This window comes from Bos indicus, chromosome 20, assembly GCF_029378745.1.
Source record: "Bos indicus isolate NIAB-ARS_2022 breed Sahiwal x Tharparkar chromosome 20, NIAB-ARS_B.indTharparkar_mat_pri_1.0, whole genome shotgun sequence".
Taxonomy (NCBI): Eukaryota; Metazoa; Chordata; class Mammalia; order Artiodactyla; family Bovidae; genus Bos; species Bos indicus.
This window is the reverse complement of record NC_091779.1, coordinates 11594993-11667081: the sequence shown is the minus strand read 5'-3', so window position 1 is coordinate 11667081 and position 72089 is coordinate 11594993. Positions and strand designations below refer to the sequence as shown.

General features: G+C 40.2%; 1 long non-coding RNA gene across 1 annotated transcript; it reads right to left on the bottom strand.

Annotated features, from left to right (window-relative positions):
- Positions 1–15896: 15896 nt before the first annotated feature.
- LOC109574645 (uncharacterized) lies at positions 15897–67500 on the bottom strand. The gene is made up of 2 exons (XR_002183121.2): positions 18808–67500; positions 15897–17467 (listed from the first exon to the last, which is right to left on the bottom strand). It is a non-coding gene; the product is annotated as an uncharacterized lncRNA (long non-coding RNA).
- Between the last annotated feature and the right edge of the window lie 4589 nt (positions 67501–72089).

The following is a 72089-nucleotide window of genomic DNA, read 5'->3' as shown; positions in this document are numbered from 1 at the left end:
ACTGTAAAGCCATGGGTTTTGAATTGTAGGGAAAGTTAGCCTGTGGTTTTCTTTGCCCATGGGAACAGAGAGAAGATTTTGCTAAATACTTTTTTCTTCTTCTTCTTTCTGCAATTATCATCACCATCTTCTCTTCTTGTTTGGAATTTGTCCAGATGCTTTTGGGACAATCTGAAGCTTAGAGTCAAGACTATCACGTTGACTTGGTTACCCCTAACTCTTTCCTTGATGCTCAGAATAGGGCTAGACTAATGGTTGTAATATGTGAACCGTGAACTTCCTCATGTTCAAGCTGGTTTTAGAAAAGGCAGAGGAACCAGAGATCAAATTGCCAACATCCGCTGGATCATAGAGAAAGCAAGAGAGTTCCAGAAAAACATCTATTTCTGCTTTATTGACTATGCCAAAGCCTTTGACTGTGTGGATCACAATAAACTGTGGAAAATTCTAAAAGAGATGGGAATACCAGACCACCTGATCTGCCTCTTGAGAAATTTGTATGCAGGTCAGGAAGCAACAGTTAGAACTGGACATGGAACAACAGACTGGTTCCAAATAGGAAAAGGAGTTCATCAAGGCTGTATATTGTCACCCTATTTATTTAAATTCTATGCAGAGTACATCATGAGAAACACTGGACTGGAAGAAACACAAGCTGGAATCAAGATTGCCGGGAGAAATATCAATAACCTCAGATATGCAGATGACACCACCATTATGGCAGAAAGTGAAGAGGAACTAAAAAGCCTCTTGATGAAAGTGAAAGTGGAGAGTGAAAAAGTTGGCTTAAAGCTCAACATTCAGAAAATGAAGATCATGGCATCCGGTCCCACCACTTCATGGGAAATAGATAGGGAAACAGTGGAAACAGTGTCAGACTTTATTTTTCTAGGCTCCAAAATCACTACAGATGGTGACTGCAGCCATGAAATTAAAAGACGCTTACTCCTTGGAAGGAAAGTTATGACCAACCTAGATAGCATATTCAAAAACAGAGACATTACTTTGCCAACAAAGGTTCGTCTAGTCAAGGCTATGGTTTTTCCAGTGGTCATGTATGGATGTGAGAGTTGGACTGTGAAGAAGGCTGAGCACCGAAGAATTGATGCTTTTGAATGTGGTGTTGGAGAAGACTCTTGAGAGTCCCTTGGACTGCAAGGAGATCCAACTAGTCCATTCTGAAGGAGATCAGCCCTGGGTGTTCTTGGGAAGGAATGATGCTAAAGCTGAAACTCCAGTACTTTGGCCACCTCATGTGAAGAGTTGACTCATTGGAAAAGACTCTGATGCTGGGAAGGATTGGGGGCAGGAGGAGAAGGGGATGACAGAGGATGAGATGGCTGGATGGCATCACTGACTCGATGGACGTGAGTCTCAGTGAACTCCGGGAGTTGGTGATGGACAGGGAGGCCTGGCGTGCTGCGATTTATGGGGTTGCAAAGAGTCAGACACGACTGAGCAACTGATCTGATCTGATCTAATGGTTGTAAAACATCATACTATGACTAGAGATCCCATGAGTTGTTTCTGCTTAGGGTATGGACATTTGTCTAACAGAAAATATGCCCTTTGAGAACAAACATCCTCTCAAGCAATAATAGCACATTAAGAACTAGGCTGATTTAATTCTATTAAAAATTAATAGAGTATCAGAAGGTGGTGCGGTAGTAAAGAACCTGCCTGCCAATGCCAGAGACTCAAGAGATGCGGGTTCAATCCCTGGGTCAGGAAGATCTTCTGGAGAAGGAAATGGCAATCCACTCCAGTATCTTGCCTGGGAAACCCCATGAACAGAGCAGCCTGGAGGGCTACAGTCCATGGGATCTCAAAGAGTCAGACACGCCTGAGCACACACACACACACACACAAATATACATGATTCATAGTTATTGTATTCAATACCAAGTATCAATCATCCATATATGTGAATACTTAAAAATATAAATAAAAATATTAAAGTATAGAGGTCTTCCTTTCAGGAAGGCCAAGAAAAGGAATTCTGTTCAATACATATATTAAAAAAAAAAAAAAAAAAGTGACAGTTGAGGCAAGCCCTAACAATCTTTTAAAGTCAATTATCAGTGTAAATGAGCTGGCCGGATTTACATAGACTTGGTGAGACTTCAGAGGCTCCCTGGCATCAAAGACCTCATCTAGATGAACTGCCTGGAGAAGAAGGAGAGAACAGACAGAGGAACTGGCTTGCAGACATTAACTCTCTCTGGGCTTATCCCTGACACTTGCAGAGAGTCATCTGGGTTAGGTTTAGAGGGTGACTCAGTAGAGAAGAAGGAGCAAGAGACTAGAAATAAGAGGTCCAGCCTCAATTTACTTGCAATCTGCAGGAGAGAGAAGGGAAACTGCTGTTTCTTCGCTGCTGCTTGTTCTGGTCTGTGTCTTTGTAGTATCATTTCTTTACTCAGAGTGGCGGTTGAGTTATCCTCAAGGATGCCTTTTAGTTCCCACGGGCTCCTTCCAGGCTCTAAACTTTAATAATTTCCCTTTATCCCTCACCTGCGGTAACAGCCACCCTTGCTGTTACCACTTGTACAGTGTGCCACTCTCCAGTTCTTGCCTCTTGGCTTGTCTGGCGCAGGGAGTTCTTGCTTTGCACAGTTACAATAGATATGAGTTTCAGTTACTGCAATAGAGTTAAATTATTCCAATTTCCCAACAACACAGTCAAATTTTAGTTGCTATATTAATAGCATATTAACTGAGAGCAATTGCATAACATACAGACTTTGTTGCCAGCTCTTTAGTCCACAAATCTTTATATAAATAACAGATGTGCACCATGATTGGTGACCAAGCACATTATTTCTTTCTAAATCTATTTGATTGGTCACTCTGCATCTGTTGTTCCCTTCCCACACACAAACAGCAAAGCATGCGGTTGCATTGTCTCCCAGACTCACAGTGATAGACCCACGTGGCATTTGATGAGAAAGAGAGAACTGGTCAATAAAGATGAAAATGCAGCAGCAAAAAGGAAAAGTGATAATATTAGAAGGGGAATTTAAATTGAACAGAATGGAGTTATAGGATAAACATCTGACCAAACACTGATATTTCTGTCCTTCAAGAGACTCTGGAAGTGTAGGCAGAAGACAAACTTACAGCATAAATGAGGAAAGTGGGTTTGGTTTGAAGGATGAAGGTGTCTGAGAGGAAAAGACACTGGCAAGACACTTCACATCAAAGAAACTCTAGGAGATATTTTATGACATCGAAAGCATGAGACGTAAAATGTTGAGAACTGACCCAAATGTAGAAATGAGAATAATAATTTGCTGATGCACAAATAAGATGCTTGATAAGCATGGTAAATTATAAGACTGGAAGAAGACAACCAAGCACTTGTTCAAATTCTTCTCTCTCTCTTTTTTTTTAGGAAAGTGATTAATTAGAAAGAGTAGTCCTTGCACAGTTGTGGGCTGATGGAGTAGTCTTTCTTGGCCATTGCCTCTGAGTCTAGATCTGAACTTCAAGTTATCATAGATCAAAAGGCTGGTGATCAAAAGTCCAGATGGAGGTGGACCTTGAAACCCATGAGGATGAATTGGAATCCACAAGGATAAACTGGAACCCATGTCTGTCTCTCACACCTCTAATTTCAACTTTGGCCATAGAGCTGTCCTCTCATGGCCCAGGACATGAAGAAGAGGATCTGGCAAGAGTTTGAACAGCAGTAGATCAGAGTGCTGCCCTACACCAATGAGATGAGCTAATCAATCTAAGATAGCATGCATGATCCACCACAGCCCATGAAGCCCTGTGCTAACCTTTAGTGCATGAAAAGTATGGCTGGTGCTTCACTTCTGCCTTCTGAATCTATCACAAAGTATTTCCTGTGGTATAGCTAACCCCGAATCATACAACGAAGGAATTTCTGGGAAACACTGTTCAGCTTAGCTAAGTGAACACAACCCAAAGCCACCACATGTGGCCTGTAAGACCTGGCATGAGCTGACCCCTGCCTACTTCTCCATCGTTGTCTGAGTGAACTTTCCCCCTTTTCTATTCTTTTTTGTCTCTTTTTGTTTTATTGAAGCATAGTTGATTTACAATGTTGCATTGATTTCTCCTATACAGCAAAGTGACTCAGTTACATATACATATTTTTTCATTTTCTTTTTCATCATTTATCATGTATTCCCTGTGCTATATAAATTACTCTTTTAAACATTTTATAAAGATATGAAACACTTTTAAAGCATTAGAAACATGGGAATTTAATTATAGGGTGCTTAGCCATGAAATTAAAAGACGCTTACTCCTTGGAAGGAAAGTTATGACCAACCTAGATAGCATATTCAAAAGCAGAGACATTAGTTTGCCAACAAAGGTTCGTCTAGTCAGGGCTATGGTTTTTCCTGTGGTCATGTATGGATGTGAGAGTTGGACTGTGAAGAAGGCTGAGCGCCGAAGAATTGATGCTTTTGAATTGTGGTGTTGGAGAAGACTTTTGAGAGTCCCTTGGACTGCAAGGAGATCCAACCAGTCCATTCTGAAGGAGATCAGCCCTGGCATTTCTTTGGAAGGAATGATGCTAAAGCTGAAACTCCAATCTTTGGCCACCTGATGCGAAGAGTTGACTCATTGGAAAAGACTCTGATGCTGGGAGGGATTGGGGGCAGGAGGTGAAGGGGATGACAGAGGATGAGATGGCTGGATGGCATCACTGACTCGATGGACGTGAGTCTGAGTGGACTCCGGGAGTTAGTGATGGACAGGGAGGCCTGGCGTGCTGTGATTCATGGGGTCGCAAAGAGTCAGACACGACTGAGTGACTGAGCTGAACTGAAACAATATCAGTTTCAGCATGTTTTTCCTTTCCTTATACATTTACATCAACAATAAGAGACATTAATGTTTTGACAATAATTTCTAAAGTTCATAGAACAATCATAGTTTTCCCATTGATTATTAAGATCAGTTTCTATAGCTGCAGCTTGCACAATAACTTTTACAGTCCCATGTTACCAGGAAAAACAAAGACTGCCTGTATATGGTTTAATTTTTAGAGTCAATTCTTTCTGTTTAACGTGCAGATTCTGTTCCCTGACTTGACCTGGATCGATACTCCAGCCTTTTTTTTTTTTTTTTTTTGTTAACTTTTATAGGAGTATAGTTGATTTCCAATGTTGTATTAGTTTGGGGTGTACAACAAAGTGAATCAGTTATGCATATACATATATCCACTCATTTTTAGACTCTTTTCCTATATAAGCCATTACAGAGTATTGAGGAGAGTTCCCTGTGCTGTACAGTAGGTTCTTATTAGTTATCTATTTTGTATATAGCAGTGTGTATATGTCAGTCCCAATCTGCCAGTTTATCCCTCCTCCTCCTTTCCCATCTAGTAACCATAAGTTTGTTTTCTACATTTGTGACTTTGTTTCGGAATTGTAAATAAGTTTATTTGTACCATTTTTTTCGATTCCACATATAAGCACCACCATATCTTTCTCTGTCGGGCTTACTTCACTCAGCAATGACAAACTCTAGGTTCGTCCATGTTGCTGCAAGCGGCATTATTTTGTTCTTTTTTTGGCTGATTGATATTCCATTGTATATATGTACCATATCTTCTTTACCCATTCCTGTTTTTATTTTACATTTAGGTTCGCTCCATGTTCTGGCTATTGTAAACAGTGCTCCAATGAACACTGGGATATATGTACATTTTTGAATTATGATTTTCTTCAGCTACATACCCAGGACTAGGAAGCTGGATTGTATGGTAGCTCTATTTTTCATTTTTTAAGGGACATTCATACTGTTCTCCATAGTGGCTGCATCAACTTACGTTCCCGCCAACGGTGTAGCAGGGTTTCTATTTCTCCAAACCCTCTCCAGTATTTGTTATTTGTAGACATTTTGATGATGGCCATTCTGACTGGTTTGAGGTGGTACCTCATTGTAGTTTTAATGTGCATTTCTCTAAGAATTAGTATCCCAGGTAGTACAGTGATAAAGAACCTACCTGCCAGTGCAGGAGACACAAGAGATGCAAGTTTGATCACTGGGTGCGGAAGATCCCCTGAAATAGGAAATGGCAACCCCCTCCAGTATTCTTGCTTGGAAAATTCCATGGACAGAGGAGACTTGCAGCTACAGTCCATGGGGTCTCAAAGAGTAAAACCTGGCTGAGCATGCACAAGAATTACTGCATACACACAGCTGTACAAGAATTAGTGATGCTGAATATCTTTTCATGTGCCTGTTGGCTATGTTTGTCTTATTTGGAGAAATGTCTGTATAGGTTTTCTTCCCATACTTTGATTGGGTGATATGCCAGTCTGTTGGAAATCCCCACCTCTTGTGACTTTTTTTGCCTTTCATTGCTATTTAGTAGGAGGGAGCAGTTAATGAAGAGCTGGGAGAATTGAGTTGGAATATAAGTTCCATTCATTTCCTAAATGTAAGTCACTTAACCTCTCCGAGTTCCTATTTCCTCACTTAAAAATGAAACTGATAACAAAATCAGCTACAGTAACAGTTGTCATGAGAACCCAGTGACGCACATGTGAAAAGTACATATAGTAGTAGGTTACTGGGGTAGGGTGGATAATGGCCCCCAAAGATGTCCACATCCTAATCCCCATAACCTGTGAATATTAACTTGGCAAAGTTAACGTCAAAGGGATTTTGCAGACAAGGTTAAGTTAAGGGTATTGTGATGGGAGAATTATCTTGGATTATCTGGATGAGTGCTAAACGCAATTACAAGTGTCTTTAGTGGGAGGCAAAGGGAGATTTGAGTACTGAAGAAGATGATGTGAAGGAAACCAACACTGGCGTGATGCACAGTGAAGAAGAAGGAAGTGGCCCCAAACCAAGGAATAAAAGTGGCTGCTAGAAACTGAAAGAGTCAAGAAAATAGCTTCTACTCTCACAGGCTCCAGAATGAACCACCTCTACTGACACTTTAGCTTTAGCTCAATGAAACTGATTTATACTCTGACCTCCAGAGAATAAATGCATATTGTAAGCAACTAAATGTGTGATATGTTACAGCAACAATAGGAAACCAATACAGCTACAAAGTGCAGGGATTATTGCTATACTCAGTGAAACTGCTCGTGCAGCCTCTTCTCCCTTACATCTTTTCTTTGGATTCATCCTAACTAGAATTAAGACCTTTAGAAAGCACTGGGAATGTTAAGTTGGAGAAAGACAGGCAGCCATGCTTGTTTATCGTTTGTCAAGTAGAACCAAGGAGGTTACAACCTTCATCTTCTGTGGTGCACATTCATATGACCTGAAGATCATAATTTGTCCAAGTCTATTCTGATGAATTCTTTCCAGTGGAGTGAAATGGTTTGTTCTACTTGTACATCTTTTGCCAGAAGTGTAGGTAAATCAGTTGTCTTTGTCTTGCCTTCATTTCAATGTATGGTGCACAGTGAGATAAACTCTCTGGCCCTGCCCTCCTGAGTAACTTTAAGGGAACTGGCTCCAGAGGAAAGAGTGGTCTGGCAAAGTTGTATGCAGGCTGAGCTTTGGGACCCATAACATGACAAGCTTCTGTACCTCCCAGAGAGAAGTTGGAATGACGTGTTTGCCTCACTGGCAGTAAAGGGGTTATATGTTTGCTTCAGTGACACCCAGAATATCAACTCCCATCTTTGTCTGTAGCTGTGGTCTCTGCCATTTAGTCATCTGGGTGTTTAAACTGCTGATGATTTACTTTTAAAGGACAAAACCAAATGGTAATAATGTTTCAGTGGGTTTATCAGTGCCCACCTAGACATGCCCAGAACTGAGAACCAGATGGTACATGACCTGCCATCTTTAAGGGAAAAATCAGGTATTATGGGGATACGTCTTAACATGCACCTTTTGTGGTAAAATGCCAGTGAAGCTTTCTCCTGAGTGGATTGGCTAAATCTGTCGTTATACAAATGGGTGGCTCCAAAGAGAAGTTCCTCCATCGGTACCCTTACTGGTCATGCCTGGATGGCCTCAACCTGGTCCCCAGCGTGGTCAGGTGGGATGTGTCTCAGTGGGGAGCTGTGGAAGGATTAGCATGCTAAGGAAAGCACCCAGAAGTCTTGGTGTCGGGGCTCTTAAGCATATTCACTAAAATAGCTCAGCAAAATCCAACCTTAGCATTATCACAGATGCAAGTAAAGGGACAACCTGATATTTTGTGCCCCTCATCTGAAATAGTAAAACATATGCAATACTACCATATGTAGTATTTTTGCCAAAAATGTTTAAAAGAAGTGTAGTTCTGAGAATTCAATCAAATAAATACAGAGTGCAAGACACTCTGTAAGATAGCTCCTGGACGCTTAAAAAAAAAAAGTCAATGTCATGAAAAACAAAAAAGACAGGAATTGATGAACATTTTCTAAGTTAAAAGAGACTAAAGAAACATACCAACCAAATACAATGTGATAACAAAATCCTTGGATTTTGGATCCTTGGATCCTTGATTTTTAAGATTGCTATAAAATATAATGGGGTTAATTGGGGATATTTAAATGTGGACAGCACATTGTCTATTTCAGAATAAATGTTAATTTCTCTGAGATAATACTATTTAGCTAGAAAAATATCATAGTATTAGAAAATATAAGCTGAAATATTTACAAGTGAGATATCATAATATAAACTATTGACTTTCACATCCTTTAATTATAAATAAAAAGAGACTGAGAGTGGGCACTACGTGGTAAAATGATAACAACTGGGGAATCTTGATGAAGACTAAATGGGTATTCCTTGAATTGCTTTTCAATTCTTCTACAGATCTGACTTTTTTTTTCAAAATAATTGGGATTATAAGATATTTTTTCAATTACCCCCCCAAAAGTTCAGAGGACTATAGAAATTTACTTTATTCTGAGAATATCTAGACACAACTTTTAAATCATGTCACAAGTTCTTTTGTCTATCAGTGTTCAATTAAAGTAATAATGTCAACAGTAAATGCGGTGTTGGTAGCTCCTTATAATACACAGCATTCTAGTGTTCACAGTATGTTAATGCCTGCATCTGCATCGTATTTGCTATGACTTGGCCACTGAACACAAAGGTCTTCATTATAGATGAAAACCTGGCAAGTCCAGTTCCCTTTCTGTCTCATCACTTTGCATTGGCAGTGCCTGGTTTTCTTATGTAACTAGCCTTCCAGCATGAGAGCCTGGCCCTGGATTATTTTATATGTCCTGACCTCCTGATTTTGCTTTGGTCCCAGATCCTGACAGTAGTTCAGTTCAGTTCAGTTCAGTCACTCAGTCGTGTTCAACTCTTTGCGACCCCATGAATTGCAGCGCGCCAAGCCTCCCTGTCCATCACCAACTCCCGGAGTTCACTCAAACTCACATTCATAGAGTCGGTGATGCCATCCAGCCATCTCAGTTATTATTAACAGACAAATAATGAATTATATCCAAGAGGGCGGGGGAGTATTTTAGCCACTCAAACAAGACAGCTGTCCCAAACTAATTAGTAGTGGGTGTGTTTACCATCAGCAAAAAGTATAAAGAGTGAGTACTACGCTAATTGCAAAAGTTGTTGATTTTTGGAAACCTGAAAAGGCAGGAAAAGAATAGAACTTTGAAAAGTAATGAGTACTTATTAGACCATTTTTCTTTTGATTATTGGATAAACTGAAGATATAAGTTCCAGGTCTTGTTTAAATTCAGTATTTCACCTGATTTTTCCTAATATTTGCACAGCTTGGCGAGACTTAATTGGAAGTTAGTACAAATGACACCACCCTTATGGCAGAAAGTGAAGAGGAACTAAAAAGCCTCTTGATGAAAGTGAAAGAGGAGAGTGAAAAAGTTGGCCTAAAGCTCAACATTCAGAAAACTGAGATCATGGCCTCTGGTCCCATCATTTCATGGGAAATAGATGGGGAAACAGTGTCAGACTTTACTTTTTGAGGCTCCAAAATCACTGCAGATGGTGATTGCAGCCATGAAATTAAAAGACGCTTACTCCTTGGAAGGAAAGTTACGACCAACCTAGATAGCATATTCAAAAGCAGAGACATTACTTTGCCAACAAAGGTCCATCTAGTCAAGGCTATGGTTTTTCCAGTGGTCATGTATGAATGTGAGAGTTGGACTGTGAAAAAAGCTGAGCACCGAAGAATTGATGCTTTTGAACTGTGGTATTGGAGAAGACTCTTGAGAGTCCCTTGGACTGCAAGGAGATCCAACCAGTCCATCCTAAAGGAGATCAGTCCTGGATGTTCATTGGAAGGACTGATGCTAAAGCTGAAACTCTAATACTTTGGCCACCTCCTGCGAAGAGTTGACTTATTGGAAAAGACCCTGATGCTGGGAGGGATTGGGGGCAGGAGGAGAAGGGGACGACAGAGGATGAGATGGCTGGATGGCATCGCCGACTCGATGGACATGAGTTTGAGTGAATTCCAGGAGTTGGTGATGGACAGGGAGGCCTGGTGTGCTGCGATTGATGGGGTCGCAAAGAGTTGGACACGACTGAGTGACTGAACTGACTGACAAAGGAATGTCTTATGTTGATATTTATTTCAATGGTGACTGGAGCCATGGCTACTGACAGCAGCTCTCGTACAAGACATGCACAATAGGGGGACTGTTTTAACAAAGAACCAAAAAAGTTTAAAATAAATAAGGCACTCAGTTCTTAAGTTTGTCATCCAAGAGCTTAAGAGAATGTACGTGGAGAAATTCTATACTGTGTACATAGTAACTCAAAAATAATCACTAAGTTGTTAATTAGGTAATAATTATCCAAGACACATAAGTGATCTATACAACACTTCGGAAATCTCTAGGTTAGTCCAAGCGTCTGACCACAGATGAGCAAATTGTAGACTATGACCCAAGGTGTACAATAACAACATCAAGCATGGTGCAATCTTAAAACAATGACATAAAACACTATAACACTTCTGCAAGAACTTGTTACCATCATGGGAATTTCCTAGTCAGCCTCGGCCTTCCCATTCAAGTCAACAGACACACCCATGCTTAGAGAAAGCCTTGTCTTGGGTAGCAGAGGCCTGGGTAGTCTGGGTAGCCTCAGGAAAAGTCCTATAATTTTACTTATATGAGAAACCTGAGGAGCCTGGGCAAATATTAACCAGTAATATTTACTGAGCACTTACTATGCATTGGGGCTTCCCTGATAGCTCAATTGATAAAGAATCTGCCTGCAATGCAGGAGACCCTGGTTCACTTCCTGGGTCGGGAAGATTCCCTGGAGAAGGGAAAGGCTACCCACACCAGTATTCTGGCCTGGAGAATTCCACTGGACTGTAACTAGCAAAGAGTCATACACAACTGAGCGACTTTCACTTCACTTTCACTTACTATGCATCAGGCCCCGTGCTGAGAGACTTATATGCAAATCTTCTCTAACTCTTACAACAACCCAGTGGGGTAGGCCCTATATTTTATTTATTTTGCAGGAAGAAGCTGGGGATCAAGAAATCAGGCGGCTTGCTCAAGTTCACACAGAAGGCAAGTAGCAAAACCAGGAATGGAACCTCCTCTGTTTCCATACCTCTGCACTTTAAAATATTTGTGCATACTCTTCAAGCAGGAAATGGAAGCACAATAATTCTGTCATCAATAACAACCCCTTTCATATAGCTGTTCGGAGTTTAGAATTCTTTGAAAACAGTATTTCAAATGACCACTACATGAATGCAGTGGAATTGGCCATGATGTAGACAGAGGATCCTCACTCATGGGCAGGACTTCTGAGGCCATGAGCGGGTCTTGGCACCGCATGGCCACCATCTCCCAGTGTGACTCCCAGGGACTCCCAGCTGGTCCCTGTGGTTGGGACCAGCTCCTTTTGCACAATTCTTGGCAAGTTCTCCATGTTCTCCTTGGTCTTGTTCCTCAGGATACAAGTAAAAATGCAGGACTGTCTCTCTCCTTTAAGGTTGCCTCGTTTGCCATCTGTCTCAAACTTGGCCCCAAGGGGAAGCTCTGCCACACTCAGTTTCTCTGATCATTTTCCTTCTTTCTATTGATCCTCATGGAGATATCAGTCCAGTGAGGACATTGGCTCTCTGATTTCAGGAACTCTTTCTACTTTAGCATTTATCAGCCCCTGTTCTCTAATGAGAAGAGTGTAGGCGATAAAACACCCACAATGCTTAGAGTGCAATACAAATGATCTGCAGCTTTCAGATGTTTATTTTACTAATTATCTGCCGTGATTTCTTTAGCTGCCTGGCAGAAGGGTTTTTGACTCTCCTTTTGCAGACAGAATTGCTTGATAAGATTGATAGAGTCCAGCAGAAATGGGGAGACCGGCCTTTTCCAAACCTGCGTTGCTTTCAAGCAACTGCAGCAGAAATCAAGCAAAGCACCCAAGGGAAGGAGACCCAATGAGATCACACACAGTGAAAAGAGTGAGATTTTTATGATGGTGCTTAGCAGCTATAGCCTGGAAAATCCCATGGACAGAGGAGCCTGGTGGGCTGTGGTCCATGGGGTCGCTAAGAGTGGGACACGACTGAGAGACTTCACTTTCACTTTTCACTTTCATGCATTGGAGAAGGAAATGGCAACCCACTCCAGTGTTCTTGCCTGGAGAATCCCAGGGACGGGGGAGCCTGGTGGGCTGCCGTCTATGGGGTCGCACAGAGTCGGACACGACTGAAGCGACTTAGCAGCAGCAGCAGCAGCTATAGACATGTGGAAAGACATTAGAATTTACTCATAATTGACTAGCACAAACTAAGTGATAATTGAATAGCATTTATAGGTTACAGGTGGATGGTAAAGAATGCTCTGGTGAGTGAACAAATGCAGGGACAAACATTAGTTAAGCATTAACAGTGATGGACTTTTCATGTGTATAAATCTTCCCCGTGGCTCTGTGAGATAAAACTGCTATTTTACTTTTATAAGGGAGGAAACTGAGGCTATGCATGAGATACAAGTGACCAAGCTGATGGAGCCAGAATCTGGAGACTTCTGAATACAGATTTCCCTTGCTTTGGGTTGTTTAAAAATGTACCTGGGACTTTGTTGTTATGCAAGGATGGTGAGACCAACAGCTCAGGAGACAACTGCCACCAAAAAGATAAGAGTTTGTTACTCACAGTTCTCAAGAGGAAAGGGCAAATGTCGATACACAGAGCTACTTGGGGAACACCAAGTCTGGTTAGGAGGCAGAAGAGTGAGGAAAAGATTGGACACAAAACTTTATTGTGGTGGTTGCAAGAAGGAATGGGCAAGCAGGCTAAGCAGCTGAGCTTAGGACTGGGTAATTTGAGTGATTTCAGCAGACGCTAAGATATTGGGGGAGTCTACCTATCAGGTACCTGAATCCTGGAGTGGTTTAGAGCAGAGGGATCCTATCCTCAAGAGCAGGGACCAGTAAAAGGAAGCAGGTGGGGTATGGATTTGGGATTCATTGGTTGTATATGAAAGGCATGCCCACGGGCAAGCTGTTAGCCGTCTCTAGGAATCAGTTAACCTTGAGAGGAGCAATTCTGTCCCCCAGATCTGCAAAGCTCCAAGATAGCAATGTATCATAAAATATAGGAAATTTAAAACATGATTGATGCTTCATGGGCAAAATGTATAGTTTTATATCTGAGATTAGAAGTACCTAATGACTTATATTCTGGAAGCTTATGATGTGGTCTTCCAAAATACAGCTGAAAATTAAGCTAAAATGTTTGACAGCCATTTTTAAATAGCTTAAAGTTCTATTCTGTGTTTTGGGTTCATCCCAAAGCAAAACCTTTATCCCTGGCTCTAATCTTATTGCCTTGCCAATTTTTAAGAAAGTGTCTTCCTTGGCTGGGAGGCAGGCCCCCTTGTGTGTACCACAGCTGTCTGTTGGTGTGACAACTCATTTCCCAATTTTTCTCTCAAACTTCAGAGACTATGGTTATTTAAGAATATAACCCATGTTATCTTTGCCTCTCCATTTTTGGATGAGTTGAAGTCCACAGGCAGAAATCTCCTCTCTTGCGTTCATGCATACCTCTTATTCAATAGTCATTATGATAATGCTTATAAAATTATCTGAGTTTTCTTGAGCATTTACTCTGTGTCTGGCATTGTGCTAATTATTTTATATGCATGTGAAAGTCACTCAGTCGTGTCCAACTCTTTGCAATCCCATGGGTTATAGTCCATGGAATTCTCCAGGCCAGAATACTGGAGTGGGTAGCCTTTCCCTTCTCCAGTGGATCTTCCCAACCCAGGAGTTGAACCAGGGTCTCCTGCATTGCAGGCAGATACTTTACCAACTGAGCTATCTGGGAGGAGAAGGGGATGACAGAAGATGAGATGGTTGGATGGCATCACCAACTCAAGGGACATGAGTTTGAGCAAGCTCTGGGAGTTGGTGATGGACAGGGAAGCCTAGTGTGCTGCAGTCCATGGGGTGGCAAAGAGTTAGATATGACTGAGTGACTGAACTGATTTTATATCCATTTTGTGATTTTTATCCTTGCAGCAACTTTCTGAGATAAATATTGTTAGTCCAATTTTTGAGATGAGGGAACCAGAGCAGGGAATGTAAATAAATCACTGAGACCAGTAGGGCTGTGCCTAATTCAGCCCCAAGTCTGTCTGACATCAGTGCTAATGCTTTTCACCATTAGCTGCCTTCCAATCTTCAGTGTACATTTTTCTATTAGAACAGGGTACCTATAAAACTCCTAGAGAAGAACATAGGCAAAACACTCTCTGACATACATCACAGCAGGATCCTCTATGACCCACCTCCCAGAATATTGGAAATAAAAGCAAAAATAAACAAATGCGACCTAATTAAAATTAAAAGCTTCTGCACAACAAAGGAAACTATAAGCAAGGTGAAAAGACAGCCTTCAGAATGGGAGAAAATAATAACAAATGAAGCAACAGACAAACAACTAATCTCAAAAATATACAGGCAACTCCTACAGCTCAATTCCTGAAAAATAAATGACCCAATCAAAAAATGGGCCAAAGAACTAAATAGACATTTCTCCAAAGAAGACATACAGATGGCTAACAAACACGAAAAGATGCTCAACATCACTCATTATCAGAGAAATGCAAATCAAAACCACTATGAGGTACCATTTCACGCCGGTCAGAATGGCTGCGATCCAAAAGTCTACAAGCAATAAATGCTGGAGAGGGTGTGGAGAAAAGGGAACCCTCTTACACTGTTGGTGGGAATGCAAACTAGTACAGCCACTATGGAGAACAGTGTGGAGATTCCTTAAAAAACTGGAAATAGAACTGCCTTATGACCCAGCAATCCCACTGCTCGGCATACACACTGTGGAAACCAGAAGGGAAAGAGACATGTGTACCCCAGTGTTCATCGCAGCACTGTGTATAATAGCCAGGACATGGAAGCAACCTAGATGTCCATCAGCAGATGAATGGATAAGAAAGCAGTGGTACATATACACAATGGAGTATTACTCAGCCATTAAAAGGAATACATTTGAATCAGTTCTAATGAGGTGGATGAAACTGGAGCCTATTATACAGAGTGAAGTAAGCCAGAAAGAAAAACACCAATACAGTATACTAATGCATATATATGGAATTTAGAAAGATCATAACAATAACCCTGTATACGAGACAGCAAAAGAGACACTGATGTATAGAAGAGTCTTTTGGACTCTGTGGGAGAGGGAGAGGGAGAGGGTGGGATGATTTGGGAGAATGGCATTGAAATATGTATAATATCATATATGAAATGAGTCACCAGTCCAGGTTCGATGCACGATACTGGATGCTTGGGGCTGATGCACTGGGACGACCCAGAGGGATGGTATGGGGAGGGAGGAGGGAGGAGGGTTCGGGATGGGGAACACATGTATACCTGTGGCAGATTCATTTTGATATATGGCAAAACCAATACAATATTGTAAAGTTAAATAAAATAAAATTAAAAAAAAAAAGAACAGGGTACCATTTATTTGTATTTTCCAAGCCTATAGTTTCACAGACATTGGTTATGCAATAATTTCCCAAACCCAGTGTGCTCTTTATAGGAGGGTAGAAGCCAGGGACAGAATCTTAGGTCCTAAGAGAACAGGAAGTGGGGCAGGCTGGCCCAGGAGGAAGGCAGATTGATGGCTTTGAAGAAACTGGAATATCAGGCAGGGAGGATCTGAGGTCATCATGGAGCCACCGTACAGGGAGTCAGTTCCTGAAAGTGAAGAGCAAGGCAGAGCTTGGTGATAGAAGAGCCAAGGAAAAGGCCAGCAGTGGAAGCTGTCCTTAAGGCCAGAGCAGGGTCAACTGCTGTCATAAGGGCCAGAAGGCTGCAGAGCCTGAGAGCTTGTCAAGAGAAATGTCCTTTCCAGGCCTTGCTAGAAATCATGAATGTTCCTGAGTCCTAGGTGGGGTTGAACCTCTGGGTGAGACCTTAGTATTCTAACTTCAAGAGTATAAGGTAACTATGGGCTAGGGTCAGAGAGACCTCATGAATATGCATTGCCAACACTTGGTCACTAGTCTTATGCGTCTACTTTTAGGTATGTTGAAGCAGAAGGGAGGTACTTGTGGGTATGCTCTGAAGGGTGAAAACTGAAAAATGTCTCCATACACACATATTCTTAAACTAACCTCCAGCTTCGACTGAACCCCACCCACCACCCCTCCACCCATTATGGGCTTTGGATTCAGACATTATTTTTCTGAAAGTTCTGGGCTAAATATTACTCTTATTTTGGGAGGAGTAAGAGGTTAACCACTGGCACCCATTTTAATAAACCTTGACTTGTATGTAAGGATATCACAGTGGTGAGCCTATCTGGCAGAAACGGCAGGGACCTGAGGACACGATTAAATCACAGTGCACGTAAATTTTAATGGGGAATGCCACCCTAAAATATAGTCAGCTACGTAACGCTGGGCAGGGCTGCCATGAGTGGAGATCTCAGTACTGGGGAGGCAAGCGAGGGGCGGGGGCGGAGATCGGGGGAAAGAATGAACGCCCACTGCGAACCGTTCCTGTGCTGGTATCGTTCCATGTCCTGTATCTTATCGAACATAAGGATTGCAAAGTAGGTGTCGTAATTCTGCTAACTCTGTGGAAATCAAGGTTCAAGGGGCTAGAATAAGTGCCCAGCGTCCCTCAGCTGGTCACTGGTGGAGCTGGGATGGAAGTCTGCATCTGTCTGAAGGCCATGTTCTTTCCCGTTGTGCCGCAGTGCAGAAAATGCCGAAGATAAATTCGTCTCTCCTAATTTTCCCCAGAGTCCATTCCAATGATAATGAGAATTGATGCGCATCTGTAAAGTGGATCTTCTAGTGTAAGCCGTGTCCACAGAAATGACTCTTCAGTCCTGCAGACCAAAGTTACTTGATAGTGCTCCAGGAGGGCTGACACTCACGCTCACTATTTTGGAATGCTAAATGCTTTCCTTCATGTTCAAATTGCTTCTCTGTTTAAAAGGCAACATGAAAAGCTTTTCAAGTTTTAAAAATGACCGCAGGGAGACTTGTACATGCCATTTGAACTGTGACTGTTGAGAAACAAATGTCGTTTTTATTTTTAAATGTTCCTTCAACTCACAAAGACATTTAAGAAACAAAAATGAAGCTTTTAAAACATCCTACTTACCCTAGATTGATTTGTTCTTTGCAGAGCAAGAGCCAAATGGTAGTCAAAAAGAAACTGCTTAGATTAGGTTCTGCAGCCCAGTGGGTGGTCTCAGGATTGTGAGGGACTCTTTAGGGTCTTCTGTTACTGTGAGTCCACTGAGACCCTCAAATGACATATGTTGTCCTGGGTACTAGCTCAAGTAGCCCACATCTATAACCACTTTCTGAGAGCTTACAAGATAGTACATTCTGTCTCCACTATTCCACACCCTAACATATTGGTATTAGGAAATAGACCTGATTAGTTATGTCTAGACTTTGTGACAATATTCTATTCATTTTCCATCTGTTTTATAAAGGAATCACTGAAGGAAATGTGGCCCAGGACAAGTCTTGGTGACAAATGAATCTTGGAGACAAAGCAGGGTTGTGAATTTGATGATGACCAAGCACTGTTTAAGGGTGGAATAAGAAATCTCTTCACCATCTGAACACCGACTCTAAGTCAAGAAGATTTCCAAAGGAAGCTTTTAAGCCAACTGCTAACAAGTATTTGGTAAACCTAATGGGATAGCTATTCTTGTTTTGTTTCCCAACTGAAGCGAAATCCTTTCAGCCACATTTGAGCCCAAGAGACTGGAGGAATAACATTTTCTTTGTTTACCATTAGGGCAAATAAGAACTCCTGCTTTCTTCCCAGTTTAACTCAGGGAAAATGAAATTTCAATCCTGAAATATTTTTGAAAAGCTGCATTCTTTGATCATGAGATTAAAGAATACAAGAAGAGTTGACGACTTCAAAAAATTACACAGAGGTTAAAATGCAAGAATTCATTTTTATAACCTCAGATTCATCAAGGGTGACAACCTCAAGCTGTCTGCCACTTTCATTTATGTCTCATGGGGTGACCTTGAACAGAGCAGTGCCTCTATTTTTCTTTCTACAAATGCTTACATAACAGCTAACCTTCAGATTGCAGGATGTGACTACTTCAGTGAATAGGGGCATACCTCAGAGATTTTTAGGCAAGTGCAATCAAGTAAATATTGCAATAAAGCAAGACATAAATTTTTTTTTGTTTCCCAATACATGTAAAAGTTACGTTTACACTATACTGTAGTCTATTAAGCAGTCAACAGCCTTCTATTTAAAGAAACAATGCACATGCCTTAATTAAAAATATTTTATTGCTAAAAAGTACTATCCATATAATCTGAACCTGCGCTGAGTTGTAATCTTCTTGCTAGTGAAATGTCTTACCTTGATGTTGATTGTTGCTGGCTGATCAGGGTGGTGGTTGCTGAAGTTTGGGGTGGCTGTGATAGTTTTTAAAAATAGACAACATTGAAGTTTGCCTCAGAAATTGACTCTTCCTTTCACGGATCATTTCTCCATAGTATACAAACCTGTTTGATAGCATTTTACCCACAGCAGAACTTCTTTTGTTAATAGAATCGGAGTCAATTCTTACAAACACTGCCTCTGCTTTATCAGCTAAGTTTATGCAATGTTCTAAATCCTTTGTTGTAATTTCAATAATCTTCACAGCATCTTCACCAGGAGTAGATTTCATCTCCAGAAAAGTCATCTATGTAAGTATTATCATGAGATTGCAACAATGAAGTCACATCTTCAGGCTCCGCTTCTAATTCTAATTCTCTTGTTATTTCCACCTCTGCAGTGACTTCTTCCACTGAAGTCTTAAACCTCTCAAAGTCATCCATGAGGGTAGAAGTCAACTTCTTCCAAACTCCTGTTAATGTTGATATTTTGATCTCTTCCTATGAATCATGAGTGTTCTCAATGGCATCTAGAATGATGAATCCTTTCCAGGAGGTTTCAGCTGACTTTGGTCCAATCCATCAGAGGAATTTTTGTCTATGGCAGCGATAGCCCTATAAAACGTATTTTGTATATAATAAGACTTAAAAGTCTAAGTTACTCCCTGATCCTTGGGCTGCAAAATGAATGTTGTATCAGCAGGCCTGAAAACAGTATTACTCTCCTTGTACATCTCCCTCAGAGCTCTTGGGTCACCAGGTACATTGCCAGTGAGCAGTCATATTTTGAAAGGAATCTTTTTTTCTGAGCAGCAGGTCTCAACAGTGGGCTTAAAATATTCAGTAAGCTATGCTGTCAGTCGAGGTGCTGTCATCCAGGCTTTGTTTTTGCATTTATAGAGCACAGGCAGAGTAGATGTAGCATAATTCTTAAAGGCCCTAGAATTTTCAGAATGGCAAATAATCATTAAAGTGAAATTAAAGTCACTCAGTCATGTCTGACTCTTTGCGACCCCATGGACTGTAGCCTACCAGGTTTCTCCGTCCATGGGATTTTCCAGGCAAGAATACTGGAGTGGATTGCCATTTCCTTCTCCAGGAGATCTTCCTGACCTAGGGATTGAACCTGGATCGTCTGCATTGTAGGCAGGCACTTTACTATCTGAGCCACCAGGGAAGTCATTGGCTCCAACTTAAAGTCACCAACTTCACTAGCACCTAACAAAAGAGAGCCTGTTTTTTGAAGCATTGAAACGAGGTGTTGACTCCTCCTCTCTAGCTATGAAAGTCCTAGATGGCACTTTTCCCAATAGAAGGCTGTTTCATCTACATTGAAAATCTATTGTTGATTCATGAAAGCACCTTCATGAATTATTCTAATAAGAGCTTCTGGATAACTTGCTGCAACTTCTACATCAGCACTTGCTACCACACCTTGCAATTTTATGTTATAGAGATGGCTTATTTCCTTCAATCTCTTGAACCAAGCTCTGCTAGCTTCAAATTTTTCTTCTGCAGCTGCCTCATCTTTCTCAGTCTTCATTTAATTAAAGAGAATTAGAGCTTTGCTCTGGATTAGTCTCTGGCATAGGAAATATTGTGGCTGGTTTGATCTTCTATCCAGCACCAAAATTTTCTCCGTATCAGCAATGTTCACTTTCTTATTTTTCTTATGTGTTGATTTTTTTTATGTGTTTTTTATGAGTAGCACTTTTAATTCCCTTCAAGAATTTTCCCTTTGCATTCACAACTTGGCTAACTGTTTGGTGGGAAAGACCTACATTTTGGCCTGTCTCAGCTTAGACATGTCTTCCTCACTAAGCTTAATCATTTCTATCCTTTGAGAGAGACATGTGACTATCCTTTCATTTGACTACATAGAGGCTATTGTAGGATTAATAATCAGCCTAATTTCAACTTTGTTGTGTCTCAGAGATTAAGCAGACCTGAAGAGAGGGAACAAGATAAGGAAACAGCCAGTTAGTAGAGCACTCAAAACACACACATTTATTAAGCTAGTTTTCTAGCTTATATGAGTGAGGTTTCTGGTGTCCCCAAACAATTATAAAAATAACATCAAAGATCACTGAGCACAGATCACCACAACAGATACAGTAATAATGAAAAAGCTTAAAGTATTGCAAGAATTACCAAAATGTGACACAGAGACAAAGTGAGCAAATATGGTTGGAAAAATAGACTTTCTCAACAAAGGGTTGCAACAAACCTTCAATTTTTGTTAAAAAAACAAAAAACCCACAGTGTCTGTGAAGTACAATACAACAAGGTATACCTGTACTGTTACCAGACAAATCTCAAAAAGGTCAATAGAACCAAAAAATTAGGAAAAACAATAGCAAAGACCCATGTTGGTCTGGATATTTTTTTCTTATCCCACACTCCTCCTGCATGTAAATAACCTCTCCTCCTCTGTTTGCCTCTTGCACACTCAAGGATAGTGTCACAGGCAGATGGGGATAGATTAGCTTAGTATCGACAGAAGAGGGGAAAGAGGACGAGGGCTTTCTAAGCAAATGGACCCAGCTACAAAACGTCTTGACTTTTCATATAAGCTGATAAAGAACGTTCCCGAGGGACAGAGAGTGTGAAAGCAAAGAGCAGTGAGTGTAGCTCTGAGGAGCAGGGTGACAAAGAAGTCCCACCTCTGCTGCCTACCCTGTTCAGCTGGTATAGCTGCCCACCATATTAGCTTGAGAAAGATTCTTAGGTTGCCCCAGCTTTGTGTGAAAGTGTGCTATGATTGATTACTGATATCTTACATGGGCGTGGCTGGGAGAAATGTAACAGAATAATTCCTGTTGTTGTTCAGCCATTGTGCCCGGTTCTTTGAAATCCCATAGACTGGAGCATGCCAGGCTCCTCTGTCCATGGGATTTCTCAGGCAAGAATACTGGTTGTTGTTGTTCGGTCGCTCAGTTGTGTCCAACTCTTTGTGACCACATGGACTGCAGCATGCCAGACTTCCCTGTTCTTTACTATCTCCCAGAGTTTGCTAAAACTCTTTCCCATTATTAAATATTTATTCTCGAAACAGTGCAGTGAGATAGATAGATATTATTAATCTCATTTTATAAGACATGAACCTAAGACTTAAAGAATTTGAGGAGACTTCCAAGAAAACAACTATAGAGTGCCAGAGCCAGGATTTGAACTTGACTGTCTCTCTCCAAAGCTCATGCATCTTCTACTAATACACATTGCCCAACTCATCTGCTGACTTGCTATGTGAACTAGGGAAAGATATTACTCTTGGCCTCAGGGTCTGCTGCCCACAAATGGAGGCATTGGAGGTATTAGACCCAGCAATGCCTACTTCATAGGGTCATGATAAGGATTTTGCTAGGTAACCATATGACAAGGTTCACAAAATCTTACAACTGCCAATGGTACTTATATGGTACTAGCACACAGTGTCAGGGATGATCACCTTCCTACCTTTTGTCTCATAAAAATACTGCTGTCTGTCAAAGACTCATTTTAGGACACTAAGGCCAAGTTCCTATAAATCAACCAATTCTGAGTGTGTGATTGCCTTCAGAGAGTATTGTAGTCACATTATAAAATTGCCTCCTGTTAAATGCTTCTCTCAGTTAAGTCTGTGAGAGAGAAACCTTTTTCCATTGGCAACTCTCTAAAGTGCTGGAGTTCCCTGCCGTAACTAATGTTCCTCTAGAGGCCTTAACAGATTGCTGAAATTGTGAACTTTAATACTGCAAAAACATTGGTTTTTCTTTAATGTGCTATAACAAATTCATAAAAATAAGCAATATTTCCTGTGCATATTTTCATATTCACTATTTGCATATGTGTGGTTTTCTGTAAGCTTTTTTCCATCCTTAAAATCATAAAAATGCTCAAACTAATGCAAAAATATGGAATAAGTTTCACTGGAGATTATTACTAGAACAGTCCTGCTTCATACAATTGTCAATTAAATATGTTTTCAGAAGCACTTACAGACTGCATTGTAAAGGTTATTAACTCAGGAAATTGCTGAGTGACAGAAAATGAGAATCATTTTCCCTCCTACTTTTTACTTATATGTGTATATACATATATATGTGTGTGTATATATGTATATATATATATGTATGTGTGTATCTCTACTTTTTGTAAAACTATACCTAAGCTGGTGGCTCATATGGTAAAGAATCTGCTTGCTGTCCAGGAGACCAGGGTTTGATCCCAGGGTTGGGAACATCCCCTGGAGAAGGAAATGGCAACCCACTCCAGTATTCTTGCCCAGAGAATTCCACGGACAGAGGAGTCTGGTGGGCTACAGTCTATGGGGTCTCAAAGAGTTGGACACAACTGAGCATTTTCCTACCTAAGCTGAGGGACATGTGGATTTTATAAATAACAGTGTTTCTAATTTTTCAAAATTTAAGCATAGGAATTTATCACTCAAATTTCATTCTCAAAATTGAAAATATAAATATAGCAAAAAACAAATTTTAATGCCATCAACATGCCACAAGTCATACCATTAGAACAGCCATTATTAAAAATGGAAACTAACAAGCGGTGGTGAGGCCTCCTAAGAATTGGAAGCCTTGTACATTTTTGATGGGAATGTGCATGTTGTAGCCAATGCAAAAAACAGTTTGGTAGTTCCTCAAAAAGTTAAACACAGAGTCACCTTATGATCCATCAATTCCACTCTAATGTGTATGTCCCAAATTATTGAAAGCAGAAATTCAAACAGATACTTGTACAGTAGTACTAGTCACAATAGCGGTGGAAATAACACAAATATCTATCAGTCGATGAATTAGATAAACCAAATATGATATATCCATACAATGGATTATAATTCAGCCTTAAAAAGGAATGAAATTCTGATACATGTTACAACATGCATGAACCTTAAAACTGTTTTGCTAAAGTGAATAAACCAAACACGAAAGAACAAATATTGTATAATTTCAGTTATATGAGGTACCTAGAGTGGCCCATCAAAACAGTAAGCAGCGTAGAGGTTGTCAGGGGCTAGGGCCAGGAGAAATGGGAAGTTGTTTAATTGGTATAGCATTTCTGTTTGGGACGATAGAAAAGTTCTGGAAATGAGAAAATAATGATGGTTGTACAGAATTGTGAATGCAACTACTGCCACTGAATTTTATACTTAAAAATGATTAATATGGTAAATTTCATCTTATATGTATTTTACCACAATAAAAAAAAGAAAGCTAAATAATGAAGATAGACTGTGTCATGTAGTACTTAATAGATGAAACTTTTAGTGATCATCAACGTTATTTAAAAATAACATTGACTTACAAACCAAAATAAACCTTTAATTTAAAATATTTTTTAAAATGTCACCAATGCCTCAGAACCTTTTCAGTGTTCCTATCCCCAAATATTGTGTTGATTTTGCAACAAACATGCTATCTGGCACTGGGGATAGAGAAATGACTAAGCCACAGTACCTAACCTAAAAGTAATTATAGAGAACGCAGTAGTAGAAAACACAAACATGTAAGTTCATAATCCAGTATATTTTAAACATGTTGATAGAAGCATTTTTGTAGCATTGTGTGCCAAAGTAAGCAACCAGATTTAGGGTTAGTCTGAGAAGACTTCCCAGAAGGAGTGACATTCATTCTGAATCTTAAGGGATAAGTAAGAGTTTGCCAAGAGAAAGCGGAAGTTGGGAAGGGAGTGTCCTAGGAAGAGAAAATGCATCAGCCAGGCCAACCACAGTCCTGATGCAGAAGGCACAGGCTCTGGCAGGTGAATCTGAAGACATAAGCCCTTTCCAGAATACAGAATATAGCCCTTTCCAAAACAGCTTATTTTTTTTCCTATTTTTAATTGAAGTATAATTAATTTACACTTAATAAGTCCATTCTGAAGGAGATCAGCCCTGGTATTTCTTCGGAAGGAATGATGCTAAAGCTGAAACTCCAGTACTTTGGCCACCTCATGCAAAGAGTTGACTCTTTGGAAAAGACCCTGATGCTGGGAGGGATTGGGAGCAGGAGGAGAAGGGGACAACAGAGGATGAGATGGCTGGATGGTATCACTGACTCGATGGACGTGAGTCTGAGTGAACTCCGGGAGTTGGTGATGGACAGGGAGGCCTGGCGTGCTGCGATTCGTGGGGTCGCAAAGAGTCGGACACAACTGAGCGACTGAACTGAACTAAAGGGTGTATTGTGTAAGTGTAAAGAGGCAAGGAGAGTGATTAGATGATATTGCAAGTCTAATTATTTCAATATTTATTGAACGTCTAAATGTCTATTAAGTGTCAGTTTCCCTGGTGGCTCAGTTGATAAGGAGGCTGCCTGCAATGCAGGAGACCTGGGTTCGATATCTGGGTGGGGAAGATCCCCTGGAGAAGGGAATCGCTACCCACTCCAGTATTCTTGCCGGGAGAGTCCCATGGACAGAGGAGTCTGGCAGGCTACATTCCATGGGATCACAAGAGTCAGATATGACTGAGAGACTAAATCACAACCATAATTAATTTACAGTATTTTGTTAGTTTCAGGTGTGTAGACAAGTACCTTGAATAGCTTATTAAGGAATAATGATGTTCTCCTAAACCATGTGCATCCTTTGAAAAGTTTGAGAAAGGAGAGTACTTGTCATCAAGGTTCATGTTTGATGAGGATTGTCTTCAGAAATAAGGGTATAGTGTGTAAGTGTAAGGAGTTGTGATTAGATAATAGATGATAATGCAAGTCTAATTATTTCAAAATTTATTGAATGTCTAAATATCTATTAAATGTCAGGCACTATTTCTAGACTCTGGGGATAGTCGTAAACAAAACAAAACAAAACAAAAGCCCTTCCCTCTTAGAGCTAGTGGAGCAAGAGAGAAAATGAAACTAATGAGCTATGAGACCTTTTTCTCACTTAAAGCCTTCACTTAACTAGAAATATAAGCAGAGAACCAGGTAATGAAAATAAATATGACTGTAGAAAACACTAATTCTATTTTTTTCCTTCTTAACAGTAGGTTGTAACTTGTTTTCTTGAATTACTATTGCCTAAATCTATGTGGGTTCAATCTGCATTGGGAAGGATTTGAGATAATAATACAAAAGACTTTCTTAATAATGTTAATTGTCCTCCAGTAAAATGAGTCCTTTAGACTACCTGTGGTTTTTACCCTTCCTGGATATCTTCATAAATATTAAGCTCATTTCTTCTCTTTGGCTTGGGTTCTCCAGGTCTTGTTCACTTGAAGGCTAAAGAATGTTCATCATTGATGGTCTATAGGTTCTTCTTATCAGGATTCTGTGATAAGAGATCCTGCCTGGACCTTCTGTTTTCCTGTTTCTGTGCCTGTATAGACCATCTAGCTCATTACAAAATTCCAGAAAGTCAGAAAAGATTTTGGTCTGCAAGCCCAGATTGTGTGCAGTCCTGATTTTTTTAGCCTTCTCTTTTACTATTCTGAGCAGACTTACACTCAGCGGAACTTTTGAGTTCCCCTTAACTCCTTTGATATTATATCCACAGCCTCCTTATTATTATTATCTTTGTCAAACTCAAGTTTGTGTGCCCAACGCACAGTAGGGCCAAGCAAACCTAAAAGTTGGAGTTTGGAGCAGAGAAAGGTTTTTCACAAGGGCCAACCAAGGAGAATGGGCAGGTTGTGCTCAAAAAGCCTGAACTCCCTGCGCCCCCAGCAGTTTTTCAGGGAAGAGCTTTTATTTTAAAAATCTGGGAGAAGGGCTGCAGGGTGTGTGAATTTCTTCTGACTGGCTGGCTGTGAGGTAATGCGGTGATACTCTAAAAATCCCAGTCATCAGCCTTCTGATTCCAATCACGCTGGGATCCCTGTGCTTGCAGTCAGACTGAAGTTACCATCCTCCACATGGGTAGAGGCCGGAGAATTCAGAGATATACATCAGATTGCTATGCATATCCCCAGAGGGGGCACCCGGACCCTGCCCCATCCTGCACTGCTGTTTCTTTTTGCATTTCCCCCCTTCCTTAATTAGTAATTGTTTCAATCAGTCCTTTGGAACTCAGGGAAAGTCCAAGAGGCTGAAGCCCTTTCTCTACATGAAAGAAACTGGAGTGCACTGAAAGCCTTGCATACCTGGGAGGGCCCCACAGGGGTTCTGCTTGGTTTCATGATGATTGTTGCACATCTATTGGTAAGCCCTCCCAGGTCTGTGGCCTCGCTCTGGGGATGTGAAGACTCACACATCCATGCTCTACAAAACCATTTCCCCTTCTCCTCGGCATTGAGGTTTTCCATTTCATTTCAGAATTTGTATTTTAAAATATACATGTTTGAAGTGACCCCATAAGTACAAAGAACTATTATGAAGGTATGGAGGAAGGCTTATCAAGAGCTGCAAATTCTCCTTGATCCTTCGACTTCCTCTGGATTTTCCTGCTCCTCAACTAAGTTCGGTAAAGAGAAATACCTCTTAATTGGAGTGGGAACAGGAGGGTTGCAGGAGCAAAAGTGAGACCGGCCCAGGGAGAAGCTGGCCTTCAGTACCCCACGCCCACTCTGCTCACTTCTATTTCTCTTCCTTCTGGAAGCCTGTTGCTACGCAGGAACATAGTCACTAGCACCCTAACGGGACACTGGCGTAGTCTGTTGTGGATTGCCCTGCTCACATGTCTTTCTCTCGCCTCTCTCCTAACAAACCTTGTGGATTTCGGTTCACATTTCTTAAAACTTTCTTTCTACCCTGAAAACTACTTCCAGTTAAGTTTTTTAATGGTTGACAATGTACTACTGAGTTACCACCCTTAGGAAAGCTTTCAGTTGTATGGATAGTTAGCATCATAGCCAAAAAGGTTAAATTATAACCGCATTTGATCAATTGTTCCAGAAGAGAAAATGGCCAAAGAGAGGGTTTTTGATCCGGTTGGCCTTTTTAAAAGCTTCTTACTATCAAACATCTGACAGTCCCTTTCTCTGGCTCTAGAAAAGGCCAGCACAAGCCAGGACACAGAAACAGTGGCACAATCCTTTGTTTTGTTCCATTCATATTTTCCTGCCTGGGTTCAAGAGAAATTCTTCCAGACTGGCAATGTCCATTTAAATACTGAGATCCAAAACAGGTGGGGAAAATGATTACAGAAAAGTCAGGAAGATCATGGGTCAGTGGCATAAGATACGAGTGCTGGGGGAGTTACAATGCAGAGTTAGATCATAAGGTCAAGGGTGGGTGAACTCACAAGCTCTGGCAGCCATGTGTGACAGAGAGCATGAGCTTTGGTGTCAGATTTGGTTCTGTAGGCTGAAGAGGAGGTTCTGTTTATTTCTGTAGTATGGTCCTGAGGGTGCAGGCCCTTACCCTTCCTACACAGAATACAGCTGCGGGGAAGGATGGACTGTGGTGGAAACCAGCCCAGGAAGCTAGTGCACAGTGGGGAAATGGCTAATGTCACCTCTGAGATGCTGCCTTGGCATATGGGCACAATCATTGGAATTCTTTAGAGCATGGTTAAAAGCACACATCTTATCCTGAAAGCCACTAGGCTTCATAGCTTTGTATGCAGCTGCATCCAGGCCTGAGGCTGCTGATACTTGATGCCAGAAGCTATTTATTTAGTGCAGAGGGCCCATTTATATCTTGAATGAAGAAGCAAGGCCTGGGGATAAGAGTGGGGGAGGGGTGAGAACCAGTGCTGAGTGCCTGTAGCATCTTTGTCTTCGCTATTTAAAACTTGTAACTGAAATATTTAAAGTGAAAGTGAAAGTTGCTCAGTCATGTCCGACTCTTTGCAGCCCCATGGACTATACAGTCCACGGAATTCTCCAGGCCAGAGTACTGGAGTGGGTAGCTGTTCCCTTCTCCAGGGGATCTTCCCAACCCAGAGATTGAACCCAGGTCTCCTGCACTGCAGGCAGATTCTTTACCAACTGAGCTATCAGGGAAGCCCAAAATATTTAAAGAAATTGATTTTAAATTCAAATTAAAGGGAAAATGGTTCAAAAAAAAAAAAAAAAGCAATTTCCTCCTCTTTCCCTTCTATGTGGCCTTGGGTAAATTTTTTAATCTCATGTCTCTCTTCTATAAAATGAACATCACAATATTCATTTTAGTATAGTTTATAGATTATAGATGATGTTTCTCAACAGCTTAGACCAGAACCTAGAATATATTAATACAAAGGGCTGAGAAAATGATAACTATTATAAGTATTGAACTTGCTTTGCCAGATATGAAATAGATTGTGAATAGATTTACATTACTTGGATTTCCCTGAAACTATAAACCTCCTTGAAGAGCAACTCTGCACCTGTACTCACTACATTCCACAAATGGTTTTGAAGTTATTATGAGCTGACCCTGGGCATCTGGGAATGGACAAATAGAGGGGAGTTCAAGCTCTTTACATTTATTCTAAAGCTCACTGCTCCTCCAAGTTCCACTTTTCTTGTGGGTTATACCACCATTTTGCCCTTATTGCTGTGAGAGAAATCCGGTTAAGGTGCCCTCTTTCTCCTCTTGTCAACTCTAAAAGTTGAATGTTGTTTTCTTTGGTGAGAATTTGTAAGACTTCAAGCCTGGGAGGACTACATCTCAAGTGACCCTGAGACAACAGTTCCGAGGAGGTTTGGGGAGGAGTCGGGTTATATGTGTGTGTGTTAGTCACAGTCGTGTCTGACTGTGTGTGGTCCCATGGACTGTAGAGCACCAGGCTCCTCTGTCCATGGAATTCTCCAGGCAAGAATACTGGAGTGGGTTACCATTTCTTCCTCCAGGGGTCAGGTTATGTAGAAGTCTGCAAATTCATGCAAATGTAACTTGTGTGTGAATGAGAATATTCAATAGCTAGCATCATCTTTATTAGAATAATGTGCTGGTATCTAATGAGTTATATTCATCTTCCTGGAATTCAAAGTCAAACCAAGGGAGCCTATCAAACCTATTTCTGGAGGGCAGTGGTTCTCAGATTTCGGGTGCATTAGAATCATCTGGAAGACTTAAAACACAGATTGCTAGCCTCTCCTTCCAGAGTCTGTAATTCAGTAGGTCTGGGCCAGAGGGTATAAGAATTCACATTTCTAACAAGTTCCCAGATGGTGCTGATTCTACTGTGAACTACTGCTCTAAGTAACATTGGGTATCCAGTGGAAGTGAATGTGAATGTTTATGACATTATTTCTCGGTTTTAAGCAAGTCTAAATGCAATTAACTAGCACATAGTAGTAGACCACCTAGATAGACAGTGCATTTTTTAGAACTTTAGTCAATGCTTCCATGGGCATGGTGCTCCACTCAATAATGCGTATTCAGCTTAACAAATCATGACCCGTATCCTGAGGATGTTTCAACTTCTTCAGGCCAGGGATCCAGAGAAGGCAATGGCATCCCACACCAGTACTCTTGCCTGGAAAATCCCATGGATGGAGGAACCTGGTAGGCTGCAGTCCATGGGGTCGCTAAAAGTCGGACATGACTGAGCGACTTCACTTTCACTTTTCACTTTCATGCACTGGAGAAGGAAATGGTAACCCACTCCAGTGTTCTTGTCTGGAGAGTCCCAGGGACGGGGGAGCCTGGTGGGCTGCTGTCTATGGGGTCGCACAGAGTTGGACACGACTGAAGTGACTTAGCAGCAGCAGCAGTAGCAGGCTAGGGACCATGTTTTATACCAGATTTTGCTCTCATCGTACCCAGCCCAGGGGTCGACAAACATCCATCGAATACCTACTGTGCTTTATGAACTAGATATAAGATGTAAATGCAGAAATTATTAATAGCCTTGTGGCCTCATAGAAGATACTAACACATTAAGACATTATTTCAGTGTCATATGGTGACTAGTTAGATGATTTGTATGAGAGCACACTGAAGAAGACCCTTAGCTAAACTCAGCCAAATGATTGAGTCATGAATGATGAATAAGAGTTGGTTAAGAGGGCATATCCAAATATTCAAGCTGGATTTAGAAAAAGCTTGATTTAGAGGAACCAGAAATCAAATTGCCAACATCCATTGGATCATAGAAAAAGCAAGAGAATTCCAGAAAAACATCTACTACTGCTTCATTGATTATGCTAAAGACTTTGTGGATCACAACAACCTGTGGGAAATTCTTCAGTTCAGTTCAGTTCAGTTGCTCAGTCGTGTCTGACTCTTTCCGACCCCATGGACTGTAGCACGCCAGGCTTCCCTGTCCATCACCAACTCCCAGAACTTGCTCAAGCTCATGTCCATGGAGTCAGTGATGCTATCCAACCATCTCATCATCTGTTGTCCCCTTCTCCTCCTGCCTTCAATCTTTCCCAGCTTCAAGGTCTTTTCCAATGGGTCAGTTCTTCACATCAGGTGGCCAAGGTATTGGAGTTTCAGCTTCAGCATCAGTCCTTCCAATGAATATCCAGGACTGATTTCCTTTAGGATGGATTGGTTGGATCTCCTTGCTGTCCAAGGGACTCTCAAGAGTCTTCTCCAACAAGAAATGGGAACATTAGATCACCTTACCTGCCTCCTGAGAAATCGGTATGCATGTCAAGAAGCAACAGTTAGAACTGGACATGGACCAACAGACTAAGTAAACTTAGAATCCGTAACCACAGGTTGGACAACAGTTTAAAAGCCTACCTTCATCCCCTGCAGTAGTATTCACAATTGCTAGTGAGCACTTCACACAGCAAGGTACTGTGCAATTGCCTATGCAGTATCTCACTTCTTTGTATAAACTGTATTGAGGAAATATTATCTCCAGTTAACAGAAGAGGAGACACGATCAGCCAGATTGAGTACCTTGTCTGAAGTTATACAACTAGCAATCAATAAAGCTGAGATTAAAACCTAGACTGATTCCAAACTGTACCCATGAAAACACTCCAGTCTACCCTCTCTCCCTTTGTGAAAGTTTGAAAGACCAGAAAACAGCAGCAATTTAAGTGACCATTTAAATCTCAGTGAGGTCAACTCGATCCTAGCTCAAACACAGTCTGCGTTAACTGCTATGTTAATCCACCAGCTCTGTTCTCATCTGTCTATTTTTCTCCACTATGGGTGAGAAATTATGAACACTTATCCTCATTTTTTCTAAAGTGTACAAAGTGCACTAGTGACTGATTTTCCAAGCACTCTGAAAACTGGGGATTTTTCTAAATTAGGAAACTGGTGGACCTGTGCAGTTGTTTATCAAAACAATGTCTCCAAGTTACACAGCAGAAACTGTCATCTTTTGTCCTTGTGGCTAAGCCCCAAAGTTTTCCCAAACCTCCATATATCTTAGGTTTCATTTGCTGTCAGTCAGTTGGTCCATAAATAACTTCCTGAACACTTACTGAAACCCCACTGGGAATAGGAGATAGGGTACCAAGAAAATAGAGGTTTTGGCTTCCATCTGCAAGAACACTACAATACATTTTGGGAAATAGAAGGGATATATTCAAGCTGGAAATGTAAGATCACTTTAAACAATGTACAAATATATCCAAAATGCATTTGGGTCAATGTGATCATAAAAGAAGGAAAGTAGTGTAACTTTGCCATGGAACAACATAGGTACCTGGGGAAGGGGTCAGGCAGGGATTTGGCCTGAAGGAGTTCTAGCCTCAGTTTTGCTCTAGCTAACAATGTGAGCTTGAACTTACCACTGAATATTTCTGAAATTCAATTTCTTCCCTGTAAAATAAAGCAACTGGTCAAGATCAGTGATTTTTGAACTTTGCATAGCCAAGATCCATTTTTTCCTTCCTCGCACACAATATAAGCTTGAGTTGAACTCCAGCTGGAGGTGACAGGAGATGGAGTTCCTCTATGTCCTCTCAGAAGTCTCTTATCTATTCAGGGAAATCTAAGTTTCCCCAGGACACAGCCTAAAGACCTAGATATTATCAAGGTGACCTTGGATTAAAGCTTGGTGATTTTATGGGTCCTAGAGCATGGACAATTTAATGTGAGAAATAGATTTTAGTTCTTCTGAGATTTGAGTACAACTCAATTTATAAATCAATAGAGCTACTGTAGAAGTAAAGAGCCATATCTCTCTGCTATATAAGATATGAGATCAATAACCCATTAGACAGTAAATCAGAGTCATGCTTTCATTCATAAACATTCTTTGAGCATCTTCTACATGCCAAGTTTTATAGACATAGGGGCTGGTAATGAAATCCCTTGAGAAGTACTTGGTCTAATAGGTTCTTGGACCAGAAAATGTCCTTCAATTTGAGAAACTCTCGAAAAGGCAAGGTAAGAATGGCATGGAGTGTTCTCAGTTAGTGCTTTTAAGGACTGGGTATTTGTTTCCCCTAGTTGTAATTGCTCTGGACAGATTTAACATGCACAGTGCAGCCTGAGAAGTTCTGTGCAATAAGCCCAGGGTAGACAGCATGGTGGCGTCCTGACTCCCAGCCAGGGGCACAATGAAGTCAAGTGCACTTAATCAATTAGGGATCAGAAAGCAGATGGAAAACGCTCTACATGTACAAGCTTCACTGTTCATTTTATCCCGAGAGAGGGCTCAAAAAGGTACGTACCCGACCACATCACACTCACCCACTCACAAATCCACTCCTGAACTAAAAGTTTAGAAAAACGGGCTACAAAATATCAGCCTACCAGAGTACAATTAGTTCAGGCATGTTTTATTAGAGTACTTGCCTATGGAACTCAAACATGTCTTATATCTTAATGGTTATATTACACTTTGCTCTGCCTTAGGACTATTACAATGTGGTCATTGACTCATCGAAAAGCTTGTAAGATAGAACATCAGATTTTAATACTTTGTAGCAGGAGAGAAAATGAGTGTATATATTTTTAAAACATTTTAGTGAAAATGACTGGAAAGAAGAGTAGAAAACAAGGCATAGTTTAAAAGGAAATTCCTTTCACACTTATATGTTTATAGATAAATAATATCTTTATAAATAAAATTATAAGTATCTTATTTATATTCTATGCAGTTAATTTTATATATAAGCATAAATAAATATAGAGATTAACATGCAAACATTTTCTGTGAATATACTTATGAATATATTATTTATATTTTATATTTATAATATAACAAAAGCTACCTTTCTTTGAATGATATTAATATCAAGATCATTTTGGGATTCAATATGCATTAATTCCCTTCGCATGACTTAGTCACGTTAACTTCTCCACACAAAGAAAACTCCTAGTGTACATCTACTATAATAAAGCTGTATCAAGTAAACTTCTTCTTGTCAAGAGGCTGAGAAGAAACTGAAGTGGAGCCTTTATCATGTACATATCAATTGCTTATAGATATGTCAGTGCCTTGCTATCACTAGACATTAATAAAATTTGTCCTTTTTTGGTAAATTACCTTTTATCATAGAAAATTCAAAACATATGCAAAGTAGAGACAATAGAATAATAAACTTATAGCTCCCATTACCTAGTTTTACCAACGATCAACCAAAGGCCAGTTTCATTTCATTTATATGCCTACCCACTTTTTCCCTACCCCATGCATGGATTACTTTGACATGAACATATGACATTGTGTCATTTGACTCATAAATATATTGGTGTATATCTCTAAAAGATATGCACTTTAAAAAGCAAAAGCAAAATCATAGTGTTAAGACTTTCCTCACACCTAAATATTTAACAATATTTCATTATGTCAAATATTCAGGCAGTTTTCAAATTTTTTCTCATTGTCTCATAGTTTTTACATAGACATTTTATTGAAATGTACTTGATTTTCAGTATTATATTAGTTAGAGGTACATAACATAGTGATTCAATATTTTTAAAGATTATATTCCACATAAAGTTATTACAGAGAAGGAAATGTCAACCCATTCCAGTACTCTTGCCTGGAAAAGCCCATGGACAGAGGAGCCTGGTAGGCTGCAGTCCATGGGGTCACAAAGAGTAAGACACGACTGAGCGACTTCACTTACTTATTCACTTAAAGTTATTATAAAATATTGGCCTATATTCCTTCCCCTACTAGTAACCACTAGTTTATGGTCAATATCTGAGTCCGTTTCTGTTTAGTTATATTCATTTGTTTATTTTATTTTTTAGATTCCACATATAAGTGATAACATACTACTTGTCTTTGACTTAGACATAATTTTTGTTTTAATTAAAGCTTCAAAGTCAGTGCATTGCAATTGACTCATATGTCTCTTAAAATCTCCTTTTACCTATAAAAGTGTCCAATAAGAATATAATGTGAGCCACACATAAAATGGTAAATTATCTAATAGCCACATTTAAGATGTAAGAAAGCAATATCAACTTTAATAATATACTTGATTAGACCAATATATGTAAAATATTATCATTTCAGCATATAATCCATATAAAAATTACTCTCCAAAATCTGGCATACGTTTCACATTTATAGAACATCTCAATTTGGACTAACCACATATCAGGGGCTCAATACCCACAGGTACCTAGTACCTACTGATTGGACAGTGTCAACATACAACTTTCCTATCCAAAGCATACATTTTTGGTAATCAAAACAAGCAAAGAACATAGAAAGGACTTTTATGTAACTCTTCCTTACCAAAGGATAAGAAGAGGATTCCCCCAAGTGTTATAAACGCCTATTAGAGCCTATGTCTCCCCAGAGTGTGAGACAGACCCTGGCATGCCCATGATTTCTTTGGGAAAGTGATCCTTTAGAGCAGAAGAGGGGGAAGGGAAGTAATCATTGAAAAAAGGGAAAACCTATGCAAAAATATGTTGTTGAGTTGACTTCTGCTACAGGAAACTGGTGGTTGATTCTGCTGGGACCTTCTGAGGAATCTTATAAACAAGTGTTGCAGAACTAAGCACATGGGACGAACAGGAAAGCACTCCTGTTCCCATCCCCTGAAGGATGGACCTCGGGAATTATCACTCTCATGCTTCCGGTTGTGAATGTATAAGCCAGCATCTTCAGTTTTGTAAAGGAGATAAGCCCAGAAGAGGAAGCAAGCAATATCTGATAAGGGCAGAGATAAACTGAGCCAGAAGAGCTGTGCAAATCTGGTCAGAGCCTGCAGGGACTAGGTTGCCCAGTGCAGCAGTGGCTAGAAAGAAGAGGATTCTGGAGAGGGACACACAGGTGCCCAATGGGACACACTTGCAAACTGAAAGTAAGCATGTGTTAGATGAAAACCATTTACCGCAGACATAGGATAATCATGACAGGAACATGGAGAACACAATTCAAAAGGGAGTGAAATGGTCCAGGAGAGAAAAATACTAGAAAAAACAATCCCATGAAACTCTACATCTACTACTGGTTTATAATACTTTATGTTTATTGAATGTTTCATTTCTTAAAAAAATTTGGCCACCCCACACAACATACAGGATCTTAATTTCCCAACCAGGGATCAAACCTGTGTCCCCTGCAATGGAAGCACTGAGGCTTATCCACTGGACCGGCAGGGAAGTCCCTCTACTACTATTTTTAAAGCCTCGGGATTCTTCAAGTATAATCAACAACATCTGAAATTCTGCCAGACTATATAATGTTCTGGTTTTCATTAAAATAAAGGCTTACTTTTATTGCATTAGTGTATTTTTATGAAACTAACCTGATATCACAATATGGGCAATAGCCAGTCAGTGCCTAGACCTCATATCTGTTTAATAAATAACACATCTCCAACATTTATAGTGGAGATGATTTTGTAAAGACACTTTTTCAGAGCTAGACATGACCTTAGAAAGGAGCATATTAAACCAGTGCCATTAAGTGATAGAAGAAATTGTTTAAGAGCCGCCACTAGAAATAGTCACTCAAGGTGTGTTGCCACCAGGGGATAAGTGGGAAATACCCGGCTTAGTTTGGGACATCTCATTTGGCCTGAATACTTAACGATTATCATAAAGCTAAGCAGCTTGTCCACCCTTCACCAGTAAGTGCTGCTGTGTAAAGTAAGACACACGTTAGCCTAGCAACTGTTAAGTTCAAAGATGCCAGGTCCTTTAATAAAACACCTTGTAACAAATCTGTGCCATGAAAATGGTATGATCCTTCTTACCTACCTTTCTACCATACTATAGCAGATAAATCATCTGCCAGAGTGAGCTTTGCTGTGCCTTAAAATGTCTGTGATGGCTATAAAAGAAATTGTGTTTATCACTGCACACATTATGGGATCTCATTCTCTTTACACATCAAATGCTGATTCCTATTAAGTGACTGACTCAAATGACAGCACTGAGACAAAAGTGATTAATCTGAGAATATGTATAGACTTCCACACTCATCCAGCGCGCCTAAGAGAATTCTGCAGTTTTTTTAACCCAATTTTCCTTCTCTGTAGTCTCCCTAAAGGGACTTGATAATTAGTACTTGGAAAGAAGTTTATACAATAAAGGGCTAAGAGAAATACTGCAAAGAAGGGAAAGGAGTGCGAAAAGCCCTGTGGGGTAGGGAAGAGCAAATATTATTGTCTTGGAAGTTAAAGAGAAGGAAGAGAATATGAATGGCTGTGATGAGTGAAGGGAATGAAGAGAAGGGACAGATTTCAGCCTTGCTGTGGATTAGAAAGTGAGCGCCTTTTTAAATATCTTCTGCAGCAAATGATAAAGAAAGCCATTCCTTTCTAATTAATGTTGCCCTTTGAACTGTTCTTGTTTATTGTTATATGGGTCTTTGTGTTTATAGAGAGTACACTCCTCCAAATGAAACCCAAGTTCAATGAGATGCTAACCAGGTATGTCAGTGGAGCCCGGTTACTGATGTATTTGGCTTTATGTCTTGGTTTTCATATTTATTTTAGCTCCTTTCTTCAGAACTGCATTTTTAAAACTCTTTCTTGGCTTCTCTTTGGAAATATTTCTACTGAGTGTAACAGCTATTGTGGTTAAAGTTTCCACTGCGTTGTTAGTCATTATATTTCATTCACCAGACACATACTAAGTGCCAACCATATGGCAGGCTTGACATGGAGAACCGGGAGTTGGAGATGATCAATGATCAGACCTTGCACTGAAAGCTCCATAGCTGCCAGTGATGGCACTGGAGAATGTGTCATAATTCAAGTATTCTAATATTAGCATTCTCATCCTACAGGCCATGGTCTTAGGAAGCTTATAATGTCTATTATTGCCAAGTCAAAGTACCTACCAAGATAACTTCAATTTTGGATACTTATACACAGGGGTGGATAAAAGTGAAAAATTGAATCATTCATCCTGATATTTTGCCAGCATTTAGACATTTCTGGGCAACAGTCTTATTTCCTTCCCTTTCATCTTGAAGCTTGGCCTCATGTAACCATATGTTGAATGTAAGCACTCTCAGGAATGCACATCCTCAGTTCCAAGGGCATTTTTCATCCGATTGAAGGTGATAACACAACTGGAACCAAGTCATGACATTTGATGGATCCCTCCCATTCCAGTAAAAATGGTTGGAGAATGTTCAGCACCTGAAATTAGCCAGAACTTCAAGTTGTAGATCTCATCATTAAATTTATCTTTTCTGAACCTGAATTTCCTTGACATGGAAAGCTTTTTTTAAAATAAATGCTTAGGGCTGGGGAAATGCCCAGCATATTAAGCCTTGAACCACACAAAGGGAATCATTTTGTAAATGGAAGTAAGTCCTTTAATATAAACTGGGAGACCATTCAACCACTAAGCCTAGCTTTGGAGGAGCCTATTTAATCCACTGAGTGTTCTGTTCTTTTCCATTCATCTAGCTCGAACCACAAATATGTTGTTCCTCAGTTTGCTCTCTGAGGATTTTTTTTCCTTATCATGCCTTAGAGGTAGCAAGAGAATAGTATTCATGCTTGGAAATGAACTATGAATCATTCGGTAGCTTTAGAATCCAAAGGGATAAGAAAAGCAATAGTCCCTAAAATTCTAGTCATCCTTTTTAATTCTACTTTTTGTAATAAAAATGCTATAATTTGAAAACTTGCTACAAATATTCTTGTTGAGGTCAGAGGAGCAAATAGGTAAAGATTTCAAAAAGAGAGAGAGAGAACAAGAAAAAGCATCTAAGTGCATTTTTATCAGATATAGTTCTGATGGTCAGTGTATGGGGTCAGGATGTGAAAGCAGGAAAGGATGAGTATCATGGCTTTATCTTCAAGGTGTTGCTTGCTGCTTCCCACCAAATGGAATGTAAACAGAAGGCAAAGTGTTCCTTCTCTGTCGTGAGTCAGACCCAGCCTGGATGCTGAAGGCCCATTCAGGAAAGAAAGCTGCCCCATTCAGAGATGACCTTATGATCTGACAGAAAAGTGCTTCTGTATTTAGGAAGCTCAGCCTGTGCCAAAAATAAAACTGGTGGTCCCTGGGAGCTCCCCTCCTATTCCAAAGTAAACTGAATGAGTTAAATAAATAGAAAGTCTGAACTAACATTTAACATCCATGACAAGTAAAAAGGAATCATTCAGAAGGGAACATGGTCACACCTTGTGTCAGACTCAAAGAGAGGAATCGGGCCGAGAATAAGTAATAATTTACTTACAGGACTATAAAGGCAATCTTCAAAGATGTTTTTGTCATGGTCAGTATCTTCCTATTATTATATGTGCGGAAAATCATATAAAGTACTTCACAGTCTCAGTAGCAAACATTAGACTTGAGAGATGAAGTACTTTATGTGATGATCCCAAACATTGACTTTACTAGTGAAGATTTATTAGTCTAGGTTTATAATCAAAGATAGCGAAGATGATCTCAGAAGTTTTCATATTCCCATCCCAATGTCTGTCTTTTAATTCCATAGCCAGATAATATTTAATTGCATCAGGTCCTTTCAAGTAGCTGTGCCAGAGACCAGTGCTTACCTATTTCAGTATCTATTTGATTCTTCCTTTTAGTAGAGATACCCTAATTTCTACCTATGTTTGCCAGATTTAGCAAATAAAAATATAGACTATCAAGATAAACTTGACTTTCAGAAAAGAAGTAAATGCAATTTTACTGTAATATGTCTCAAATATCATACTCTTATACTAAAAAAAGAAAAAAGGTTTATTTGGAAACTGGAAATCTGATTTAATTGGCCACTTTGTTTTCATGTGTCCTTACAAACTGCTTGTGTTTCTCCCCAGCTAAGATTGCATTTCTGAGGCTCACATTATGATGTGATCACGTGACCAAGTTCTAGCCAATGAGGTGGAAGCTGCTTGTGTTGCGTGTTCCTAGAAAGTCTCCTTAAAAGAAACGTGCATTATCTTCCCCTCTACCCCAATCTCTGTACTGATGTCTGAGAAGGATATGATGGAATAAGAGCAGTCTTGGGCCATGAAAAACAAGACCATACCATAGCTCTGGTAGAGCAAGCAGGAGCCTCCATTCCCCAGCAATATCATGCTCCTGAATACCAGCCCGGAGCTGCCTTTCTGAAGATTTTCCTTGAGAGAGGGAGTGAGGAACTGGCGGAGAAGGGGAAAGAAAGGGAAAGAGAATGGGAGAAACTTCTTATATAAATCACTGTTATTTGGGGCTTTGTCTTGTATTCAGTTGAATCCAATACTAATATAAACCTTATACCCCTAAAAATTTGTGGGCACAGCAAAACAAAACTTTGTGAAACAGAACACTGTGTAGAGCAGAGTATTCCAAAGACTCTGTGAATGCTCAGTCACAGAGATTTTCATTGTCTATCTCACAAACACAGATTCACTTACTTTTCTAAAGCTTCTGATTCCTGTCTTATCTCCTTGATAGTGCTCAGAAGTTAACTCTTGCAAATCAAGGGGAATAAAAGGCCATGCCTAGTGAAGCAGAGCATAAAGGTGAATTGTGGTCAACAACATCATCTGAAGAGGTTGCTTGAGCATTTCAACGGATTTCATTGATAATTTTTGAACATGCTGTCAGGTGGCAAGAAGAATAATTGATTAAGTGGATTTCATATTATGTTTTGAAAATCTTTGGCTTTGAGAAATATAAAAATGAATTCCTAATAACAATTATACCTTGTATAAAGAGGAAGAAACCAATATATCATTTCTTGAAGTTATCCCAGATCAGAACACTTATATATAAAATTCTAGTTCAAATGAGCAATGTTGATTTTTTATTCAGTGCTTGAGATTTGCCAATTTCAACATTCCTCTTTGTGCCATGAAAAATGTTGCCACTGGCAGACACTCCACACTACAGAGAAAGGAAAAAATAGTGTTAAATGGTAGAACTATGAGAGCAGGAGTCTACATTTTAATTAATATATCACTCAGAATCCTTGGTTGGGGAGCTTAGATTCCACAAGCCATGTGGTGTGGCCAAAGGGAAAAAAAGTATAGTTTAAGTCCAGTGTTTCCAAATTAATTTTTTATCTGTATAATCTATCAGTTGATATATGAGTAATAAACAATGATTAAATAGTTTTTTAAAAATCTATCAATTATTGACAGCGGGAGTATTGAAGACCACTTTTATTATACAATTCTCTATTTCTCCCTTCAGATCTGGTAGTACTTGCTTGTTATATTTAGATTCTTCCATGTTGAATACATAAATATTTACAGATTGTTATATTCTATTGGTAAATTAATTCTTAATCATTACATAATGATTTTTGTCTTGTGTTACTGTGTTGACTTAATATCTATTTTGTTGGATATAGGTATAACTACCCCTGCTCTCTCTCTTTTTTTTTTTTTAACTTTACAATAATGTATTGGTTTTGCCATATATCAACATGAATCCGCCACAGGTATACACATGCTCCCCATCCTGAACCCTCCTCCCACTTCCCTCCCCGTACCATCCCTCTGGGTCGTCCCAGTGCACCAGCCCCAAGCATCCAGTATCGTTCATTGAACCTGGACTGGCGACTCGTTTCATACATGATATTATACATGTTTCAATGCCATTCTCCCAAATCATCCCACCCTCTCCCTCTCCCACAGAGTCCAAAAGACTGATCTATACATCAGTGTCTCTTTTGCTGTCTCGTATACAGGGTTATTGTTACCATCTTTGGTTTTTCATGTGCATATAATAACTTTTTCAATCCCTTCTCCTTGAGCCTATATGCATCCTTAAAACAGAAGTAACTCTCGCAGGCAGTATATAGCTGGATCTTGATTATTCACTTAACCATTAAATACCTTTGATTGCAGAATTTAATTCATTTAAAGTAATTATTGATAGGCATGGTGTGTGTGTTAACCGCTCAGTCATGTCCGACTCTTTGTGACCCCATGGACTATATATAGCCTGCCAGGCTCCTCATCCATGGAATTCTCCAGACAAGAATACTGGAGTGGGTTGCCATTTCCTTCTCCAGGGGATCCTCCCGACCCAGGGATTGAACCCAAATCTCCTGCATTGCAGGCAGATTCTTTTACCACTGAGCCACCAGGGAAGCCCCGATAGGCATGGTAGGTGGCACTAATGGCTGCCAATGCAGGAGAAGTAAGAGACTTGGGTTTGATCTCTGTTGGGAAGAGGAGGAAATGGCAACCCACTCCAGCATTCTTACCTGGAGAATCCCATGGACAGAGGAGCCTGGCAGGCTATAGTCCGTTGGGCTGTAAAGAGCTGGACATGACTGAAATGACCTAGCATGCATGCATGGTCTTTTTAATGGCATCTTAATGCTTTTGGCTATTTTGTAGGAACTACAAAATACTACTACTACTATAGCCTCCTCTCTTGCCATCTTTTAAAATGACTTGATGGTATTCCATAGTAATACACCTTAGATACCTTCTCTTTGTCTTTTGTGTATCTACTGTAGAGTTTTGTTTTGTGGTTATCATGAGGAACACATAACACATCTTATAAATATAACAATCCAATCCCAGAGAAGGGCAATGCCAAAGAATGTGCAAACTATCACACAATTGCACCCATTTCACATGCTAGAAAGTTCATGCTCAAAATCCTTCAAGCTAGGCTTCAACAGTATGTGAACAGAGAACTTCCAGATGAACAAGCTGGATTTAGAAAAGGCAGAGGAACCAGAAAACAAATTGCCAACATCTGCTGGATCATAGAAAAAACAAGAGAATTCCAGGAAAGTATCTACTTCTGCTTCATTGACTATGCTAAAGCCTTTGACTATGTGGATCACAACAAACTGTGGTAAGTTCTTAAAGAGATGGGAATACCAGACTACCTTACCTGCATCCTGAGAAACATCTATGCAGGTCAAAAAAGCAACAGAACTGAACATGGAACAACAGACTGGTTCAAAATTGGAAAGGATCGCACCAAGGCTGTACATTGTTGCCCTGTTTATTTAACTTATATGCAGAGTACGTCATGTGAAATGGCCAGGCTGGATGAATCAAAAGCTGGAATCAAGATTATAGGGAGAAATATTAATAACCTCAGATATGCAGATGACACCACCCTTATGGCAGAAAGTGAAGAGGAACTAATGAGCCTTCTGATGAAAGTGAAAGAGGAGAGTGAAAAAGCAGGCTTAAAACTCAACATTAAAAAAATTAAGATCATGGCATCTGGTCCCATCACTTCATGGCAAATAGATGGGGAAACATTGGAAACAGTGACAAACTTTGCTTTCTTGTGTTCCCAAATCACTGTGGATGGTGACTGCATCCATGAAATGAAAAGACATTTGCTCCTTATAACAAAAGCTGTGACAAACCTAGACAGCATGTTAAAAAGCAGAGACATTACTCTGCCAACAAAGATCCATATAGTCAAACCTATGGTTTTTCCAGTAGTCATGTATGGATGTGAGAGTTGGACCATAAAGAAGGCTGAGTGCCAAAAAATTGATACTTTCAAACTGTGGTGTTGGAGAAGACTTGAGAGTCCCTTGGACAGCTAGAAGATCAAACCAGTCCATCCTAAAGGAAATCAACCCTGAATGTTCATTGGAAGGACTGATGCTGAAACTGAAGCTCCAATACCGTGGCCACCTGATGCAAAGAGCCAACTCATTGGAAAAGACCCTGTTGCTGGGAAAGACAGAAGGCAGGAGAAGGGGACGACAGAGGATGAGATGGTTGGATGGCATCACCAATTCGATGGACATGAGTTTGAGCAAGCTCCGGGAGATGGTGAAGGACAGGCAAGCCTGGTGTGCTGCAGTCAATGTTGTCACAAAGAGTCGGACACAGCTGAGTGACTGAACAACAACAATGCAGATAAAAAATTAACTTCAACTGTCTACAAAATCTTTATCCTTTTACTCCTCCCACACATTTTATTTTTGATGTCACTGTTTACCTCTTCTTTTATTGTATATCCATTAACAAATTATTTTACCTATAGTTACTTTTAATTCATCTGTTCTTTAACATTTATGCTAGAGTTAAGTGGTTAACATACCACATTGAATTATAGTACATTATCAAATTTGACTATATATTTACCTTTACCAGTGTGTTTTATATTTTTATATGTTTTCATACTAATTAGCACTCTTTCATTTCACCTTGAAGAACTCCTTTCAGCATTTCTTGTAATGCAAGTTTAGTTAGTATAGTTTTTCCAGTAGTCACGTATGGATGTGAGAGTTGGACTATAAAGAAAGCTGAGCACAGAAGAATTGATGCTTTTGAACTGTGTTGTTGGAGAAGACTCTTGAGAGTCCCTTAGACTGCAAGGAGTTCCAACCAGTCCATCCTAAAGGAAATCAGTCCTGGGTGTTCATTGGAAGGACTGATGCTGAAGCTGAAACTCCAATACTTTGGCCAGCTGATTTGAAGAACTGACTCGTTATAAAGACCCTGATGCTGGGTAAGATTGAAGGCAGGAGGAGAGGGGAATGACGGAGGATGAAATGGTTGGATGGCATCACTGACTCAATGGACATGAGTTTGAGTGAACTCCACTAGTTGGTGATAGACAGGGAGGCCTGGGCTGCTGCAGCCCATGGGGTCGCAAAGAGTTGGACACAACTGAGCAATTGAACTGAACTGAAGTTTAGTCATCATGAACTCCCTGTTTTTGTTTGTCTGGAAAAGTCCTTATCACTACTTCACTTCTGAAGGATAACTTTGCCAGGTAAAGTATTCTTGGTCAGTAGATTTTTCTTTCAATGCTTTGAATATATCATCCCCCTCTCTCTGGCCTGCAAAGTCTCTGGTGAGAAATCTGCTGATAGCCTATGAAGGTTTCTTCACAAATGATATGCTTCTTTTCTCTTATTTTCAATTTTTTTTTTCTATATCTTTCATTTCTGACAGTTTTGTTTTAATGTATCTTGGAGACATCTTTGGATTAAATTTGTTTGGAAATATGACTTCGTGAACTTGATACCCAAATTTCTTCCCTTATATGGAAAGCTATCAGCAATTATTTCTTCAAATAAGCTTTCTGTCTCCATTTTTCTCATTTCATCCTGGAATTCCCAATAGTATAGATTGTTTATTTTAATGGAATCTCATAAGTTCTATAGATTTTTTTCATTCTTTGCATTCTTTTTTCATTTGTTTCCATGATTTGATAATTTCAAATTATCTGGTTTTGAGTCTTTGGTTCTTTATTCTGCTTAGTCAGTTGTGCTCTTGAAGCTCTTTATTAAATTATTCTGCTCAGTCATTGTATTCTTCAGCTTCAAATTTTGTTTGGTTCTTTTTTATGTTTTCTTTTTGTTGAACTTCTCATTTTGATCTTGTATTGTTTCCCCGATTTTATTGTTTATCTGTACTCTATTGTAGTGTTCTCTGAACATTGCTAAAACAATCATTTAAAGTTTTTGTCAGCAATTCATGAATCTCCATTTCTATATAGGTCAGTTGCTAGAATTTTACTGTGTTCCTTTGGTAGGGTCATGTTTATCTGATTCTTCATGATCTCTGTAGCCTTGCATAGATGTCTGCCCATATGATGAATGTCACCTCTTCCAGACTTTATGGACTGACTTTAGTAAGAAAAGACTTTCAGCTGTGGGTTAATGCACGCTGGAATGTGCTGATGACAGGATTCAGGGCAGGTAGTGTATAGCTGCACAGCTACAGGGGCTAGCTATAGCAATGCAGGACAGAGATAGGAGTCAGGTCCAGATCCAGTCCCACAAACAGCTATGGGCATGTGTGGTGGTGGAGATAAGCTACAAATGACCTGTCGGTGTCTTGCAAGTGTACAGCTGAAAAGTCCAGGCTACTGGTGTGGATCCGAGGCTCTGGTAAGAGTGAGGAAAGACAGCATGCAGGGACTTGGGCATCTGGCATTCATGAGTGTAAAACCTGTAGAGTGGAAACCTCAGGAGGCACAGGCCTGAGGGATGGGATTATGCAGGCAACATGGAATGATCATTTGATTTTATTTTTCTTGAAGAAATGTAACAAGGAGCTCATATCTGACTGGTTTTATATGTACTGATTCTGAAAGGCATAGACTGAGGTACATTTCTCCATAGAGGATTTGTGTTATCTTTTTCCAAGCCTCTGGAACACTTCTGATCCAGAAGCATTTCAATTTAATTTATTGAACTGAATTTCCCTGGACTGTGCAGATGATGTGATTCAAATCCTTAATCTCTTCATGGGCAGGCTTATGGTTACGACTTTTTGGAGACATTTTTTTTTTTTTTTCACTTCAAGCCAGTTTTCTTGTCACTTAGACTGACAAGTTTTCTTGCCACTAGGTCTCTTTTCCAGGGAAGAGTGTTTTTAGGCCACCCTTTCACCTGGCTATAACCCATCATAAGTACAGAACTTGTGGAACTGTGTTCCTTCTCCACACTTTATATGGGACAAAGTCTTGCTTCTCATTCTTCCACATGGGCTAAAACCCAGATCCTGAGTTCTTAGTATTGGAACCTCACAGAGTAGCTTTTGTCTCTATTACACATGCATCGCTCTGGTTCAGTTCACTCTGGTTTTCATCACTATAGACTCTCTCTCTCTCTCTGAGGCACCATATGTTTTTAAAAGGCTGTTTGTGAGTCTTCAACAGCATTTCTAGGTGTTTGTAATAAGGTTTTCCAGAATTTCTTATTCATAGCAGTGCCAAAGTGATAATAGAGCTGAAAGCTACGGAACATTTGCAATTTTTTGAATATAATAACATTTATAATAGTTTATTATATACCAAAACACTCCTGATAACTTACAGTTTTGGGGTGCAGTGTTCTAGGAGATGCTAGGGTAGTGTTCTTCTAGCTTCGTTAACATCTGGTCTTATATCAACTTTATCATCACACAATATAGATGAACCAGCATTCATATCTTGTCAACAAATATTTTAAGTCTCAGTTGTGAGGAATTGCGAGTCAAAAGCATGAAAAAGTTGTAAAGGAATTCAGTTTGGTATTTGGATTCTTGGATTCTAATGTTGTCTTTGAGGTCACTGTCTTATGTCTGTCTCTAGTCACAGATTTCAAACCTGTTGACAATCTTTATCTTCTACACAAACAAACAAGCAAAAACTTTCCTGTATCCAGAAGTTTGTGTACCACAATGAAGTAGATTTTTGTTTTTCTGTTGTGGAGAATGTACCTGCTTGAGGTGCGGGGGGGGCTTAGAATCCACATGGTCTTCTCGGGTTCTCCCTCGTGAGGAAGGAGGCCTGAGCTCCGATTGCAGGTACCCTGAGAGTCCTCACAAGGTGCCACAGGCTTCCCGTGAGTCTCCACCGCATCTCCGGCTTTGAGTTCTGACCGTAATTGCCTGGCCCTCTCCCTTCCCCCACCTCGCTTTCCTTCTTCCGTGCCAGAAACAAGTGGGAACGTCAGACTCCTGGTGGAAGTCAGTTCGTCACGAGCATGAGCTCCTCACCACGGGTTCCCGGATTTCTGTTCTCTCTCGTCTCGGGCACAAGCTCTGTGGGAGAGGATGAGTTTCCCCTTAGGCTCTGGCCTCCGCAGAGCATCGTGTACCTGCTGAGCTGTGATGTGGCCCTGTTCCCTAGCTGACTGCCCTTGGGGTGGAGAAGCAGCCCTGTTCTTTCTTGTTCTGTGGAGTGGTGAGCGCACGGCCACTAAGGCACACACTGGCTGAAGCCCCACCCCACCACACCCCAGGCCGGGAAGGCTTTCTAAGCGGGTCGCGCCTGTTGACAGAGGGGCTGTGACCACATTGTTCGCCAGCACTGCATCCTTCAACAGGAGAGTGTGAGCACTGCTAAACTCCTACTAAGCAGCCCCAACCTTGCAGGTGGGTCAGGAAAGGCAGAGGGCCTTCTAGGAAAAGATGGATTGCTGTGAATGACCATCACACCAGTCAAGGCTTCCCACAAAGAAGGCAAAGAACTGTAATGTCTTCCTTCCTCTCTCAGAATGTATAACCTACTGCCCTGAAACGTAGCTGGTCAGGGAAGCAGGTGTCAGCTTACAGCAAAACCTCCATGTCTGTGTCTAAGGGCTTCCCCTCTCTTTCCTCAGGGGTCTCTATGCAAGGCTTGTATTTTGAATATTCCCTTCAAGAAAAAGAAAGCAGACATTTGTTATCCAGAGATATGCATACAGTATTACCTAGACATAATTAGATCGCATCACTGACTCAACGGGCTTGAATTTGAGCAAACTCCAGCAGATAGTGAATCAGTCCATAGGGTCACAAAGAGTCAGACACAACTTAGCAAATGAACAGCAATATGCCCTGTGTAATTATAATACAATCTAGATATCTGCCTTCTAAAATTTTAACTTTCAGATTTTAGTTCATAATGATTCCAGCTTTCTGGTTAGTGCCACATGTTAACATAGTCAGGGTTTTGACTTCCTTAGTCAACAACTGAATTCCACAACAGACAAATTTGTTTGTTTGACAAATACTGTTGAACATTTACTATTGTCAGGCTCTAGATTAGGTGTGAGGTACAGTCAGACATGACTGAGCAAATAAGCACAGCCCATATAAGAGTGGAAACACCAGACAAGATCTTTAGAGTTTAAATTTTAATTGGAGAGACAGAACAAAGCCCCTACCTAAATAAAATAACTACACGCTAGACTGGGTACCATGAAGGAAACATAAAGGGGCTGAGCTGGAGCCTAATGTGACTCCAGAACGTTTTCCATCACAGTATATCATAATAGTCTGTTCTGTCTCCTCACTGGATACAATAACCTCCAGGGCTCACTAATTCTTTTTTTCACCTTGGTCCTCATCGTACTTACAACAGTGCCTGACACATAATGCTGCTGAAAAAAATGTCTACTTCATGAATGTGTGGATGTTCGTGTTGATCAGTGAATTAACAAAGGATTGGAGTTTGATCTACACCTTGAACTAAGTACAAAAATGACCAAGTACAGCCTGTATTTCACCTTCTGTTTTCTTAGTAACATTTTATATGTAATAGTCAAATTCTGTGATTTCATTCTATGTAAATTCAGTCCATAAGCAAATGGAGGTTTCAAGGGTGAAATAGAATCCAGACTTCTTAATCCTCTTCCAATCCAGTACAAGTGAGGCACGTATTACCTACCGGGGCTGTTAAGTGTCCGGCTGTGAAATCAAAGCTAGAGGAAGACAAGAAGGTTTGAGGTATCACCGGAAGCATTAGTGATAATTTAGTTCCCTGTTCTCAGGTTTCCTGTCACCTTCCTTTTAGCTGCCAGAAGAGCGTGTTTCAGTCTTACTGCTAAAGGACTAAATGAGCAGCTGTGTTCTGTTCCTGTCCCTTCCCCTGCTTTCAGTTGCTTCCTTGAATTTCCTGTCATTCTGGCAACCTGTCAGGGGCACTGGGCTGAACAAGTGCTGGTATCTCTAAGCACAGACCACGATTTATACTTGTCCTTCATGTAACAAGGCTTTTGACTACAGAAAAGTGGATAGGCTGGACAAGAGAATGCAGCTTTCTGAGACTGGAGGATTGTGCTGTTTGGGGGAATTACATTTGGGGAAATTAAAATGAGAGTAAAGTGGAGAGTCACCTGCCAGCTTTACAATGAAGAGGCTGGGGCTGGGGATTAGTACCTGAGGGAGGTGGGAACACAGACCTGGGACTAGAACCAGAGCCCAGCTCTGCCCAGTGCCCTGCCTCCTCCTCATGCACATTTATAGACCTTTACTCCAGGGTGTTTTACCGTGCTAAACATACAAAACCTTGAAATTGAGAACCAGAAGTTCATTTTTAGTTGGTCAGAATGGTCAAAAAATCATACAAATAGTTATGGAGCACTTGTCAAACTCATGAATACTATTATAAAAATCAAAAGGCCTCAAAAACCTCACAATATAGTTGGGAAAGCAATTGTAAAATAAAGCTAGAATCCTGTTATTCAACAAAGGAAGGAAGAATTTTATGGAAGGGAACATGATTTACTCCTGGTTGAATAGCTGATTGGAGAAAGAGTTGAGACTCAGCTCCTGGGTCTCCTGACTCCCAGGTTATTAAGCATCCCACGCCACCTCACACCACTGGCACTGCATACCTGCAATGTCCAGCAAGAAAACAGCCATGGGAAACACGAGTACAGGCTTTGTGGCACTGCATAGTCACTAACGAGCCCAAAAGAAAAAGGATACTAAACCATCAAGGTAGTTCCCCAGAGAATCTGAGTTCTGAGCAAGATTTATGGGAATGTTCCATTTGGAGAGCAGAGAAAGAGAAGGGAACAAGGGAACATTACTTCAGATTGAGGCATGAAGTAGTAAGAGTAAGCCAGATACCTTCAGGGGCTGTTAAACAGACTCGCATGCCAGGAGCGGAAAAGCTTCAGAAGAGCAGAGAAGTTGCCAAGAAACGCTGGGATCGGCTCAGAAGTTTATCGTATACCACCAAACACTCGGAGTGTGCCAGGCACTGTGCTAGACGCTGGGGACTTGCGGATGAAAAGGAAGTGATTCCCTATTGAATTGTGCTTCCTACTCTGGTCGCTAGAATGATTCTGAAAGCCAGGCAAATTTGGCAAATCTATCCATAGAGAATTAAACCCAAGGAGAACTTTTAACCCAGAAGTTTATGAAGATGACAGGAGGGTGTGATAAAAATAATAGAAACCATACTTGGTTAAAAAATCAGTTCTTAGTCCATACCTGGGAAAGACGACCTCTAAAAGATACATTGATGTTGCAGGTGCCAGTTCCTCCTAACCTGGGAGCAGGCCAGTATCTTCAGCCAGTGGAGTTCAGGGACTGTCTTCTGGACTAGCCAGGTCCTGCCTCTGCTCTAGGTCCCTTTGGCTCTGATCAGATCCAAGTAAGGATATTTGTTTCTTGCTTCAGAAACCTTATTTCTAAGAGTTATTTTCCCCTTAAAAAAAATCCGTTTAATTTGTTCATCAGTTGATTTCCTCCTTCCTGAATAGTCTGCAAACTCTGGTGTGAGTGTGTAACATTGGAGTCCAACAGTGTTCCCTCCACAAGCTACTACTTTTGTCCTGGCTGCCAGGTACTTTATGAAGGATTCTCATGGTTCTGTGATCTTGTCGGTGGGAGGGATTTTGTTCATTGTTGTTCTTTTCTCAATTCACTTCCTATAGAGGATAAGATGAAGGTGAAGGTCACAATGGCCTTTCTGCAACACCATTTAGCATCCACAAAGAACTGGCCTGCCAATGCAGGAGATTCCTTCCCTGGGTCAAGAAGATTCCCTGGAGGAAGAAATAGCAACCCACTCCAGTATTCTTGCCTGGGAAATCTCATGGACAGAGGAGTCCGGCAGGCTAGAGTCCACGTGGTCGCGAAAGAGGTGGACACGACAGTGACTAAACAACAGCAAAAACTTAATAATATGTGCTTGACATTAGAAAACTCAGCAGACTTTGTTGATTTATTGGGTGTGAGTCAAGAAGAAGAGAGGGTTGAAATAATAGCTCTCAAAGTGTATCTCCTACTAGGTCCCCACAGCATGGATACACAGATTAGCATAACTTTCTTCTCTTCTTGTAAGCTTCACTCTCAGAGGCATTGGACGTGGGCTAATGAGGGAACTGCCTGCCCCCTGGAAAGTAAAGGGAGTCAAGGAACATGTCTTAGATGATCAATCAAACTCTGTACTTTCAAGTTAGAAAACCAAAGAGACACCACAAGACAGTTTGTAAGGAATAGAAACAGAAAATTCTTCTTTTTAAATATTTTTCTTCTCATTTCCTTTCTTATCATGGGAACATTGAAACATATGAAAAAAAGTCACAGATTGGTAAAAGGAACCTCATGTATGCAAATATGTATATTTTATTTTCATTTTACCCTTTTGATTCTATTTCATGCATTTTTATAATGTATATATTAAACAATCCAATATACAATTTAAGTTTAAATAATATATATTTTTGGAAAGCATGCTTTAAAATGTCTTATAAATAGTGATAATACATTGAAAATGTTTGGACATACTTGTGTTAACAGCAGTCACAAGCTGCTGTTAGGAATAATAATAATGATAATTAATATTTGTTGATGCTTATTTCCTCCAGGCACAGTGCTAATAGCTACACTATACAAGATGTCTACAGGCACAGATTACATATTTTTCCTATAATATCCATAACAGGAGGAGAAAATCTAAACTGATGGACTTCAAATCGGTTTAGATTTTGGATCCTATCTCCAAAAAAGAAAAAAATCTTTCTAAAAACAAGTACTAACCTTCCCTATACCGCTATACATTTTTCAGTTCAGTTCAGTTCAGTCGCTTGGTCGTGTCTGACTCTTTGCGACCCCATGAATTGCAGCATGCCAGGCCTCCCTGTCCATCACCAACTCCAGGAGTTCACTCAAACTCACGTCCATTAAGTCGGTGATGCCATCCAGCCATCTCATCTTCTGGTGTCCCCTTCTCCTCCTGCCCCCAATCCCTCCCAGCATCAGAGTCTTTTCCAATGTATAATTTATGTTTATATAGCATTAATATTAAAGAAGTACTTATGACCTTGGAGAAGTCACTATATTTTTAGAACCTGTTTTATCATCTATAATGAGGGTGTCGGGAGTGTCTATGGTATCTAATATTCCTCCCAGCCCAAACATTTTATGAGCCATTTCTATGAGGCTATAACTTGTGAAAGCCAAACATCCTATCCAATACGTTATTTATATTGTGTCTATTTTTATAGCAGAGACAACGCACTGAGGCACACTGTTATGTAAATATTTATCAAACATCAACATTCATTGAGGATCTCTGCTCTATGGCAAATGTCATCAACCATGACAAGGAACAAACATGAACGAGGCTGCGTTTTGCGGTTTGTTCGTAACTATGTGATCCTCTCAGATTTCATGCATACTGACCGTGCCTGGTCATGCCATCGTCCTTCTGGCCCCCTCTCCCCTGGTAGGAACGGGTGTCTGGGGGCTGGCACATGGGTCAGCTGGCTGCCGGGGTTCTTGTCACACTTACAGGGATGGGCATGTGGGATTCCTTTCAGTAAAGTGATAGGCGCATCACAGGCTGGCCTTCAGGCTCTGACATGCCACAGAGTAGCAGGCGTGCCTCTGTTAAAAGGCATGTGATGGGCCTGTCAGTCTACATTCTGAAACACTCAAATCCTCCCTCACGCCATTTCCACCCAATTAGAGCCTTTGTCACTATTTTTCTTTAAACGGTTTGAGTGCAAAATGAAAAGTCAGAGCAGTGGCTATGGCTCACTTACCTTCGAATGCTGCATTTCCATTTTTTTGTTAGATATAGCTTGGAGAAGAGACGCTGCAGAGACTAGGAGTGCTAAAGCAAATGAAGGGATTCAGTGTGCTCACTGTAGAGATGCTAGTCTATGATGGTTTTAAAACATTGACTTCAACACTATTGGTCTTAGTAATATTCTTTATGATCTGTCTCTTCAGATGAGGGCAATAAAAGCAAAATAAACAAATGGAACTATATTAAACTATAGCTGAGGATGTGGAGAAAGGGAGCCTTTGTGCATTGTTGATGAGATTGTAAATTGGTACAGCCACTATGGAAAACAGTATGGCGGTTCCTCAAAAGGTTAGAACTGTTATATGATACAGAAGTTTCACTTTGAAATATTTACCCGAAGAAAATAAAGCACCAATTCAAATTGATAGCCACCTCTGTGTTCATTCCAGTATTATTTACAATAACCAAGATATGGGAGCAACCTAAGTGTCCATCAATGGATGATGAATGGATAAAGAAGATGTAGTATACATATATGAAATGGAATATTACTCACCATATAAAGAAAAACCATCTTGAATTTGTGACAGTAGTCATGTATGGATATGACAGCTGGACTGTAAAGAAAGCTGAGCACCTAAGAATTGATGCTTTTGAACTGTGGTGTTGGAGAAGACTCTTGAGAGTCCCTTGGACTGCAAGGAGATCCAACCAGTCCATCCTAAAGGAGATCAGTCCTGGGTGTTCATTGGAAGGACTGATGTTGAAGCTGAAACTCCAATACTTTGGCCACCTGATGTGAAGAGCTGACTCATTTGAAAAGACCCTGATACTGGGAAAGATTGAGGGCAGGAGAAGGGGACAACAGAGGATGAGATGGTTGGATGACATCACCAACTCAATGGACATGAGTTTGAATAAATTCCAGGAGTTGGTGATGGACAGGGAGGCCTGGTGTGCTGTGGTTCATGGGGTCCCAAAGAGTCGGACACGACTGAGCAACTGAACTGAACTGAAAGGGTATTATGCTGAGTGAACTAAGTCAGACAAAGTCAAATCGAGTATGATTGCATTTATATGTGGAATCTGAAAAACAAAAGAACAAACAAAATAGAAACAGATTCATAGATACAGAGAACAAGAGGGTGGTTTCCAAAGGTGTGGGAGCGTGGGGGATTGGGTGAAATAGGTAATGGTGATTAAGAGGTCTCTTGATGAAAGTGAAAGAGGAGAGTGAAAAAGTTGGCTTAAAGCTCAATATTCAGAAAACGAAGATCATGGCATCCGGTCCCACGACTTCATGGGAAATAGATGGGGAAACAGTGGAAACAGTGTCAGTCTTTATTTTCCTGGGCTCCAAAATCACTGCAGATGGTGATTGCATCCATGAAATTCAAAGACGCTTACTCCTTGGAAGGAAAGTTATGACCAACCTAGATAGCATATTGAAAAGCAGAGACATTACTTTGCCAACAAAGGTCCATCTAGTCAAGGCTATGGTTTTTCCAGTGGTCATGTATGGATGTGAGAGTTGGACGGTGAAGAAGGCTGAGCGCTGAAGAATTGATGCTTTTGAACTGTGGTGTTGGAGAAGACTCTTGAGAGTTCCTTGGACTGTAAGGAGATCCAGCCGGTCCGTTCTGAGGGAGATCAGCCCTGGGATTTCTTTGGAAGGAATGATGCTAAAGCTGAAACTCCAGTACTTTGGCCACCTCATGCGAAGAGTTGACTCACTGGAAAAGACTCTGATGCTGGGAGGGATTGGGGGCAAGAGGAGAAGGGGACGACAGAGGATGAGATGGCTGGATGGCATCACTGACTCAGTGGACGTGAGTCGGAGTGAACTCCAGGAGTTGGTGATGGACAGGGAGGCCTGGCGTGCTGCGATTGATGGGGTCGCAAAGAGTCGGACACGACTGAGCGACTGATCTGATCTGATTAAGAGGTAAAACTTACAGTTGTAAAATATATGTCATAAGATATAATGTATAGCATAGGAATATAGTCAGTAATACTGTAAGAACTCTGTATGGTGACAGATGGTTACTAGACTCATCATAGTGATAATTTCATAATGTATTTAAATGTCAAACCACTATGTCATGCACCTGAAACTTACATAATATTGTATGAAAAATAGTGTCAACTATCAGCTGTCAATTCTGTCAGTTTTTAAAGTAAAATTTAAAAAATTTAAGTTGACCTTTGCTGTCAGACAAAGAGCTGATTCTCATCTAACTCACTGGTCATATGATCCAGGACAAATTTACATATCATAAAATTATATTAAATACTTTTTGGGTTGGTGACAGAATTAAATGAATTATCACAGATAAATTGCTTGGGAGAAAACCTAGCATCTAATAAGATCTAAAGATCTAGAATCAATTGCTGTCATCATCGATAATGTCTTCATTGAGTTATAAAGTCAAAAGATTCCCCAAACTTTCCAGTGGACAATTTATCTTAGCACCTGATTTATATAATCAAGTGTTGCAAAGTGATGGATTGGGTTATAGTTGATCTTAAAATATATGATTAGTTCTTTGGGGCATTTTTTTATTGAAGTATAATTGATTTACAGTATTTCAGGTATACAACAAAGTCATTCAGTTATGTGTGTACATATATATATGTGTATATATATATATATGTATATATATACATACACACATAATTTTTCAAATTCTTTTCCATTATAGGTTATTACAATATATTGAATACATCCCTGTGCTATACAATAGGTCCTTCTTTGTTGTTTAGCTATTTTGTATATAGCAGTGTATATCTGTTAATCCCAAATTCCCAGTTTGTCCCTCCCATCCTTTCCCCTTTGATAACCATAACTTTTTCTATGTCTGAGTCTATTTCTGTTTTATAAAAGACTTCAATTGTATTATTTTTTTAGATTCCACATATGAATGATATCATATTTGTCTTTCTCTGTCTGACTTCCTTCATTTAGTGTGATAATCTCTAGCTCCATCCATGATGCTGCAAATGGCATTATTTCATTCTTTTCTATAGCTGAGCAGTATTCCATTGTATGAGTATGTATGTATCTGTGTGTGTGTGTGTGTGTGAGTGAGTGAGTGTATCCACAACTTCTTTATTCATTCGCCTATTGATGGATGTTTATGTTGCTGCTATATCTTGGCTACTGTAAATAATGGTGCTCTGAACATTGGGGTGCATCTATCTTTTTGAATTAGAGTTTTCCAAAGGAATTTTTAATTGTCAGATGAAGAAAATGATATCATATGCCCAACTGATAGTCAGTCTGCCAATCTTCCTGAATACTCCTCTACCAAGTTCATCTCTTAAAGGCCTTTTTTGGTAACTGGAGTTTCTCATGGAATGATACGCTGTTTACCTTATCGGAGTACTGAAAATGTTTGTGGAAAAAGAAAGTAAAAAAAAAAAAAAGCATTTACTGGTTTTACTCACTTTATCCCCAAACCAAGAAATAAAAGCCCAAAATTAGTTACCCTTCATATTTGACTAGGTTTTCCTGTTTCATGACTTTCAGCTCTAGACTTGAATGCATGTGCCAGCTTAGTTCACAAAGGTAAATCAGGTTTGCATTCAAACTACCTCCAGAAGGCTAGTTCCAGAGCCAGGGCCAAAGAGATTTCTGCTTTAAGGTTTTTAAACCCTACATGAGAAGCCTGTGTCCACAGGGCACCCTCTCGACGGATTTTAAACACTTGATAACTCTCAGTGTGTTTGGATCCATGTTTGTTCAGACTCTCAAAGGACAAGTGTTCTGTTCCAGTTTGTGTGGAAGGCACAATAGCCTTTAATAGTCCAGAGTTCTGTGGCAATGTCCAATTGCGTAGTTTCTGGTGGTCTAAGACCCTCACCTGGGGTGGATTGGAATAGGTTCTGACCTACTTTCTACCCCTGAGTGAAAAGTGTACAAAGATTTCATAGATTTCATAGACCTCTCGTTGCCTTTATTTATGAGGTGGTTTACAATTGTTTTTTGGAACCATGTAGCAGTTTCTCCCTGGTTTCCTTCAGTTGATACATGGCTTCTATAACAAGGTATCAGTACATCTTTCTTAAACCCCTGTGTTTCTCCTTTCATTGAACATCACATTTGTGCAAAACCTTCTCTCTCAGCTTGCAGGAGACTGTGTGTCATGGGGCAGCCCTAGCTGCCCACCCTTGAGCCCTCTGCTACTAAATTATCAGAAAGGAGATTGAGTTAGCAAGAAAGACATTGTAGCAGATTTGACACAAGTTGAGAACTCAGGTGGGCAGGAAATGCCACATTGGTTACTTCTATGAATCAAATTAAATTCCACTCTTCACTTTCATCCAGGCTGGGGGATAATCAAAGGCAATCATCACTGAATCTCCCTCTCCTCCTACCCTGCTCCCACCTTCCCCACACCCCCAACACAAGGAGTCTTATATTCAAAAATAGCTGTCTGGCCTTTAACCCTCTCCAGATACTGCACAGATCAAATCCATTCAGCCTAAATGTCTCCATGAAGCCCGGGGACCATGGTTCTTATAGCTGCTCATCGTTTTCAAGGTTGCTGGGGTCAGATGTCTCAGGCCGAGCATCCTTTCTGCACCCCCATTCTTTTTCCACCCTTGAGCAAAACTTGGGAGCAGAGCCCATGACCCAGCAACACACAGGACTCACAGAGCCCTGTCTCCTCTCTGAAAACCTCCTCCATTCTTTCTGTCTCACTTTCCCCTTCCCTGGCTTTAATCACTTGAAAATGAATTCATTTTCCAGAGACTTCCCTGGTGGTCCAGTAGCTAAGACTCTGAGCTTCTAATGCAGGGGGCCTGGGTTCAATCCTTGGTCAGGGAACTTAGCTGCATGCTGCAACTAAGAGCTGGCACAGTCAAAAAGATAAATAAATATTTAAGAAGAAAATGAACTCATATTAAAAAAAAAAAAAAAAGCCAAGGAAGACTTTCTCAGATGGCCAGTTCTGCTTCCCATTGTACAACACACACCTCTCCTGAGGCCAAGAAGCTTCATGGGTTAACAAGGCCATGCCCATTTTCTTAGAATGGGGTTAACATATGAGGAAGATGAAACAGAATATCTTTATGAACGACCCTGCTGTATTATAGAAGACACTGAGGCTGCCTCCAGTGTTTTGGGCTATTACAAATAAGGGAGTAATAAACACTCCAGTACATATTTTAGTTCACATTTTTATGATTAGTTCATGAGGGTAAATTCCTAAAAGGGAGATTATTAGGCCATATGGTATGAATAAATAACATTTTACATAAATATTGTTAAACTGAACTTTCCCCAAAAGTATAGTAATTTACAGCCCCACTAACAAGGCACAAGTGTTTTTTTCCCCATATCTTTATCAAACTGAGTTTTGTGTCAATTTTTTAAACTTTGCCAAATCAATGGACATTTTAAAAATCTTGCTTTGTTTGCAACTCCTTGATTGTTAGTAATGCCAAATCCATTTCTCCACATTTAACCATTTTAATGGCCTGTTTATATTTTATTTACTTATCTGATGGGGTATTCTTTTTCTCACTGATTTCTAAGACTTTTGGTATATATTAAGGCTATCAGCCCAAGATTCAGTGCCAGTCTCAAAGGGTTAAGAGATCACCCCAGTGGCTCAGATGGTAAAGAATCTGCCTGCAATGCAGGGGACACGGGTTTGATCCCTGGGTTGGGAAAATCTCCTGGAGAAGGAAATGGTAACCCACTCCAGTTTTCTGGCCTGGGAAATCCCATGTAGATAAAGCCTGGTAGGCTGACTGTCTGTGGGGTCGCAGAGTCCGACACAACTGAGCGACTAACAAGGCCATCCTCCACTGTAATAAAATGGAGAAACCCTTTCAACAGAGGAGTCGCTGCTCTGACAACATCAGTTATGGGACCTGACCTCCCCAGCTGGAAGCAGACTGACTACTATTATCTGGGTACCCCCTGACCCCCACATTCTCTCCACCTGCTGGGCTCACTTCTGGAGCGTGAGACACACCATGTCATATGTGGTGCCAACACCCTACACACCCACCTAGTGAATGAGGCTGAGGTTGAGGGCGCTGGCCACAAAGACTGTATGTATGTCTGATGACTGTCTTTCTCATTACCTTAATGTGGAGTTCTTAGACTGTTTATAACGCCGACTCTTGAGACAGTGTTTTGAAGCCCACCGGCCCCTTTGTAGATTAGATTTCTTTTTCCTTTTGGCTGCACCGTGAGGTTTCCAGAATCTTAGTTCCTTGACCAGGGATTGAACAATCAGCAGTGAGAGTGTGGAGTCCTAAGCACTGGACCACCAGGGAATTCCCTGGATTTTACACGTGTAAAATAAAATACACAGGATTACATAGAAACAAAGTATGTTAAATTGCACTTAGCAAAATAACTTTAAAAACAAATGTGCAATATAAAAAAAAATATATATATATACACACACATACATATTTTATTGCCTCATCAAATAAAGAGATCTAACAATGGGTCTAATAACTACCCTAAATTTTGAATTTAGTACTGAGGGCAAATGATAGCTGTGACAATTATCAGTTCAGTTCAGTTAGTCGTGTCCAACTCTTTGCAACCCCATGGATGTCAGGCTTCCCTGCCCATAACCAACTCCTAGAGCTTGCTCACTCATATCCATCGAGTTGGTTGGATGATCCAACCGTCTCATCCTCTGTCATCCCCTTCTCCTCCCACCCTCAATCTTTCCCACCATCAGGGTCTTTTCCAGTCAGTCAGTTCTTTGCATCAGGTGGCCATAGTGTTGGAGTTTCAGCTTCAGCATCAGTCCTTCCAATGAATATTAAGTATTGATTTCCTTTAGGATTGACTACTGATTTGATCTCCTTGCAGTCCAAGGGAGTCTCAAGAGCCTTCTCCAACACCACAGTTCAAAAGCATCAGTTCTTCAGTGCTCAGCTTTCTTTATGGTTCAACTCTCACATCCATACATGACTACTGGAAAAACCATAATTTTGACTAGATGGACCTTTATCAGCAAAATAGTGTCTCTGCTTTTCAATATGCTGTCTAGATTGGTTATCGCTTTTCTTCTAAGGAGCAAGTGTCTTTTAATTTCATGGCTGCAGCCAACATCTGCCCTGATTTTGGAGCCCCCCCAAAAAAGGCTCTCACTGTTTCCATTGTTTCCCCATCAATTTGCCATTAAGTGATGGGACTGGATGCCATGATCTTCGTTTTTTCAATGTTGAGTTTTAAGTCAACTTTTTCACTCTCCTCTTTCACTTTCAACAAGAGATTCTTCAGTTCCTCTTCACTTTCTGCCATAAGGGTGGGGTCATCTCTGTATCTGAGGTTATTGTTATTTCTCCCAGAGATTTTGATTCCAGCTTGTGCTTCATCCAGCCCACCATTTGTATTTAACTTAATATAAGTTAAGTAAGCAGAGTGACAATATACAGCCTTGGCGTACTCCTTTCCCAATTTGGATCCAGTCTGTTGTTCCATGTCCAGTTCTAACTGTTGCTTCCTGACCTGCATAGATGTTTCTCAGGAGGCAGGTAAGGTGGTCTGGTATTCCAGTCTCTTTAAGAATTTTCCAGTTTATTGTGATCCACACAGTCAAAGGCTTTGATGTGGTTAATAATACCAAAAGCAAGAGGTAGATGTTTTTCTGGAACTCTCTTGCTTTTTCTGTGATCCAACAGATGTTGGTTATTTGATCTTTGGTTCCTCTGCCTTTTCTAAATCCAGGTTGAACATCTGGAAGTTCTCAGTTCAAGTATTGCTGAAGTCTCTCTCACTTGGAGAATTTTGAGCATTACTTTACTAGTGTGTGAGATGAGTGCAATTGTGTGGTAGTTTGAGCATTCTTTGGCATTGCCTTTCTTTGGGATTGGAATGAAAACTGACCTTTTCCAGTCCTGTGGCCACTGCTGAGTTTTCCAAATTTGCTGACATATTGAGTGCAGCACTTTTAACAGCATCATCTTTTAGAACTTGTAATAGCTCAACTGGAATTCCATCACCTCCACTAGCTTTGTTTGTAGTGACATTTCCTAAGGCCCTCCTGTCTTCAGACTCCAGGATGTCTGGCTCTAGGTGAGTGATCACACCATCGTGGTCATCTGGGTCATGAAGATCTTTTTGTATAGGTCTTCTGTATATTCTTGCCACCTCTTCTTAATATCTTCTGCTTCTGTTGGGTCCATACCATTTCTGTCCTTTATTGTGCCCATCTTTGCATGAAATGTTCCCTTGCTATCTCTAATTTTCTTGAAGAGATCTCTAGTCTGTCCCATTCTGTTTTTTTCTCTATTTCTTTGCACTGATCACTGAGGAAGGCTTTCTTATTTCTCCTTGCTATTCTTTGGAATTCTGCATTCAAATAGGTATTTCTTTCCATTTCTCCTTTGCCTTTCACTTCTCTTCTTTTCACAGCTATTTGTAAGGCCTCCTCAGACAACCGTTTTGTCTTTTTGCATTTCTTTTTCTTGGGGATGGTCTTGATCACTGCCTCCTGTATAGTGTCATGATCCTCTGTCCGTTATTCTTCAGGGGCTCTATCAGATCTAATCCCTTAAATCTATTTGTCACTTCCACTGTATAATCATAAGGGCTTTGATTTAGGTCATACCTGAATGGTCTAGTGATTTTCCCTACTTTCTTCCATTTAAGTCTGAATCTGGCAATAAGGAGTTCATGATCTGAGCACCACAGTCTGTCCCAGGTCTTGTTTTTGCTGACCGTATAGAGTGACAACTATAACCTAATATAAAAATATCTGATTTCTAGTAGTGATGTAGGCAACACTAATACTAATGCAGTTTACTGACTGTATTCATAATCGAAAGACATACTAAGTTTTAGTCAGACCTACTGGAAGTTGGAGAAACTAAGATTTTTTCCCCCCATCCAAGTTCATAGACATTCTGAGTTCAGGGGATTGTTAAGAGTCTTTTTTTTTTTTTTAAGTTTTTACTGAATTTGTTACAGTATTGTTTCTGTTTTATGTTTTGGTTTTTTGGCCGTGAGGCATGTGGGGTCTTAGCTCCCCAAGCAGGGATCGAACCAGTATCCCCCACACTGGACAGCAAAGTCTTAATCACTGGAATTACCAGGGAAGTTCCAAGATAATTTTTATAAGGGGCAGAACCATCAGTGCTAATTCACATTATAATTATGCTTCAGTACTTTTCTTTAGAAGGCCCTAAAACATTTGCCTACCATGAATTTTGTTATACAGAAATTTTAAATTTTCATAGAGTCCAATTTTAACTTTGTAGTTTCTGAATTTTCTACATGCTTTATTGGTAGGCAGAAGTTTTAATCAAAAAGAAGCAAGAAGGAAGCTATGATAGAGCTCAGTACAGTCAACCCTCCTCTTTGAGGCTACAGGGGTGGGGTTAGTAGAAGGCGATCTTCCTGAAGAGTCTTCTGTAACTTCTAGAAGAATTCAACAGCCCAACCATTCTGGAGGAGTCTATAAACTGGGCCCGGTATTCTAATAAAGGTCTTTCATAAGCAAAGATTATAAAAATATTCACCCATGTTTTCTTCAAATGATTTTAATAGCATAAAAATTATTCAACTTTTTCTATCTGGAGTTTATTTGGATGTAAAGAGTAAATTTGGAATCTGGCTTTATTTTGAACCAAATGAATAGTTGCTAGTCTCAGTCTCATCTTTTTTCCACTGATTTGAAATGCCATCCTTAGGATATACTGTATTCTGTGCATATCTGAGTCTATGTCCTGAGTTCCTATCCATTTGGTTACTCTATATGTTCTATAATGTTTACTTAATTGGCTTTATAATTCATTTAATATTGGATTCTTATGGATTACTTGGAAATGCAATATTCATGTTTATAGCTCTGAGCTGGGAAACAAATAACAATGCCCTTTTAATGTGAAAACATCCTTTGCCTTTGTGCAGTTCACCATCTCCTCTCTGTGTGTCTTTTCCCACTGGACACAGTCACTTCTGGCTTCCTTGGAGTTTCTCTTCCCAATCATTCCAACAGCATTTCTTACTTTACATGCTTTATCATCATCAGGCATTTTATGACTAAGCAACTGATTCCCTAATTAGAATATGGTCTAGTCATGACCATTTGTATATATTTAAAAAATCAAATCTTATTCTATACTTAAAGGAAATATTAATGAAGAATTATGCATCCCATGTGGTCACTGTAACTTTACTGCGACAATGGAAATCCCCAGCCTTTCTCTCTGATAAAGTTTCTATGCTTCTGACCCCTTGCCTACCTCCTCCCTTAATCTTGCCATCTCATGCTATTTCAGATATCACATTAAGTGTGATTTATTCAGAGAGTTAATGAGTCCCCTGTTAAAAGCTCTCATTGTGTATAATGTGTGTGCTAAGTTGCCTCAGTCATGTCTGACTCTGTGTGACCCATGGACTGTAGCCAACCAGGCTCCTCTGACTATGGAATTCTCCAAGCGAGAATACTGGAGTGGGTTGCCATGCCCTCCTCCAGGGGATCTGCCCAACCCTGTGATCAAACCCAGATCTATTATGTCCGTTGCAGTGGCAGGCAGGTTCTTTACCACTAGGGCCACCTGGGAAGCCATGAAATATGATAGTTTTTAACTATATAATTATTAGCTTAATATTGCTCTCTTTTGCTGAATTCTAAATGCCATGATGACTGTGGCCATATTTGTTTTTCTATTTCAGTCTTCTCAGTGCCTAATTCAGACCCTGGCACGTAGCGAGATCTCCATGAATCTTTGTTGATTAAACAGCAGTTATTTTTACCTCCATCAAGGGAGACAGCATAACATCAAGATATGAGCTTGACTTAAAGCCAGAATGCCTGGGTCTAAATCTGATATATGATTTATTATCTATATGATCGTGGGCACATTATTAAACTTCTCAGTGACTCAGTTTATTCGTCTATAAAATGGACATCAGTAACATGAGGTTTTATGAGGATTAAGTATACAGAGTATCCACAAGAACTCAGTGAATGTCAGTTATTATCATCATGATCAACATTGGAGAGGAAGTTGTTTGAAGGAAAAATAAGCCATGGAAAACATTAAAAATCTCACTTCACATCAAGTTCTTTCTTGGATTCTTTTGAATGAGGACAGAAAAAGTAGTTTGGCAAAGATTTCTAAAAGCATCAGCTTTCCAGCAGATGAGAAGTAGATGTACCTTCCATCCTGTGCAAACTCATGAGCTCTTTATTCCTTTAACTAAAAATGCTTCCTTTGAGAAAAAGTTGTATAGTCACAAGTGAAGGTCTAACAAAGCCAGCAAACTTTCTGAAATAATCAGTTTATTTTTGGCAGAGTCATAGATAGATTGCACAGGAGAATCATAGGAGACAATGGCTAGCAGAAGCCTTGCATTTGCCTTCAAACTGCTAGCCAGTGATGTCAACCATCAGCTCTCTGTTCCACAGCAAATGCCACACAATGCAGTAAGTACCATCATCAGTGCCATCATCGTTGGCATCATTACCACAGTCTTTGAGCATCTACCAGTTTAAACCTCATGGAAAGTGTATTTCCTGACTTGTGAGCTATTTCTCTACCGAAGTATGCCTGATTGATATACTTGTAACATTTCTGTGGAAAGTAAAAATTAACCAAAAGTAGTTCTTTCTTCAACCTTTAAAGAAATGAGCAGTTCACAACCACCAGGATAAGCAACATATATAGCATTTAAATTTAAAAAATTAGCCTCATTGTACCACTTATCTTTATATTACATCAAAATTCTTCAAAAATTAAAGATAACCTCTTGCTGTATGCCTGAGAGCTCATACCTCTTCCTTCCTAAAAGTCCTTTCAAGATGCTTCCAGAAGACTGGCCTGATCCTAGAAGGATATGGAAGTAATTCACAGCACTGAGAAGACCCACTGCTTCCTGTTGGCCTTCCTGCCTCAGGCATTTCTTATAGTCTGCAGCTTCAGCATTCTGCAGTAGAGGGATGCCAGGGCTCAAAGCACCATCCTGCAATTATGATGTGCGGTTACAGCAGGCACAAATACACAAAGACCACAGAAGGAAGAACAAAGATGGGAAGGCATTGAAAGATGCAGCTGGGAAAACTGAAAGCTTCTTCAGAACCATGAGAACCCTGATTTTGCTTACAAATAGAGGAGCAGCAGTTTGAATCATGGTGCAGCAAAAGAGTTGGTGATGGATGGGGAAGCCTGGCATACTGCAATCCACGGGGTCGCAAAGAGTTGGACACGACTGAGCGACTGAACTGAACTGACAGCAAAAGAGTGGGAAACTTAAATCTCATTCCTGTTAATTTAGCCCTTTCCCTTTTATATTTCTATTTCATCAGAATTCAGAATGGCTGATAGCAGCATAGGAGGCCTCCAGGTCAAGACAAAGGTGGCTTCTACTTCAGGGAGCCATGTTGGGCTTCCCATATAAGATACTCACTTATCCTTGAAAAACAGGGGATGAGGGCATGGCAGCCTCTCTATTCAGAGCAGCCATCCTGGAGGACCTCAGGCCAGATGTCCCAGCAGCAACCACATCCAAATATATCAAGGTGGCAAGTATCACACCCCTCCCTTGCAACCTGCCTTTCCTGGAGATGCATATGCGAGGTCTCTCTTAAGGCAAACTTTGCTGCTCATCATGTAATTCCACATGTGCACAATCTTCTGATGGAGAAGGGATAATGGGAAGAATTTAGATGCCTGAGAGTTTCTTATTACCTCAAAACTCTACATATTTGAATGACTTTCCAGTAACAGTGGCTTGCTTCACTATGAAAAACATAATTTTGCCTCTCTCTAATTTTATTTCTGCAAGTTAGAAGTGTAACGACCTTTTTGGAAACCAATTTCTGCATTTGGTTTTAGGTGTTAATAAATTTTTGAAGATGCTATTAATAGTGAAGCAGTGGATTTGAACTTAGTTGACTGTTTTTCATTGCAATGCTTAAGTTGTAGCAAGAAACAAGTGGTTTTATACAGGTTTATTTCCAGTTCAGGGAATAGCAAGTTAATATCCAAAAGGATATTAAAAAGGAAGATGGAGGAAGAGCCAGATAAGGGGATAAGGGAAAGAAGAGACAAAAGAGAAGGAAGAGGAAGTAGGTGGGAGAGAGGTAGGGAGCCCAGGAGGACAGGGGGGATAACAGAATGAGGCAGTGGGAGATCCTGCTGAAAGATGCTTACAGGAAGTGATATTGGTGAGAAGCCGGCAAGTGCCATGAGGCTGCTGAAGAGGAGTGGATGGACTGATATGAATCCACTCCTGGCTGTCCCGAACTTTGGAGCAAGCATTCATTTGGTCATCTGTGGGCAGAAGGGCTGCTGCAGACCAGAGCTCAACAATGAAAAGAAGAATGAGAAAGCATGGCCCGTGCTCCCGCACCAGGCCCAGCTCATAGCATTCCCAGTCAAGACTCCTCCTGGGCAAGAAACTTGGCCTAAAGCACCCCAACATCACCAGCACTCACTAAATGTTAAAGAACACAAATACTGGAATCGCTTTGAAAATATCTAGCTGTTTCTCCTCAAATGTGGCTCGAGTTTTCTTTCGCAATATGAACGATGTTCTTGCCAATTTTCAAGTTTACAGCTCCAGCTGTTAGGGGGTTATGTAAGAGCCAAAATGATCAAAGGGCCTCATGAGTGGAAAATGCATTTTTCCCCTTGGTTGCATAACTCCCCAATGGAATGGGCTCTGTAATCGAAGCATTGTCTGCCCACTCCTCCTGCCCCTCACTGCTCCTCTACAAGCAAAAATGAAAGAAAGAAAGAAGGAAAATTCACATTGGCGGGAATAAAAGGTTATAAAAAATGTTGTTGGACTCATTTAGAATGTCCAAGCATTTTTCAAAAGAAAGTTGCAGGTAACTTTTATGAGTAATTACAAAAATAGTAACTAAATAAATTCCCCTCAACTCTAGGGAGCTTTCTCTAAAGCATATGAAATCATTACATTAAAAATATAGTTCCTTATAGCCAGCACAGTATTCTAATGCCATTGTTTTCTGAATGTCACTCTTTCTGTCGGTCTTTTAGTCCTTTCAGAGCAGGGAACTTATCTTTGTGTTGTAGCCTCCCCAGTGCCTAGCATACAATAAGTTCCAATAAATAGCAAATGTTTGAATAAGGATTTAGAAAACGTGATCACAGTCATATATCTGCAGAGACCTAGACATGATGCAATGACAGCTTTTCTAAGTAGAATCAGAGGCTAAACAGGTGTTATTTGCCCTTATTTCTTTTTATCTTGTGGACATAATTTCAAAAGAATAATGAAAGCTGGGCAAAGTCAGGTGGACAAAGGTAACAGTCTTTGTAAGCCCTCAGCAATAACCCCAGACTTACTTTGGGGTTTCAGGCACCAATGGCTTGTCCTTTCCGCTTCTGGAAATGACAGCTACCAGACTGCATTTACCCCTGCCCAAAGTCTCAGTGGTTAATGATTATGGAAAGCCTGGGCCCAATTGGCACCAGGTTCCCTTAAAAATGGCCCAGTTATCAGTTGGCAAATTACAGTCCCCGATCCAGGATATGCTCAACCAATAGACAGATTAATTTAGATTTATAACACTTCAAATATCCAGGGAGATCCATCCGCAATGGAGAGATTGCACTCCAGTGAGAGGAAGGGGAAGCCAGGGAGGAATTCCAAAGGGCTAGTGAAGCAGACTGGGAGGATGGCAGGATGAGAGGACCCCAGGGTCCTTGCTAACTTAAACCACGCTGCCTCTTCTTTGAGGCAGGACTGGCCCTCTTTGCTTTGCTGGTGTTTCCTCTCCACCATCCCTAGTTGGCCCTTTCATTTTTCTGGTCTTGATCATCTATTGAATGCACGGAAAAAATGTTCAATTAGAGGACACTTCTAGCTCTCAGATTATCCCATATCTGTGTATTTTAATGTATTTTGGGGCTTCCCTCGTGTCTTAGCTGGTAAAGAATCTGCCTGCAATGTGGGAGACCTGGGTTCTATCCCTGGGTTGGGAAGATCCCCTGAAGTAAGGAAAGGCTACCCACTCCAGTATCCTGGCCTGGAGAATTCCATGGACTGTGTAGTCCATGGGGTCACAAAGAGACAGACACAACTGAGTGACTTTTGCTTCACTTCTCATGGGTCTAGATTCACCCTTTATCTCTTAGGACCCTCCCCTGTTATAGAGAACCATTCAATTACTTTCGTTGTTTCAGGCTCCTTTCAAAGGCTGAAAATTTCCTCCCACCTTCCCCTGGCCTACTCAATGAAGATCTGTGCCACCTAGCCTGGCTGTCATTAGCCCTTCCCACTGTGGTCTAAACCCTCCTCTTCTGCCTTCTCTGTTCCCCTGCCTGGAAACACTGCCTCTTTCTGAATCATGCCCATCTTTTGACATCCTAAGTACATCTGATCTCATTTTCCCAAGCCATGGTAATACTTTAGGCCTCTCAGTTCCTGCAGAATGACCAAAGGCTCGTGTACTCTCAGCTTTCTGTGCCTTGCTGGACCCATGGGTTAACTCTCTCTGTTTAAAACACAGTGGCTCCTAAATGTCAGAGACCCTAAACGAGTTCCAGTAGTGAGACTACTACCGAGACAGAGTCAGAGGCCCAAGTCTCAAGCCAACATGACCACTTGATGTTTCTGTCATCTGGCGCAAATGATTTCTAACCTGGTATGGGAAGGGACAGGTACACGACCTAGTAAGACATGCTAGAAAACTGAGATTTCAGATTGTTTTAATCATGTGTTCAATAGTATTTATGCCTAGGAACACAGATTATTTTTGTAACACGTTCTAGGAGGGAAAGTTTAGCCAAATCTTGCCTTCAGAGTGCCTATAGATATTGACTCTACTTTGTAATGATTGATGATTCTTGATCAAAGGCTGAAGCCCCCCATGCCAAAGGATAGGATAGATCAGAATTTCTGGGAAATGTGAGGTTTTTGTGGTTATTAAAAAGGTAAAGTTTTAAGAAAACTAGCAACTTACTCTCTCTTAAATATTGCCTTATATAAAATGGGGAAAACAATTAACCATGGGTTCTTATGAGAAATAAGACAAGATCTATGAAAGTATTTGAAGATGATAAGATTTACTTAAATATAGCCTGTGAGTATGTATGAGGTTCTCATTTCTGAGGTTAACTATAACCAGACAAAATCCATTTAAAAGAGGGCCAAATGGACATAGAAAATGGTGGGAAATAAAAAGTTCAGTTTAAACCTGGCTTTGAAAATTGTAACTAAAAATTATGAAGGCAACTTATTTATATTACATCTAATAAATTCTAGATTACCATTATGGCTATGTGTTAAATCTTAGGACAAAGAACTAACAAAACTATTCGGGATTTTGGGCGCAATTTATCTAATAAAATTGCTTCATAGTACAATACAATTATTTTACTTCAGGTTTGGGTTTCTCAATGTGCTCATAAAAAGGATTATTTTTCAAAAGCATTCAAAAATGTGTCTGCTTTATTTTTTTATGTTTTCTCAGTTTGAAATTTACTTTATTTTTTAATAAATTTATTTATTTTAATTGGAGGCTAATTACTTTACAATATTGTATTGGTTTTGCCATACATCAGCATGAATCCGCCACAGGTATACACGTATTCCCCATCCTGAACCCCCCTCCCTGGTCCCTCCCCGTACCATCCCTCTGGGTCATCCCAGTGCACCAGCCCCAAGCTTCCTGTATCCTGCATCGAACCTGGACTGGCGATTTGTTTCATATATCATATTATACATGTTTTAATGCCATTCTCCCAAATCATCCCACCCTCTCCCTCTCCCACAGAGTCCAAAAGATTGTTCTATACATCAGTGTCTCTTTTGCTGTCTCGTATACAGGGTTATCGTTACCATCTTTCTAAATTCCATATATATGCGTTAGTATACTGTACTGGTGTTTTTCTTTCTGGCTTACTTCACTCTGTATAATAGGCTCCAGTTTCATCCACCTCATTAGAACTGATTCAAATGTATTCTTTTTAATGGCTGAGTAAGATTCCATTGTATATATGTACCACATCTTTCTTATCCATTCATCTGCTGATGGACATCTAGGTTGCTTCCATGTCCTGGCTACGATGAACATTGGGGTACACGTGTCTCTTTCCCTTCTGGTTTCCTCGGTGTGTATGCCCAGCAGTGGGATTGCTGGATCATAAGGCGGTTCTATTTACAGTTTTTTAAGGAATCTCCACACTGTTCTCCATAGTGGCTGTACTAGTTTGCATTCCCACCAACAGTGTAAGAGGGTTCCCTTTTCTCCACACCCTCTCCAGCATTTATTGCTTGTAGACTTTTGGATAGCAGCCATTCTGACTGGCGTGAAATGGTACCTCATTGTGGTTTTGATTTGCATTTCTCTGATAATGAGTGATGTTGAGAATCTTTTCATGTGTTTATTAGCCATCTGTATGTCTTCCTTGGGTAAATGTCTGTTTAGTTCTTTGGTCCATTTTTTGATTGGGTCGTTTATTTTTCTGGAATTGAGCTGCAGGAGTTGCTTGTATATTTTTGAGATTAGTTGTTTGTCTGTTGCTTCATTTGCTATTATTTTCTCCCATTCTGAAGGCTGTCTTTTCACCTTGCTTATAGTCTCCTTTGTTGTGCAGAAGCTTTTAAGTTTAATTAGGTCCCATTTGTTTATTTTTGCTTTTATTTCCAGTATTCTGGGAGGTGAGTCATAGAGGATCCTTCTGTGCTGTATGTCGGAGAGTGTTTTGCCTATGTTCTCCTCTAGGAGTTTTATAGTTTCTAGTCTTACGTTTAGATCTTTAATCCATTTTGAGTTTATTTTTGTGTATGGTGTTAGAAAGTGTTCTAGTTTCTTTCTTTTACAAGTGGTTGACCAGATTTCCCAGCACCACTTGTTAAAGAGGTTGCCTTTAATCCATTGTGCCTGCTTTATTAAGGACTGCTTTCTCTTTGAAAGTCCCATCATGTCATTATCATTGTCAGTTTTTCTCTTCTTCAATAATTTACTGGTAAAACCCTGCTAGACTTTTACTTGTCGAGAGTTTCCTTTCTGACTGACTATACCTCCAACTTCAATTTCATCCATATTAGAAAATTCTGAATATTTTGTAAAGTTGTAAATTTACTTCAATTTTTCCATTGTTTTCCCACCCTCTTACAATAACAGCTAGTTATTAAAAAACTATTAGACAAAAACATTGCTATTATGAGTGAAGGTGGATTTTAGATTTAAAGAGAGGAATGTTAGAATGGGCCAATTCATATTATAATTGGTCACTTTATTCATTTTTTGTATTATGATGACTTGTTTCCCACTGCAACTTTGTACCTCTAAGGCTTTGGGAAAATGCATTTTAAGGTTATGGGTATTCTGTCTCATTTTTCATAATTCTCATGTAGTCATGTACTTAATACTTACTGAAATAAGTGCTAGATTACTTTTGACTGAAAAAGTAATTGATCCAGTGAGTGAATGGAAAAACTGGAGGAAGAAATGAACGAGCAGCCATAGGTTCCCACTGCAGATTTTATACTTTTAGTAAGAAAGTCACACACAAGAATAGCTGATCTCAGTGAAATACGTAAACATAACACCAGAGATGAAAAGGGCTTGAGGTTTAGATCGAATTTTTCCATTTACAAAACAGAATCAATTTGTCCAAGGTTCATGCTGGAAAATGTGTGGGTTCTCACTAGGTCTGTCCCTTGGAGAGTTGTAAATGAATAATGTTTATAAAAGTAATTGAAATAAAAACTCACACCTACCTTATAATGGGGACGAACTTTGTTCCTTATACACATTATGTTAGAGATTCTCACATCAGGGAGCCCAAGGGGTCTGCAGAGCTATAGCATGAACATAGTCATCTCAGGGAAACATTTTACTTAGAGACTTGGAGAAGTGGAAAGAAGAATTATATCTTTGGCTAGAACATAAACTAGCTCTACATTTTTACAATAAAACTTATTTTTAAGAAATTTTACTTTGGGACTTCCATGGTG